Source organism: Acomys russatus, chromosome 15 (assembly GCF_903995435.1).
Source record: "Acomys russatus chromosome 15, mAcoRus1.1, whole genome shotgun sequence".
In the NCBI taxonomy this organism is placed as follows: domain Eukaryota; kingdom Metazoa; phylum Chordata; class Mammalia; order Rodentia; family Muridae; genus Acomys; species Acomys russatus.
Genome location: NC_067151.1, coordinates 16351056 through 16423144, shown reverse-complemented (window position 1 = coordinate 16423144; position 72089 = coordinate 16351056). Strand labels below are relative to the sequence as shown.

The 72089-nt window shown below is 43.9% G+C and overlaps 1 protein-coding gene and 1 pseudogene across 1 annotated transcript; one reads left to right on the top strand and one right to left on the bottom strand.

Moving 5' to 3' along the window:
* Window positions 1–35803: 35803 nt before the first annotated feature.
* LOC127199628 (methionine adenosyltransferase 2 subunit beta-like) lies at window positions 35804–36960 on the bottom strand (annotated as a pseudogene).
* Window positions 36961–37829: 869 nt separating this feature from the next.
* On the top strand, window positions 37830–45322 carry Il21 (interleukin 21). Its single transcript, XM_051157756.1, has 4 exons — window positions 37830–38098; window positions 38208–38243; window positions 42831–42986; window positions 45032–45322. The coding sequence occupies exons 1-4, from the start codon at window positions 37952–37954 to the stop codon at window positions 45320–45322; spliced, it is 630 nt and encodes a 209-aa protein (XP_051013713.1). The 5' UTR covers window positions 37830–37951.
* Window positions 45323–72089: the final 26767 nt, after the last annotated feature.

Genomic DNA, 72089 nt, shown 5'->3' with positions numbered 1-72089 from the left:
CAGAAAAGAAAACCTCCCACAGTTACTGGAGGTCCTGATGGCCCCGAGAAGTTCACGAAGTAACTGCTGTCAGAGAGAAATGTTCAAGGAATGTATGAGTTGTTTTCCAGGCAATCACCCACTCCTTTCTCTGATGACTACTAGGAGGCTTAGAATTTCACAAGTGAAAACATCACTTTTCTTACTGTTAACAGAACTGGATTGTGGGGCTCCAGGTAGAGGGGGACACCAGCAAGCCCTCGGCCGCTCATATTCAATGCCTTCCTGCCACTTGCTCGTCAGGGTGTGTGTGCTCCCAGACAGCCACCTGCATAACTTTCCACTGCGTGGAATTCCATCGGTTTAATCAAACCGAAACAAAAGGTAGTGTTGAGGTCCTTGGACCTTAAAAGATTTCCTTCCTGATATCTTGTTAACCCATTGCATCACTCAGAAAACCAAATACCCGAGCTCAGCACACAGGAAATGTAAGAAAAAGAGGAAATAGAAAACGCGATGTTACACACATGTGTATAACACACACACACACACACACACACACACACACACACACACACAGACTACAGAAAAGTCAGTCATTTATTAAACATGCGTCAGGACATTTGGTATATTTGGAATTATAAACCTTGCCAATTAATTTTTTTCTAATTTTTTAAAAGGAAGTGATGAATTATGGTACAATCCTGAACTGATGGTAGAATTATGTGACAGAGGTCTGCGCTTACATGCACAGAACATGCCGGTGCTTTAGTTCTCTATGACAGATGCCGTCTTCCTCTGAGCGCAGGCTTGCTGGAACTAAGGAGGGTTAGACACTTGACTCTTATAAAGTGCCTGTGGCTTAAGCCTCAGTCTGTTTAAATACGAGACAAACGGCAACCCCAGCTGGTCCTTACTGGTAATTCAGTCTTTGATACATGCCTGGCCTTCAGGATTTCTCCCTTGTGGGTGATAATATAAGGGGCTTTCCTGTGCTCTGAGGTACCATGGTAAAGAGACGACAGAGTAACTTGTGTCCTCTGAGGCCTGGCTGCCTTGGCGGCCTGCCTGATCTGAGATAATGTGTGGTCTGAAGAAAGCTTGGTGTGATCTCCAGTCAGTGGCTTGGCGGGTCACAGTCAGCTGCAGCTTCAGAGTCCCTTTGGACGGCCAGCACCATCAGCTGCCTTCTGAAGCCCTCTTCCTGCCAGCGGGGGGTTTCTCTGAGTTTTGTGTTCTGTCAGTGTCAAGGGAAACTCAAAAAGGCTAGTCCTGCAGGGCCTTCAAGCCACGACAGTGGAGGCTCAGAGGACCCAGCAGCTCCTTCCTTTCTGGGCCTTCAGCTAGCAGAGCCGTGACTCCACCCCGTTAGCCCTTGTCCCTCTGAGATGAAGCCCATTCACGCTTCTTCCCCGCCTTCCCCAGATTTCTACCGAGTCCTCCTTCCCTAGTGCAGAGTCTCAAAAGCAGGCTCTCTTCATGTTAGGATAAGGAAGTGTTCAAAGCACTGTTTTGTATACATAGAGCAGTTTTTGTTTTGCTTTGCTTTGTCTCTGCCCAAAAGTCCTATTTTTACTTATTTTTCAGATGCAGAACAATGGGTTTGCTACCACCCCTCTGCACACTCTGTCCCAATCCAATACTTTCCTTTTTCCATTCCCAGACCCAGTGCCATTTCAAGGGCTTTTTTTGGCCAATAAAGGAATAACATATTACTTTGAAAGTTAGCAAAGCTTAAAATTGGACTCCTCAGCCAGGGGTGGTGGACCACGCCTGTAATCCCAGGGGATGACAGAGGCAGACGATTGCTATGAGTTCGAGACTAGCCTGGTCTACAAAAGTGAGTCTAGGACAGCCAAGGCTACACAGAGAAACCCTGTCTTGAAACAAACAAACCAACCAAAACAAAACAGAATCGGACCCCTCTCCACACATAGCTTGAATTCACTCTGATACTTAAATGTGGTAGCCCTGGGAAGGGTTTGAAACCTTGATGTCTGATGGAATTGTTTTTCACTGTTTTACAGGATTGCTTTCCTGTTTGTGTATCCTAATATAGCTGATGACCCACGTTCAGCATCACCCACTTGACCCTGCCTTAGATTTCTTTTTCTTTCTTTCTTTCTTCCTCTTTTTTTTATTTTTTCCAAGACAAGGTTTCTCTGTGTAGTCTTGGCCATCCTGGACTCATTTTGTAGACCAGGCTGGCCTTGAACTCACAGCGATCCACCTGCCTCTGCCTCCCGAGTGCTGGGATTAAAGGCATGCACCATCATGCCTGGCCTACCTTAGATTTCTTATAACTAAGAAGGCTTCAGCACACACTGTAGTTGGGAGTTGTACTCAATTTGGTGCTAGAATGAGACTTTGAACTGGTTCTTTAGAACTCAATAGGTTGTAGTGGAGTCCTCGAGGCTCTGCACACAAGCGCCTTCTTTTAAAAAAATCTGTCAAAACAAAACTGCCAATTAATTGCTTTTATAACCTTTAAGTCCAGGGATATTTTTAAGAGTCCAGTGAACTTCCTGGAATTATATGTAGTATTTTATATCTACATTAAATTTTTTACATTTATTTACATGCCACAGCACGTGTGTGGAGGTCAGGGGACGATTTGTGGGAGTGAGTTTTCTCGTTCCATCATATGAGTCTTAGAGGTGGAACAAGCATCTTTATTCACTGAGCTCTCTTGGTAGCCCTATATCTTTACATTTTTATGGCAAAAAAAATCTAAAGTTTTCACCAATTTATCAAACATGGGACTTTGACTTCCAAAACAAACAAACAAACAAACTGATTTACTTCTACATTTTGTGTTCAACTATTGAGTAGTAAATTATTTTATCAAAATAGGAAGATAAACATAGAAAATTCTACTTTGGAATAATTTTTTTAAAAAACAAAAAGGGTTTTTATGGCTGAGGAAATGGCTGAGTTGGTAAAGTACTTGTCCTGTAAGTATGAAGATCTTATTTTGAGGCTGAGACCTCACATTAAAAATACTCCCCCCCAAAAACCTCTCCAAAGCAAAACAAATAACCAACCAAACAAATAGGCCAGGCGTAATTTCAGCTAGGAGGTAGAGACAGGCTGACTTAAGGGCTCACTGATGCTTCCTGCCTAGTTTGCTTGGTAAGTCCCAGGTCAGTAAAAACTCTGCCCCCAGAATAAGGTAAATGGTTCTCAAGGATTGACACCCAAGGTTGTGTGGCTGGCTTATACACAGGTATGCACACTCACACGCATGCACACGCACACACACACACACACACACACACCATGTGTACATGTTCCACCTCACACAGTTATATGCACACATACGTTAAAGATAATTATCGCAGGTAAATTATTAATGTGTAAAAGGTAAAAAACAGTTACATAACTTTTCTTTTAAATATCTTTAAAGTCAAATGAAATCCCTAAGGCCTTGTTTGTGACATTCTCTTGTGGTTTAAACAATCTCTGGATTATTTACACCCAATGCAATATAAACCATTGTACTCTTTTGTGAAGGGGATAAGGACAGGGGGAAAAAAGTGCCGTGGTGAAGAGTGTGTGTTGCTGCTAGAGGAATTCTGAGTTTAGTCCCCAGCACCCACATCACTCAGCTCACAACTGCCTGTAAGTCGAGCTCCAGGGGGTTGGATGCTGTCTTCTGGGCTTTGTGGGAGTGCACACAGTTGTTGTATATTCACACAGTCCGTTAAATAAATATAGTTAAATAAAAATATAAAAATCTTTAAAATCTGTCTTTAGTACAGACAATATTTTCTCAAATATTTTTGATCCATGGTTGGCTGAATTCATGGATGAAGAATCCATGAATAGAGGTGTATGTGTGTGTTTTCATGTACATGACTATGTATATGTGTTTGCATGTGTGTATATGAATGCATGTGTTTATATGTGTGTGAGTATATCTGCATGTATATGTGTGTATATGTTTATGTATATGTATGTTTGCATATGTGTGTTTGTGTATGTGTGTGTGTGTGTGTGTGAGATCAACTGTAGATCTCGCACTGTACTTAGTACTGGGTGTTAGTGTCAGGGTGGTGTTACCCAGATGATAGTGTTGATTTTGACCACATGAGAAGGAAATCAGGTATCAATTCTTTTATCTGTAAAGATGATAGCTGGCTTATCAGTGGTGCCCGGAACTACCAAAGCTGGCTGACACCATCAAGGTCCTGGTGCTGTTTTGAAAGGAACACCTGGCCTCTTTGCTGGCAACTGTGGTTAAGAGCAACATCTCAGTTATCTGGGGCTCCAGTGTAGACCCCAATGGCAATTAGCAGAGCGGATCCGAACGTGGCATCCCCTGCAGAGTCCACCCTTGAGGAGGAAACGCCCTTTCAAATGGAACTGTTGGAGTGTGGTCTCGTGCTTTGTATTTGATTGCTAATTATTTTCCTCCAGAGATCTGCTTGCTGTCTTTCATGAGCAGACACTCACTGTACCTCAAAATGAGGTTTGTAACCCTGGCTAAGAAATGATTCCTGATTGGCTGATTAAAAGGCATACACCTGGGCAGGGCAGAAGGAAGAAGACAGGCACTTGAGGAGGAGGAGGAGGAAGAAGAGGAAGAGGATCACCATGGGGGAGGAAAGAGCCACTCAGGCCAGGAGAGGGAATTCTGAAGTTCCACATGGAAAGAAGTGGCCCAGATGAACAACGTTAGCAAGTGTTTCAGGATTATGGATGGGAAATAGCCCAGACTGAAATGGTTAAAGCAGATGGCATGGGATAGAGGCTGGGAGATAGTGGAAGGTAGTTTAGGGGGTTGATATCTGCCATGTCCCCGGTGAAATTAGGCTATTTTAAAATATATCAGGTGGCTGTGTCTTTATTGATTGTGAAAACAGGTTAGATTATACCACCGTAATAATTATAAGCCTAATAACAAACATTTATAGGCCATACTTTAAAAATAACATCAACATGGGGACCCTATATCTAGAACCTTTCCTGTGACATCATTTTGAAGTACACAATTTATCTTCAGTGCTTCTAATTTCCTCTTTCACTTACAAAATGGTTTTGAGCTGTCAAACTAAAGCAAGCTGCTTAGATTTCTGTGCTTAGATCTGGGGAAGACAAAGGTGCTGTTTTATGCTCTGATACAGGACAAAACATCTGCATAATTTTTGCTTTGCTAGAGAAAAAACAGGAACATTCTTGGGAAATACACAATGCAAAAACAATAAAACAAGAGGCTGGGCCATAGCTCAGTTGGTTTGACAGAGTAGGCTGGGCACGGTGGCTCATCCTGTAATCCCAGCACTCAGAAGGCAGAGGCACACAGATCTCTGGGAGTTTGGGGTCAGCCTGGTCTACAAGGTGAGCCCAGGACAGCCAAGGCTATACAGAGAAACCCTGTCTTGAAAAAATAAACCAAAAATAAAAAATAGAGAGAGGGGGTAGGAGGGAGGATGAGATTAAAACAGAGGACTGTAATGAAGGAAGATGAGATGTAAGATTAAGGGACTCAACTCTAAAAACTTGTGTGCACTCATTCCTTTTTTCCCCCTTCAGTGTGGCAGAGGATTGAACCCAGCACCTCGTGCCTTCTGGCTAAGCAGTCTACAGCTGAGCTGCACTCTGAAGATGAGAGGGAAGACTCATCACACTTGCCCTGTGCATATGGTGTGTGTGTGTGTGCAGGAGAGGGCACAGCAATTTTGCTTCCTTAGGAAGAACTTCCTAAGTGTGGAATGGGCCACTTTGTGAGATGCCCAGTTCCATGGCGCTAGAGCCAACCTAGGCCGAAGAATGTCCAAATGCCTTCCAAGCTCTTTCCAAGACCTTTGTGTGACTGGCCGGCATGTGGGTAGACTGTCCTGTGGGCCGTGTGGCGATGGGGCCATTCTGTTCCATGGTGTGCGGTGGCAGCATACAGCCATTGTGTGTCCTGAGCACTGTCAAGATGAGAGATTGACTTACGAAATTACCCTTGAAAAGTTGCAGGTGGCTCTTTGAGATCTAGAAGGCTGACACTTCCCAGCAATTAGCGCCACTCACACCATTACGTGATCTGTGGTGGACACTGCATTCCTGCTTTAGAAGAAATACCTCTCAGAAAGAGAAGGGCTTATGAAGAAATTCTGAGTCAGAAAGAGGCATAAGAGTGGCTGGCAAACAAAGTCATGTCCAACAGGGAAGAGCACACAGGCAGGAACTCCACTGCCGAGCCATAACAACCCACGTGTTTAGGAAGCCAGATAGATGTGACCGAAAAGCTCCTTTCCCTTCCTGTCTGGCATGGAGGGGAAGCAGCTCTGGGCTCAGCCATGAAGGAAGGCAAGGTGCTGGCCCTAAAGAGTGCTCCCTGGGGGAAAAGGGAGGGGGGACCCGTCGTTATCGTGGTGTGCTAGGCTTTTCAGCAGTGGTAGAGATTTATTGTGATGCGATAAAGTAACCTCAAGATTCATGTCACTTCACCAGAAACAGGAAGTTATTCTAGAATTTGTTGTTTCAGGTCAGAGACTCCAGAGGTTATGTAATTGAATCCTATATTGTACAGAGAAGGAAAGACAAGCCCGAAGCCCAGGAGGTCACATGAGTTGTTTTTAATAGAATATTTTATTTGTTTAAATAAGAAGGCGAATAGCCATTCATCTAAAATCTAATCTTTTTGTTAAAAATAAACATGTGCCTCTTAAATGCTGTGAGAGTTGAAGGGGTCAAAGGTGCTGTCTGGGCTCCTCTAGTGTTGGGGACACAAGAGACCTTCACTAGAACCAGGGTGTTTACAGGACTGTGCCTGCTTCAGCAAGGATATCCCAGATGTAGGCCAGGGAACAATGTGTCCAGTGCCCTCCACGCACTGGGGCCCTGTTCTCTAAGAAACCCAATGTTCCCTGAAAGAAACTTTCCAGGACCCTGTGCTGTCTAAGTAAGTGTTCTACCACGAGCTGCATAGCCACCAAGAAGAAAATCTACCCCCCCCCCCAACCCCCCACCCCCGATGTTTCACTGAACTACCCTCAACCCTCTAGGGGAATCGCAAAATCTAAACAAATAAGTTGTGTTTTCAGTTTTCCTTCTTTAAAAACCAAACTTCACCCACATGAAACCGACTGGCATGTTTTAAATAGTGCAGGCTTCTTCTAGGTGCTCTCGGAGTCGGTTCTGACTCATGTCTTAGCTACCTGTTTGTTCTGAGACAGGAGGGCTCTTTTCCTTTCTGGTTTTTTTTTTTTTTCATTTATTTATTAATTTAATCTCAGCCCCTTCTCTCCACACCTCCCAGTCCTGCCCTCATGGCCCCCCTCCTCCCATTCCTCCCTCTCCTTTTTCTCAGAGAAGGAGAAGCCCCCAAGGAGTATCAACCCACCCAGGCACCTCCAGTCGCAGCAGGACTAAACACATCCTTTCCCACTGGGGCCCTGACAAGGCAGCCCAGATAGAGGAAAGGGATCCAGAGGCAGGAAGCAGAGTCAGAGACAGCCCCTACTCCCATTGTTGGGCGACCCACATGCTGACCATGCTACACATCTACGTAGGGAGTCAAGGTCCAGTCCATGCATGCTCTCTGGTTGGTGGGCCAGTCCCTACAAACACCCATGGACTCAGGTTAGTTGACTCTGTAGGTCTTCTTGTAGTGTCCTTAACCCCTCTGACTCCCTCATTTCTTCCTCCAGCTCTTCCACAGAACTCCCTGAGCTTGGCCTATTGTTTGGCCGTGGATGCCTGCATCTGTTTCCATCAGCTGCTGGATGAAGCCTCTCAGAAGACAGTTATGCTAGGCTCCTGTCTGCAAGCATAGTAGAGTATCATTAAGTGTCAAGGATTGGCTCTCAAGTTGGGCCAGGAATTGGTTTGCCATTCCCTCAATCTCTGTTCCATCTTTATCCCTACACTTTTCGTAGACAAGACACATTTTGGGACTAAGGTTTTATGGGTGGTGTCCCATTCCCTCCACTGGAAGTCCTACTTGGCTTCGGGTTCCTTAACCCTCATTGCTTTATGTAATAATGGAGAAACAATGGGGGATACACCAAAAATCAATTGGTTTCATTGAAAAGAGAGTCCTCAACAGAATTCTATGGGAGTAACCCTAGTTGAGGACTCTTTCAATGAAACCAATGGAATCTTGCCTCATCCCCCGTTGTTTCTCCATTATTATGCAGAGCCTTCCCCCAACCCCTGGAATGGATGTAGAATTTTTTGGTTTGGTTTGGTTTTGGTTTTTGAGACAGGGTTTTCTCTGTGTATCCTTGCCTGTCCTGGATTCATTTTGTAGACTAGGCTGGCCTCAAACTCACAGGGATCCACCTGCCTCTGCCTCTCGAGAGCTAGAATTACAGGTGTGCACCACTGCAGTTGGCTGGCTGTAGAATCTTGAAAGCATTTATTTGAACAATTGTTGAATGCAGTGCTCAGGTATCTGAAGTTCAGAAATTTGATAAAAGGTATCATCATGTCAAGTGTGGTGATGTACTCAGATTCTTCTTCCCAGTTGGTCTCTCATGGGGCCACTGGCTTTCTGCTGGGGTCCTGTGGATCCAGCACAACTCTTTAAGATGGGCACCTTGTCACTGATGCCTCACCCTTCTTCTCTCTTCCTGTCAAACTTTCTTTTAGTCTACCCTACCCTGTCGGACACATCATCTGTTCAGCCAGGTGTCTCTCCTCACTGCACCCTCTCGTTTCCAGTAGCATCCCACATCTCATCCCCCAGTCTCCACAGCTCTCAGGTCCCTCAAGACCCAGCTTGAAGGTGTTTCTCACAGATGGCTTCCCCATCTGAGCTACCAAAGTATGGGACAACGTGTTTCACATGGTCTTCGGTGAACATGCTGAGCCGCTGTTTCCAGCCTCTCCAGTAGCTGATGCCACCGCTCCGCTGAGGTCTATTTAATGGTGTGCTGTAGAAGCAGCACGTGTGTGTCCGGGCCTGTCACACAGGTGCCACTTTTGGAAGCATTTACATCCTTTCCTGGATGGCATCCCAGGTAATCGCAGAAATTCAAGCCGAGTCATTGGAGAGAATGATATTTGTTGGTCACAACTTAGAAGAGGACTGCCTGGGCACTGGCCACCATTGTGTCCAGCCACTGAGATCTGGATCAGCATGGAGTCTAGTTGCTTGTATATTGTTATTTAATTCTTAAAGCATCTCTATGAACTAGACAGCATCCCCACTAAAGATGGGAAGCAAAGATTTAATTACACTGGTACTGCTCATATTTGAGCCAGGTCTGATTCTGTATCCACTTTCTCTTTTCTTTTCTTTCTCCTTCTCTCTTTTTTGTACCCCTCCTTCCTTCTTTCTTCACAGAGCTTCCCATGTTTAAGGACTTGCCTAGAATGAACCATTTTATGCACCTAGAAAGAAACGCCCCACTTACAAACGTCGCCAGCAGATGGCAGTACCAGCTGCCTGTGGGTTAGCATGCCCAGGGGAAGAAGGAAGTCAGGAATGCCATGTGTGCACAGAGCCACGCAAAGCGCTCTGTCCAGTCTCTGAGAAGCCTTCTCAAGAACTTTAGGTCTCAGATTGTTCAGACAGCCGGGACGTCTGTATGCCCCTCTTCTCAAATGAGTAAGCTGGTCCAGAATCATTTAATACTCCGTTTGCTCCCACTAAATCCTGACGTTACATTGTGTGTACATGGAGACATGTGGAGAGCAGGACACCTGTAAGGAATGGCACATTTACCATTCAGATGTTCTGTCCACCTCTCCCAAGGGGAATGGAGTCCCAAACACGTGACAGCTACTGTCAGTAAGAGATACCATGCTACACTAAGGCCAAGTTTAAACTGTGGTTTAAATTGTGATGCTCTGTGTTAAAAAAAAAAATTCTCCAATAAACCCCTGGAATCATATAGTATGAAAAGATGATAGATAGATAGATAGATAGATAGATAGATAGATAGATAGATAGATAGTGAGTTGGATAGGAAGGGTACAAACAGACCGCCCAGCAATGCTGAAGTGATGGTGGGGACTGGCTTGAAGAACACAATGGCTGGTGAAATGGTTCCGTGCTGTCATTCAGCCATACTGAGACTTTTGGAGTTCATCTTCTATGTCACCCATCTGCAAAGGAGAGAAAGTTAATACATCCACACACTTGGGTTTTGTGAGGATAAAATCCAGTATGAACCAGAAGGCTTGGTGGGGACACAAATGGGTGATTTACATGGACTTGAAATGGTCCCCAGTTGTCATAAAGAGGATTTATCTGATATTTATTGTCCCTCCCTGTGTTCACATGAGTTACTTTCTGGTGTGCGAAGGCAAGGGTAGCAGCTCAGCTGGTGAAATGCTTGCCTCACAAGCAGAAGGGCTTGAGTTTGAGCCATCGAACCTATGTAACAAACAAAAACAAAAACCACCTGCGTGTGGTGATACTTGTTTCTGATCTCAGCGCTGGAAAGACAGAAGCAGCCAGGTCCCTCCCTGAAGTTTGCTGCCCAGCTGCTGTAGAACTTGGGGCCTTCTCAGTCAGTGAAAGACCCTGTCTCAACAAACAAACAAACAAACAAACAAACAAACAAACAAAAATCAAAACACCCCCCCCCAAAAAAAAAAACTACCAGAAACTAGGAAAAGATTCCCGGACTAAGCTTGCCTGGCCATTTCCCCATCCAGTGTGAGCAATGGCCGCTGCTCACTTACTGCACCTATTAGAGGCACTAGGTAAGAGTGTATATGTTTGTGTGTGTGTCTCTCTCTCTTCAAACATTGGCCATCCCCTCCCTGTTCTCTTTGCGTGTATTCTTCTATGCCAGCTTCTCCTGTGCACTAGGCTTGCACGTCCAAGTTTAATTCATTGACTCATCGGCCACACAGTGACTCTGCATACTCCTCATATGCCTTGGCTAATGCTTACCTGGTTCTCCATCCTCAGCGGCCATGGTCTGCAAGTTTGCACACGCCTTCCAGCCCAAAGCAAACCAATGCCATGGCCAAGCTGATTTGTGATCAATCTGCCCTGCAATGGTGTTTGGGTGGACATTTGGAGGAGCCTGTGATAAGAGAAAAAAAAACAAGGCCAAGACCAAGGAGAGAATTTGGAAGCAGCCTTTAAAGCTGGTGGTCAGAGCTCTGCTTAGACCACAACGTCTCAAGCATACTGTTAGGGCCATGGTATATTTGACAAAAATATTGACCTAACGTTTCATATTAGAAGATACCATAGCCTCTTTCATTGAAGACTGTGTGCGCATTGAGACCAGGTGGTTACTGGCTGTGGTGTCCTTTAGGTGGGAGATGTCTCCTGGTCTGCTCTCATTTACCCCAGCTTCCTGCTGGCTTGTTCCTGATGATTCCCGGGCAGATCGTTGAGGCATTTGTAGTCATCATCCCCTTTAGAACTACACAATATGCCTGCCTCCAACCCAGCTGATATATGTGAAACCCAGAAGGAAGGCTAACCCTGATTGTGTGCTGCTGTCCTGAGCTTTTTGGTATAAAGGGCCCGCTTTGGGAGAAAAGCCTTATGGGTCCAAGTGTAAGCCCCGCTGCTTACTAGTAGTTTAATCAAGCAATCCTCTCAGCTGCTATAAACCCTTCGTGAAATGTTTTCCCCTCATGAAATGGAGGACTCTGACGCACTGAGGCGAGGTTCTGTGGTGCTGCCTACAGCATATTCTCTGCCTGTTAACTGTAGGAATCCTTTCTGCTCTCCTCTCTGGTTCACGCATATTCTCAAGGACTATTGAGTTAGCATGCAGAGCACGTGTGTGTGTGTGTGTGTGTGTGTGTGTGTGTGTGTGTGTTTTAACTGGAGACAGAGGGGAAAGCAGCCCTACCAACAAGACCAACTTGAGCCCCCCAGAGATTCTTGGGTACCCCAGTGAGTGAGGGTGACTTCAGTACTCAGTAGAGTAAGTGGCTCTCGGAAGCATCTACAGCCAGGCCCCAGGACTCATCGAACGTCTTTTCTCCCCCTCAGGCATGATGGTGAGAGCGAGGCCGGGATCCTGGTCAGCACCACAGCACTCCTTCATTGGGGTTTTGTCTTCAGGGCTACCCACCTCCAGTGACCCCATTCTCCACCCATCTGGGTGCCACAGGAGGCCAGTGGAGGTAGAATGCACATTCTGAAACTTCTTTTTTCCACTTTATGAGAGAAAATTATGCAATTTGAGGTGATGCTTATATGGTGGATGTGCAGTTTTCGCCTCGTGGGGATGCAGGTGCTGAGAGCCTGGTGCGTGCAGCACTCCTACGCAGAAGCCGGCACCAAAGGGAAGCACAGTCAGCTCTGCCAGCACATTCTGATCTTTGTGGGGTATGGAGGGAGGATCAGGATGAGTTAGGGTGCACAGAGCAGGAGGCAAGGCCCAGGATTCGGCATCAGGAGGCTTCGAAACCCAGGAAAAAAAATACAGCAAGCTCTACTTAATTTGATATTCCACGTCCTAGATTTTAACCATCATTGTTTCCCAGAACCCACGCCCATCCCCCAATGAAGGAGCTCTAAGCTTTTATTAAGCTGAAGAGATACAGAGGAAAGGAGACACACCCTCAAACAGCATGGAGCTGATTCCTGATTCTAGATTGCTCTCGGTCTCCTGGCTCTGAAAATTGAGCATGTGCTTTGAACTGGATGCTACCAGGCTCATATGTGACGACTGTGTCTCCTCTAACATTTCCCCACCACCGAAGTCCCTTTCCCTTGTCCCTGGAATGTTTCGTTGCCAGCTATTCCTTGTTCTCCAAAACATCGCTCCGCGCAATTGTTGGTGACGTGCGTGTTCACATAGTCCGGGTGCTCTAGCCGGTTAGTCCCCTGCCTTCGCCTCTTTCAAAGGCTTTGCCTACCAGGATGGCCCAACCTTTTGAGAACTGTGACATGATGCTGTCATTTACAAAGCTCACATGTGAGAACTGTATGATCAAGTTACCAAAAAAGATGCAAAATAAGCCATGTTTAAGTGAGTGTGAACTCTGCGTTGAGTGCGTTCACAGCTCCCCCGTGTCTAAGGTGGAAGCATGGCCAGGCTTCTAGGCTCCAGCCTACTACACGGTCTTATCCACCATCTTAATCCCTACAACCCAGCTCCAGGTACCTCGTCCACCTGCCACCTGCCTTTTCTCTTCACAGCCTCTTCTTTTCTCTAGTGTCCCTTCTGCCCGTGGGTTGTTCATTTCTTCCTGTTTTGCCACCCTGCTCCCCACCCCTCTCTCCAGCACCATTACGGCTCATTACTCACCTCACTTTTCTCTACTTGGTAAAAGCATAGGCGTAGTTCCATCTATCTCATACCTACAACTGAGCTTGCCTGGAGAAAAGCATGCAGCCATGCCACGTGGCCTCCATACAATGATGCGACCACTATCCTTGAGTGGAGGAGAGGACTGCTGAGCTCTCTGTATGATTGTCTCACATCCTGGCTTCTCTCTCCCTGCCTCCATCTTCTCTTGGGAAATAGAAGCAACCAGAATGTCTTCATGCGCCCTACCACCATGTGTTCTCTTCATCTTTTACTTAAAAACTGCTAAAGATGGGGTTGCCGTCTAGAGCCCAAGATGGTCTTGACCGCATAGTGATCCTCTACCCCAGCTTCCTAAATCCCGGGGTTATAGGCCTGTGTCCTCGCTCCTAGCTGCCACATAGTCGCACCAGTATTACGTGGTCCCTGCTGTCCTTTTTCTGTGCTCTCAACTCCTCCTGCATTTCCTCAGCTGTTTCCAGAGCTCGGTCCATTCTGTTCCCAGTTCTATTTTCTCTTGACAGCCCCCACCCCCACTGAGCTTTGTCACCAACTCACTGACATGCTGCTTTCGAGTTCATGGTGACTTCTTTTGCCCAGCTCAGTTTCCATCCTCGTCCTTCATCTCCCAGGGTTACCCGCTGGACCACTCGGTTCCTTGCTTGGGGTTCCTGCCCCCCGTTTTTCTCCTGTCTGCGGGCAATCCTTTTTTCACTTTCATTGCTGACTGCTACCCGTCACATTAAAGTGTTTAAGCTCTGAGGACTGATTTGAACACACCTCTACTCAGAGTCTACCCTGAGTGCCCTCGTGTGTGGAACTCGGCTTTCCATTTCCAGGCCCAGATTCCCCCCAAACTGAAAATATGTGCATCAGCTGCTTCCTGGGCACCCCAGCTGTCAATCCCCTGCCTGGGGTGTTCTCACAGCACTTTCCCATCCTCACTTCCTGTCTGTATTCAACTAGAGAGTCGCACCCACCTCTGCTCCCCATCCCTACGCTGCCATGCTGTTTTATCCTAGACATTTGACAGTTTATGATATGTTTCCTCTTCTGTATTATTACTGATTCATTTTCTGTCTCTACCAGCTAGATTACAAGTTCCAAATGGGCTGGGAGTCTTTGTCTATTATCCTGGCACAAAGAATATATTCAGTGAATGTTTGTTGAATGAGTGAATGATGCAAAACTCTATGCAATGAAAATTGGTGAGAGAAAATATAGAAGTTTCTGTGTGTATGTGCTAGGTGCTATGTTAGTTACTTTTCTCATTATTGTAATAAAAAAAACCTCCTAATAAGCAATTAAGTGTATTAAGGGTTTATTCTGGCTCACAGTATGGGAGGTGGCAGTCTCTGTTGGCGTGGGGCACGGAAGCAGGAGACTGAGGCAGTTGTCACTCTGTACCTGCAGCCAGGAAGTACAATTTCTACTTTTTAAATTAAGGAACTTCAGCCCATGAGATGGCGCTGCCCACGGTCATGGACTATCTTCTCCCTTGGGGGATTCTCTCTGGAAAGTCACAGGCAAGTCAAAAAAGCATGTCTCAGTAATGCCCTAAGCATTGCAAATCTGATCAAGTTGGCAATTGAGGTCAACCAGCAGAATTGCCACTAGAAGAAAAATGGAAGATGTGTATAGAACCTTTTCTCTTGCCTGGAGTCACCGAAGCTAAAAGAGACCCTGAGACCCAGTGTTGGGAGAAACCTGGCCAGGTACAGCGTATTCTGTTGAGCATCCGCCCTGGGAGAGAGGTGTCAGCCTGTGACGGAATGAGACTGTGGTGAGCTGAACTGCAGTTCTCGGCATAGATTCCTTAGGACTCCGCCCACTCCAGCTCTACGAGAAACTTCCGTAGGGCCACATGCTCACCTTGGAAAGACAACGGCACAAAGCACACTGAACAGACCGCAGGGCCTCAGGAGGATTGTCTTTGTTCTCTTCTCGAGAATAAGAAACTGCACTGGGCAGGGTTTGATGCAGGAGCAGAGCCAACAGAATATATATTATGTATTATAAAGGGGCTCCATTAGATTGGCTTATACAATAGGGCCTAGGTGGATCATCAATGGCCACCAGACGCCAGAGAGGCCAGGAACTTGATAGCTGCTCAGTCCACAAGACTTAGTGGCCCCAACCTGGCAATGAAGGCCTGGAGCTCCCAGGGGAGCTTCTGGTGTTCAACCCACAATGGAAGGGTAGAGTCACAGATGCAATGCAGTGGCAACTGCACTGTAGCCCCAGGTGGTTTGGAGGAAAATGCAGGCGGCCAAGCCAACCGACCTTTGCTTAGAAATTGACATTTAAGCCGGGTGGTGGTGGCGCACACCTTTAATTCCAGCACTTGGGAGGCAGAGGCAGGCAGATTGCTATGAGTTTGAGGCCAGCCTGGTCTATGAAGCGAGTCCAGGACAGCCAAGGCTACACAGGAAGACTCTGTCTTGAAAAACCTTAAAAAAAAAAAAAAAAAAAAAAAGGAAGGAAAGAAAGAAAGAAAAAAAAAAGAAAGAATTGACAGTTAAAAGGTACTACTCAATTTGAGGGTGGGTTTCCCCCATCGTTACTCCTCTCTGGAAACACCACAGAAAGTGTGACCCTAGGCTGATTCTAAAACCTGTCAAAATGAGACCAACTTTCACAGTATGATTGCAAACTTCTGTGATCACTCTTCTGTGCAACACACTTTCAGAAATTGTAAATTTGTCGGAATAGGCTAAAGTAAAAAGGTATGACACATAGGACTGGCTATATCTCCTCTACAGCAATCAACCCACCCAGGTACTTTAATGAAAGAACACTAAGGTTTGAGTCATGAAAGGAAGAAAGGAAGGAAGAAAGAATGAAAGAAAGAGAGAGAGAGAGAGAGAAAGGAGAAAGAAAGAGAAAGAAGAAAGGAGAGAGAGAGACACAGACAGACAGACAGACAGAGACAGATGGGGGGAGGGGAGAGAGAGCACTGAGGTTAAATAGCTCAGCTCAAAGCTCTGGGCTCTCATCTAAAGGAAACTGAGTCAGGCTGCAGTATTTGAAGAACCAGCGGTAGAGCTGGTGCATCTTCTCACTGGCCTTGACATGGTTAGAGTCATGATGGGGTTTGGGTACCGTTTGATATTGTAGCACTGGCCACTGGTACAGGAGCAAACCAGCTGAGGTCAGCCAGTTGCATGCACTAGCAAGCCACCCACAGTCTCACAGGTGGGTGAAGGGGAGTGAATGGTGGTTTTGCTTGCTGCTTTCAACACTGAAGATCAAACCTAAGAAAGCGTGCATGCTAATCAAGACCTTTGTCACTGAGCTACACCCAGGACCTGTGATGGCTGCTGTCCTGGATGAAAAACCATGACCAAAGCAACTTAGGGAAGAAGGTATTTATTTGGCTTACACTTCCACATCACTGTTCATCATGGAAGGAAGGCAGGCCAGGAACTCAACAGGCCAGGAGCTTGGAGGAAGGAGCTGATGCAGAGGCCGTGGAGGGATGCTGCTTACTGACTTGGTCATCACAGCTCACCCAGCCTGCTTTCCCGCAATGGCCTGGGCTCTTCCCCATCAAACTCTAATTAAGAAAATGCCCTACAGCTGGGTCTTATGAAGATATTTTCTCCATTGAGGTTTCTCCCTTTCAGATGACTGTAGCTTGTGTCAAATTGACATAAATTTAGACAGCACAGTTGTTTATAACCACTATGTTTGGGAGCCATTGGTTACAGAGAAAAGGCTATCGGTACATTGTCTTGTGTAGAAAGTATCCCCAGAACCCACACAAAGGATTATCTAAGAATCTATGGGGGCTATTGTTGAGAGCTTGTTGAGATGACCCTACAGGCGCTCATCTTTTGGTTCCAGCAAAAGTGCTGATCCTTAAAAAGGCAGCAAGTGTCTGCCAGGGTATTAAAGTAGTGTCTGGCAGGAGCAGCCTGGTTAAGGCTTACAAGCTGAATTGTCATGTTACTGTCTGCATGGTAGCTGTGGGGGAGTGTGTGACCACTGGGTGAGTGATGTGTGGCTAAGTTATACTGGGTAGCAGAGCTGAGGGATGCCAGAACTCTATCGGGTGGAGGGCGGGGTTGCATGGGCTGGTTCTCTCGAGTTACTTATGCATATTGACTGCATGATGAATAATATGACAGCCAGAACGACTGGTGGTTATTGAGCACGTGGAGCCACGTGGCATGTGGGTTGATGATGACGGCAGCTAACAGTTACTGAGCACTGGGAGTCACAGGGATTCTGTGATGGTGATGATGACGATAACAGCAGGGACAATGATGGCTGACAGCACTGGGCATCACAGTGACTACATGATTCATGGTGATGATGATGATGGTTGATCATCCCTGAGTATGTGTTGAGCTCCATCTAGTCTTTGTACTGAATGCTCTCTACATATCTTCATAATGGTATGAGCTAGATACTAACTAAAATAATATCTCCATATAACAAATAAAGTCAAGACTCAGGAAGTCCTTCAAGTTCCGCTCTCATGCTCACATCATCCAGTCTGGCACAAAGTCAGGCAGGCTGACCCCACAGCCTTGACTCCTGACCTCTGTGCTACAGAACCCAAAGACTTAATACATTTTAAGGGTAACAGATGAGGGCCTGTCTAGCCCTCTGATTTGGAATATGGACAGTGAGGGGCAAAGAGGCTTGAGTAATCTTTAGCTAAGAAGATTTGAAGGCATTCTCCCTAGTCCAGCTATTTTTGTGATGATTCACTGACTGCACACATAGGCATGCTCCTGCATCTGCAATGAATCGGGGCTGGAGTGCAGCAGGCACCTCCCAGCCCAGGCACTAGTCTTCTTCCTCTGAGGAGAGGTTCTGTAGAAAATAACTTATCCACAGACAGGGAACTGTTTTGTTTTTATTAAAAAATTTTTTGCAGAAAGCAGAAAGTTTCTGCAAAAAAGAACCCTTGCAAGTTATGCCCAAAGAAACAAAGGTAAAGGCACCCCGTTTTTTACACATGCAGAAAGCATAGGTGTAAGGGTGAGTGGCTATTGAGTGAATGCACAGACACAGGAGACTCCAGATACAGGGGACGCACAGGTGTTTGGTGAACCCAACTGCTCGTGCCAAGTCATCCGTGGAGATTATTGACACAATCTCTTCATGCATGGGAGGTGATTGACCCAGTCACTTCGTCCATGGGAGGTGACTGAATCTCCTCCTGATTCACAGGAGGAAAGGGAACACAATCTATTCTCTGTACACATCTTTAAAAATGGAAAATAGCGCTCTTCAGACAGCACTTCTGTCGGTTACATTTCTGTGGGATTCACACTCTGGGTTGCTAGTCTCCAGCTGAGGCATTCCCAGTGGCCCTTCTCATCCAGGCTAAGTAACTCTTTGCACTGTAAATTTTTTACAGCTTCACCCGAAGCAGAGGCCAACCAATACCCTCCTTGCTCTCTCACATCCTCCCCTAGCCAGGCTGACACCCCTCTAACTGCAGCTGTCTGAACAGAGGGCTCCCAAAGGCCATCCCTCTCTCGGCTTCTAATGAGCATTGGACAACCACGGTGAGTAATTTCCTTACCGTTTCTGCTGTTAACAAAGCTAGCAGCGTGCACTACCCAGATCAACTTGGGCTCCTGAGCAGGAAACGACCCACGTTTTGTTCTAAAGCAATCTTCAGAAACCACTCTTCTGCAGAAAACGTTTCTTTTAACTGTTCAAAGCACTTGCCTGGCCTGCTCAAGTGACCGCCTCTTTGTTAATTTAGCAGTGTGTCTGCCTCATATATGGAAACTTTTCGTCGGCCTGATAAATGGAAACTTTGTTTTATCTGGAGTGCCTGGGCAAGCTTTCTCTGGGGGATGTGACTGCACAGGAGCTGCCATCTTGTACTTTCTGGAAGGAGCACTATGACACTTGGTTAATAGACACTAAATCGGACTGCCCTGCAGGACTCAGCACGGAGCTGAACATGATTTTGTTGCTCTATCTATATTTCTTCATAGCCTTAGCACGTGCTGTCCCGATTCTATGAGCTGATGGTTCAGTCATTCAGTCATCCATCCGCAAGTACTGAAGGGTCTTTCTGTGGCGGGCGTTGTGAAAAGACAGCAGTGGGCAGACCAGTAACATTGGTCCTCACATCACACTGTGACTCGGGGCACTTACCCGAGGTTCTCCCACCTCAAACCAAGACAGAAAAGTGAGCAGAGAAATTTGGCTGGCATTGTCAAGATGGGTTCCTGCAGCTAACTGATAAGGTTCTTGTCCCATAGGGCCTCCTCACTGGGTGTTTGCACATAGTGAGCCCAGAAGCAATGAACTCACATTTCCACCTACATCTTGTCAGTATTTTATGATATTATTTTTTTTAAAAAATGAGCCTTTCCCTAAATTTTTACATCAACATTTTTACTAAAGTTTGCGCTTTGGGAAATGGTTCTGGTGTCTGAGGTCTGAGGTGTCTGAGGTGTCTGAGGTGCCTGAGATTCTAAGGACCAAAAACATTTGATGAGCTGAGGTTATTCTCCTGCTTCTTGATAATGATGTGAGTATCATGGCATGGGCTGCAGGGAGTGAGAGAGGGTGCTACAGACGTGACTGAGAACCATCTCAAGTCACGTGGGTCTCATCTGGAGTGTCACTTCACACACACACACACACACACACACACAGAGAGAGAGAGAGAGAGAGAGAGAGAGAGAGAGAGAGAGAGAGAGAGAGAGAGAGAGAGAGAGCACTTTCTTTCTCCCCAGCACAGATAAAGTGCTCTTTGGTTTGTGTCTTTCACGGAGACCGACCTGATAGCATCTAGAGACATACCAGATATAGGCTCCTCGAGATGCATTTTCTGATGTTGTAATGCTTCCTATTTATTGTTTTGGGTAGCGAGTTGCTTTTTTTTTTTTTTTTTAAATATCAGGTTAGTGCATTAGTTCAGTAAAAGCTGAACAATGAACTCTTCAATTGGCTGTTAAAGAAATTCCTTGAAAGCACCGGCTTCTGGTTGTCAGAATGGCGCCCCGCCTGCCATGACTGAGCTGCCAGGTCAGGGAAGAGAGCGGAGGAGGGAGTGCGGTGTGGTTGGGTTCACCTCCTAATTTGGCTTTCCAGAGGGGGAAAGAAGGCATCTCAGCCTCCCCAGGTCGGCAGGCGCGTTGCTCAGAATTCCATTTTTGGGGAAGTCCACCATCACGATCATGTAAATTCCTAAGTAACAAATTGACTCAGCAATGTTCCTACACCACAGACATCTTGGGTGACAAACGCCAAACACACGTCATTTGCCCATTAGCTCTTGGTTAAGTGGCAGGGAGAGCATGTATTTCCCCCACCTCGTGCACACACGAAGCGGAAGTGTGCCGTGCTTCCCTGTCAGTCCCGTTCTTAATCATGTTTCTAAGAGCCAGGGCATGCTGTCTGGCCTGAGCTTTTCATAGACCCCCTTCCTCCCTCTACCCACCATGGTATTCCCGAGAAAGTAAGCAAGTATCCTTGAACTTTGTTTTTTACCTAATAGGCTCTTCCTGGCTCTCATGTAGCCATGGAAAAGTGTTATATGCATTATCCCCTGTGATTGTCAATGCTCTAACCGCAGTAACACTGAAGACTAACACATATCTGTGAACACTCAACATTAGAGGTGACAGCTGTCACTATAACACTTAAGAAGCACGATGCATGGGAAAGGCTTTCTACACGTCCCTGCCAGCCATTTCACTGAAGGCTGGTGATATTTATACTGTGAGTAATACAGTAAAAAGAGGCTGAGTGGGCAGGGGATATACAGAAAGGGTAATCATAGTTCTAGTCCAATGACAGATAATTTTATATGAGGCCACCAATGTGTTGCTGGCCTCACACTGGTCCCCAGGACTAGGAGGGCTCTTCCTGGCCAGTCATTCCCTTGGATGCAGAATGACCAGAAATGACTTTAGACAAGCTCAGTAACCTCTTTGAGCCTCTGGTTTTTCATCCTGTGTGTGTTTTGTGTGTGTGTGTGTGTGTGTGTGTGTGTGTGTGTGTGTGTATGTGTGTGTGTGTGTGTGTATGCACACGTGCATGCATGCGTGCTCAAGCACATGAATAGAGGAATGTGCATGTACAGACCAGAGGTCAAACATCTGGTGAAAGCATCCCCAGTTGTTCTTTAGGGTTTTTTTTTTAAATATTTATTTATTTGTTGGTTTATTTATTTATTTATTTATTTATTTAATTTGAGACAGACTTTCACAGAACTTGTACCTCACCAATTAATTATATTTAACAAGCTGGCCAAAGAGTCCCAGACATCTACCCGTCTCTGCTAATCTAGCATTGAAGTTATATATATCCATGTCACCGGGCCTCACTTCTGGTTGGTTGGTTTGTTGGTCTTTTGAGACAGGGTTTCTCAGTGTGGCCTTGGCTGTCCTGGACTCACTTTGTATATCAGACTGGCTTCAAACTCACAGAGACCCGACTGCCTCTGCCTCTTGGTATTAAAGGTGTGTGCCACCATGTCTGACTGCTGGGCTTCACTTTTATGTGGATGCTGGGGGTTAAAACTCACATCCTCTTACTTTCAGGGCAAGGACTTTATCAACTGAGCCATCTCCCCAGCCTCTGGTTTCTTATCTTTAAAACAGATGTGATTATGACTGTCATTTTCTCACAAATACCAGGACTGAATGGTTTACTATACTTTGTTGGCCCAATATGTACTGAGTACTAGAGGTGAGGCAGCCTGGCTTCACAGAGAGCAATAGATAAATGTGGTTGCCATCCAGGAACTAGTGAAACACAGCAGTAGCCAACACCAATGTGGGTACAAAGAACTACTTTTGCCATGCTGCACTGGGCCAGTAAGTGTGAAAGTGTCTCTTGTAACCCATAATATGTGATGTAAAGGAGGCCTCAAGCCCTGGTGACACCAGAGCTTGTCCTTGTGTGGTTAGCCAGAACAGGCAACTCTGCTGGTGGGCCTCTGTAAACGGGCAGAATGAGTCACTCTAAGTCTTTTTTTTTTTTTTAATAGCAAGTAAACCCTCCCTTCAAACTAAATCTTACACAGGGCTTGTAGTGCCAAGGTACAGCAGGTTTTGCTGTGATTCCGGCTTGGGCAGGAGGCAGCAGGCACAAGCCTGTGCTTGCTCTCTCTCTTGGTCCTGCAGGGCAGCCTCCAGAGTCCACTCAGGACAGCAACTTGCCGGCTGCTGTGGTAAGATGAGGAGGCTCCTAGCCCTCTGCCGGTGTCAGTGAGTTGGTGTCTCCAAACCTTGCTGCCTTATAAAGGGGAGGTGCTTCCTTTCCAGTGTGTCTAGGGCTCAGAACATACTGTGTGCAGTCTTCTCACTTCCCCCCTACCAATCTCCAGTGTCAGAATTTTTTATGGCAACTAAGACCATTCTTCCATCTCACCAGTGTGACCTGAGGACCTCCACAGCGTATGCTCTAAGAGAACACCCATGAAGGATGTTCAGTATGTCCCCTCACAGGGCTGCCAGCTCCAGGGCTTTTCAACCCATGTCTTTTGACCCCCTATAAACTGTGGTGCAGAAAGTCACCTGTAGTAACTATTGTTTATAATCTGACTACAATCCTCGGGGAGCATGTACCGTTCGCATAAGTGTCTCTTTCTAGCTATATAAAACTTAGCAGCTGAATCAGTGGCTCTCAATCTTCCTGATGCTGTGACCCTTCAATACAGCTCCTCACGTTGTTTGTGGTGACTCCCAACCATAAACTTATTTTTCTTGTTACTTGATAACTATAATCTTGCTGCTGATATGAATCATAGTGTAAATATTTTGGGGGATAGAGATTTGACAAAAGAGTCCCAACCCACAGTTTGAGAAATGTTGAAATAAATGAAAATAAAAACACCATCTTACTTATCCTAAACAAAACCGTGGGAAAATGTTTCCCCTCTGGTGGTCCCTGCTGGCTAGGGAGTGACTGACAGCTTGAAGGTGTCTGTGTGATGGACACACTGTGAAGCATTTCCAAACAGTCCACAGCTAGAGGGACTCAGGGTTAAGTTAGCAAAAGAAAAAACGCTTTCTAAAGTAAAAAGGACTCCTTCAATGACTCAGTAGCTATGGCATTCCCAAGCTGTCCTCTTCGCAGACTCAGTAGCTATGACTGTCCCAGGCTGTCATACTTCTAGGGGCTCGGTAGGCATCACCTTTTAATAGTTCTTCCCAGACATATGTGTTTTTACCTTTCTGACAATATATCATCAATTCAAGATGTGGAGAGAGAACCCACACCTCAAATCAATACCTCTGTTCTCTGAAGAAGACGACACTCAATTATTTTACTTTAAACAAACATCTAAGGTAGAAATTAGAAAGTTATCCAATCAACAGTTGCGTTGTGGTTCAAATGTGTCTTGGTTTCATCCTATGAGGGTTTGAAGAAGAAACACCTTGGATTATTCCAGTGAAAATGTTTCCAGGTGAATGAAGGTTTAGGCCACCCAGGAAAAAGTATGGAAAAACACAAGAGGGGGACAGTCATGAGGAAGTCTGAAGGCAAGGGCTGGGGACACCAAAGCTGCTGTGTGCATGTGTGTGCATGTGTGTGCGTGTGCGTGTGCATGTGTGTGTGTGTGCGTGTCGTATGTGTGCGTGGTGTGTTGTATGTGTGTGTATGTGTTTGTGTGTGTGTATGTGTTTGTGTGTTGTTAGGAGCCATAGGACCCTGCCTGACCTGCCCCAGCTGGCTGAGAGGCCCTGCTGGCTGAAAGCCACAGCTGTCTGCATACGTGAGATAAACATTCTGCCTGGTAACCACAGAAGATCCAGCCTGACCTTGAGAAAGAGAACTTTCGGTGTATCGCGACTTCTGAGTAATCGCCCCTTCCCTATCTGTTGCCCTTGGGGCTTGGCCCAAAAGATTCCGTAACTTTCCACTGCATTCCTTCTTGCCCCCGCCCTCCCTGAGGCTTACTTTAAATTTGAATACCCCCTTACAATAAACGGCTCTTGACAAGCAATGTTTCCTTGAGCCCCGTCGTCTCTCTCGCCCATTCTTTATCCACAGGCCGCGACCCTCCTCGCCCTCCTGAATAACTGGACCCGCGGGTCGGGTTAGTGTGTGTGGTGTATGTGTGGTGTGTGTGGTGTGTGGTGTGTGTGTGTGTGTGTGTGTGTGTGTGTGTGTATGTGTGCTGTGTGTGGTATGTGTGTGAGAGAGAGACAGACACAGAGACACAGAGAGAGACAGACAGACACAGAGAGATTGGAGGTGTAGTTTGCCACCTGCCATCACTCTCCTTGATTACAGATGGCTTTCCTCAGCTGTTGGAATCATTACATATTTATGGCTGACAAATGACCAATTACTTCCATTCCTAGGAATGAGAATTCTTTTTTGAAAATTACTGTTTTCCAGCTATTAATTCACAAAAGCAAGATGTGTCACAAAGAATAGCTGTCGTTTTCTGTAGGACCTTGAGCTGCCCTAGGGAAGCACACTGGGGACTCAGAAGATGTCTCATTGACTAATTCTGGGTTGACCTCACTTTTGTGGCTGTGGGCTGAAGGACCAAATTCACTTATGCTACAGCCAACTGTTACCCTAGGAAAGGAAATGGCCACCCTTAAGGCCAGACAGCAGGACTGATGTTGCTAAGGAGACAAGGAGAGGCCAAGACCCACCTTGGTGTGTGTGTGTGTGTCCACGTGGATTTTGGGCTTCTTTTTCTCCAGGGTCACATCTGCTTCCCAGACTCACTGAGATGTCATTAGACACTAGACACATGTAACAGGATTAACAAGAGAAGTCCATGTGGCTGCTAGGGACAGTCCTTTGGACCCAGATCTTCAACAGCAAGAAGAGACTTTCAGAATATGTGCTATTGATGGGTAAGAGGCCTGTCGCTAGCAAGCCCAGGCCTAGTGTACCACTGAATGGCCTCCTGAGGCCATCACCATAAGGTAGCCTCTTGCCTCAGGGATGCAACTGTGCTTAAACAGCTGCAACCGTTGCCTTCTTCTGCTGCTACACCAACCACCAGACCCGAGTACCATGGCTCCTCAGCAATAAGAGCTAGAGTGTGGTGGCTGGAGAAGGCTGCTGCTCTCCCTGGAGCTGACAGTGAAGAGAACCTGCTTCAGCAGCCTGCTTGGATGATCCCAGGACACCCTGGAATGGAAAGGGGTGTCCTGGTGTGAACATGTGTGACGGTGAGCAAAACATTAGAGTTCAATTCAGAGTGAACTCACCTCCTTAGAGTCATGTGGGTTGTAAGTGTGCAACGCAACTTTTTAGATACTTTCTAGAAAAGTAATCACGTCTGCGATATGAATAAATGCACAAAATTTGAAGTAAAAAGAGAAAAGACTAGAGTGTATAGAAAGGATGGAACATGTATAGAGTATATAGCTAGGGCCTTAGCAATTCCTGAAGGACTGCTTCTAGACTTTTCTCCCTCCAAACAAGAATATTTCAGGGCTTACTCAAATATGGTTAGGAAGTATAAAAATCACCTTGGATTTCCAGGTGAGTGTAGGCTTACAGAAGGCTTAGGCCACCCAGGGAAAGGTATCTGTGTGAATTTCTTGCTGCACATAAGGTCACACCACCCAACCCTCAGGCATCTCTTTCTAGAGTCAGCAAAGCAGAATGTATAGTTCCACCCTGAGGGCCATTGTGAATGAATGCAGAAGTGGAGTCTTTGGCTGACAGGGCCAGGCATTGGGGCCAACAGCCCAGTAGCATGTATGCATCTCTGCAAGGCTTCCATCATCGATTGGCTCAGCTCACACTGCCCATCTCTCTCTCTGCCTGGGTAGACACCATCCCGGCACATTCCCTTGGCTGTGATTGTACCCTGTTCTATAAGCAAAGGCTGTCACAGAAAGCTCTGGAAATATGGGCAAGAATCTCTTCATATAGATGACTAAAGTTTTCTTCTTCTTTCTTTCAACGGTTTACAGGAGCACACATGGAAGTTTGTCACTTGACCACAAGGTACTGAGCCAACACAGGTGTGAAGCCACCATTGGCTGCCCCGGCTTCTCATGTGTAAAATCTCTGGTGTGTTGGAAGTTAGCAAACTGGGAGGTGCCACTGCTCCCTCAGCCTTCACAGAAGACTCTGGAGTCTGGGAGATAGAAGAGCATTTGCTGGATGTTTTCTCTGATAAGCCAGTTGAAGAAACTCAAGGTCACTCTCTTCCCACAAATACGAACGCCAAGCTCTGCCAATGGGTTCAGGAGGCTTGAGAATGTCAGGGAGTACCCCCACCAAGCCCAGCACTCAAGGTCTGTAATGTCAGCTGTTTAGGGATCTGAGGGAAAGATGGTGGCAAGTTCAAGGCCAGCCTGAACAATTCAGCAAGATTATATCTCAATTAAAATTTTTGCCAAAGGCCTGGATATAGTTCTATGTACTACAAAGTGCTCATGAGCAAACCTTGGATTCAATCTCTAGAACTGAAAACAAAAACAAAAAACAGAACAAAACACCCCAACCCTGCCTTTGACCTGGATTTAAGTAGTTACTGATAAGGTATAAGTATATACTTAAAAACAGAACACGGTCAATTCTACTATAACATGGCATGTATATGTAAAAATCACTGCACCATGTCAAAGTAAATAATAGAAACCACAGGCCCAGGAGGAAAAGGAGGTTAAAGAGCAACACTGAAAACTGAGACTGAAAGAGCAGATAGGAACGCGATATAAAAAAAATTGTGATATAAAGGATTTAAGTGCCTTAAACTGCTATAAAACGGCACATGCTACAAGCATAGTGAGCTTTATGTAGAAGAAGAAAGACTTTTGCCTCAGGCGCAGGCATTAGAAAGGGTGCCACTTGTGGTTTGCCGTGGCTGTGTGGGAGTCTGTGAAATGGAAGCTCTTGACAGCACAGTAGATGATGGGTGTGGCTCACATGTCAGGGCTGGAGCCTCAGGCAAGGGGTACTCGGTGCTGTTTTCTCTGCTGGGTTCTACTAGTGGTGTCTCTTGCATTCACCCTGTCTTATTTACAGACGAAAAGCACACACAAGACAACATAACTGACACGGTACTCAAAGTGTTCTCTGATAGGTTCCTCCCATTGGGATAAATTTTTATTTGTAAAGCAAGTGTGATAGTAGGCCTGGCACCTCCACATTATACAAATAACTGTGAATTAATGAGTAAAAGACACTGAGATGTGAAGAGAAGCAATGGGTATATTTTAAGCAGAGAATAATCTTCTTGACCTAAGTACCTGGGAAAGCTATGGCCTTATCACTCAACATAGAAGTAAATTCCAATATAGTGCAAGGTCGGCTTTGTGGCTCTGAAGCATGCTGTAGGTTCGGACTGAAGGCTTCTCCGGGCTGAGAACACGAGACTCACTGTTTATCTCTGGGGACCACATTGCTCATCTTTCCTCTCATCGTCACACTTTCTTGGTCCTCTGTCTGTGCACTGCAAAAGCCCAGCACAGTCACAGTTGGTGCCATTTCTCTTCCTTCCCATCTCACTTTTCTTCCTCTTCCCTGAGAATAAAACTTCTAGGACTGGAGGTATAACTCAGTTGTTGGAGTGATTGCCTAGTGTGCCCAGAGCCCTGAATTTCATCCCCGGGATGACACAAGCCAGACGTGATAGCTGCACACCTGTTAGTCCTACTACTTGGGAGGTAGAAGCAGGAGAATCAGAAGTTCAAGGTTATTTTGGGTTATATAACAAGTCTGAGGACAATCTGAGATATATGAGACCCTGTCTAAAATTAAACAGAATCTATGCCTGGGCATTTTACTTTCTATTGCTTCTGTAACACATTCTTACATAGACAATGATTTAAAACAATCCAGTGAAAAGACACGGACTAACAGAGTGGATATGGAAACAGGATCTACCCTTCTGCTGCGTCCAAGAAACACATCTCAGCATCAAGGATAGACATCACCTCAGGGAAACGGGTAAAAGGATATGCCAAACAAATGGACGTAATAAACAAGCTGGCCTAACTGTTTTAATATCTGAAAAAAAATAGACCTTAAACTGAAACTAATGAGAAGAGACAGGGAAGAACATTACATACTCATTGGAGGCAATATCCACCGAGAGGACATTGAATTTCCTAACATCTACGTCCCAAACACAAGGGCACCCAAGTTCATAAAAGAAATACTATTACAGCTTAAACCATATATTGACCATCACACACTGGTAGTAGAAGACTGCAGTAGCCCTCCCCCCCATTCTCACCAACAGGCAGGTCATCCAGACACATGCTAAACAGAGAAATACTGGAGCTAACAGACATTATAAACCAAATGGACCCAACAGATATTTACAGAACATTTCACCCAAACACAAAAGAAAATATCTTCTCAGCATTCATGTAACTTTCTCCAAAATTGACCACATACTTGGTTAGGGTTAAGGTTAGGGTTAGGGTTAGGGTTAGGGTTAGGGTTAGGATACAAAGTAAGTCTCAACAGATAAACAAAAACTGAAATAATTCACCAAATGCTATCTGACAATCAATAAGAGAATCAATTAGATTGGCAAACCATTATCCAAATTAACTAAAAAGCAGAGAGAGAATATCCAAACTGACAAAATTAGAAATGAAAAGGGGAACACAACAACAGACACCAGGGAAATCCAGAGTATCATTAGGACATACTTTTAAAACCTGTGTAGCCATAAGGTTATTGTGAAATTCAAATGCTGATTTCTGTATCCACTATATCTATTTGTAACCTTTGTTCTGAGAATCTCCTGTCTCAATGTTGTATAAACTCTGCTCCCCAATTGTCCCCTGATATGCCAATAAAGCTGCTTACAGCCAATCTCTGAGCAGGGGGGAGGGAATAAGGCTGTACTTCCTGCCAGCCAGGGAAGGAGGGGCTAGAGAAGCAAGCAAGGGATTCATCTATGGGCAGAGGTCCAGAGGACTTCAGGAGAGAGGATCTGGATCAAGAAAGCCACAAAGTACAACTATCTTTGGGATGTATGCTGTGAGGAAGCCAGATTATTTTAAAGGGTTAAGAATAGAGTAATAAAAAAAAAATCTTAAAAAAAAAGAATAGAGTAATAATTGCTCAGGTATTGTGCTGTGAAACTTGTTAAAATAATATAATGGAGACTCAATTATTTGGATAAAAATGAAATTAACAAAGAAACTGAAAAACAAACACAATTTTATAAAAATAATGTTAACAAACATGTACTCCATCATTTGGAAAATCTAAAAGAAATGGATAAATTTTTTTGCTACATATCACTTTACCAGAGTTAAATCACAGTCTGATGAGCCATTTACACATATCTACACTGCCTAATGAAATAGAAGCAGTCATTAAAAGTCTCTTAACAACAACAAAAAGAAAAAAACCAGGCCAGATAGTTTTAGCACAGGATTGTACCAGACTTTCAATATTCCTCAAATTATCCCACAAAATAGAAACAGAAGAAACATTGCTCGATTCATTTTATGGGACCACAATTACAGTGATATACAAACCACACAAAAAGACCCAACAAAGAAAGAGAATTACAGACTAGTTTATTTTCAGAACATAGATTCAAAACTTCTCAATAAAATACTTACAAACAGAATCTAAGAACATATCAAAAAGATCATTCACCATGATCAAGTAGGCTTCCTTCCAGAGATGCAAAGGTAGTTCAACATATTTAAATCAATAAATAAAATCCACCACATAAACAAACCAAGAGACAAAAAACCACATGGTCATTTCATTAGATGAAGAAAAAGCCTTTAACAGAATCTAACACCCTTTCATGATAAAAATCTTGGAGAGATTAGGGTTACAAAGGACATACCTAAATTTAATAAAAAGCAGTTTACAGAAAGTCCAGAGCAAACAACAAATTAAATAGAGAGAAACTCAAAGCAATGCCACTAAAATCAGGAAGAAGACAAAATTGTTTACTCTTTCCATACCAATTCAATATAATAGTTGAAGTCTTAGCTAGAGCAATAAAACAACTGAGGGAGATCAAGGAGATACAAATTGGATGGAAACAGTCAAAGTAATGTTATTTGTAGATAATATGATAGTGTGTGTGTGTGTGTGTGTGTGTGTGTGTGTGTGTGTGTGTGTATGAGAAACACACAGAGAGAGAGAGAGAGATACAAAAATAACTCATAAAAATTAGTAGCCTTCATATGTATAAACGATAAATGGATTGAGAAAGAAATCAGGAAAACAACACCTTTCAAAATATCCTTATATGATAAAAACAGAACAAAAACGAAAATGCTTTAAGACAATTGAAGAAAATACCAGACAATAGAAAGATCACCCAGGCTTATTGAGCAGTAGGATCAACATAGTAAAAATGGCTGTCCCAGCAAAAACAATCTGCAGATTCAATGCAATCCCCATCAAAATTCCAACACAATTCCTTACAGATATTGAAAGGACAATTCTCAACTTCCTTATGGAAAAACAACATCAACAACAAAGAAACCCTGCTAAGACAATCTTGAAGAACAAAAGAACTGCTGGAGGCATTACCATCCTTTATTTCAAGCTGTTCTCAGAGCTATAGTAAAAACAGACACACTGTTCAATGGAATCAAATTTAAGATCGTATATAAATTCAAACATATATGGACACCTTATTTTTGATAAAGAAGCCAGAAGTACACACTGGAAAAGGACAGCTTCTTCAACCAATGGTATTGTTCTAATTGGATGTCTGCATGTAAAAGAATGCAAATAGATCCATATTTATCATCTTTCATGAAACTCAAATCCAAGTAGATCCAAGACCTCATCATAAAACCAGATACACTGAACCTGATGGAAGAGAAAGTGGTGAATAGCTTTGGACACATTGGTACAAGCGAAGACTTTCTGAACAGAATACTGTTTGCACAAGCACTAAGATCAACAATTAATAAAATGGGACCTCATGAAACTGAAAAGTTTCTACATGACAAAGGACAGCATTATTCAGATAAGATAGCAGCTTACAGAATTGAAAAACATTTTTTACCAACTCCACCTCAAATGGAAGAATAATATCCAAAATATATAAAAAATAAAAAACTAGATATCAAGAAAACAAATAATCAAATTTCAAATGGGGTACAAAAGTAAGCAAATGAGGAAATTCAAATGGCAAAGAAACAATTTAAAAATGTTGAACACCCCTTGTCATCAGGGAAATGCAAATCAAACTACACTGAGGTTCCAACTTATACCCATCAGAACAGCAATGATCAATAAAACAAGTAATAGCTCATACTGATGAGGATGGAGAGTTAGAAGAACAATCATCCATTGCTTGCGGAAGTGCAAACTTGTATAGCCAGTAGGAAAAACAGTGTGGACATTCTTCAGGAAGAAAGATGGAAATAGCTCTTCCCCAAGATCCAGCTATACCACTCTTGGGCATATACACAAGGACACTTGCTCAACCATGATCATTACTGCTCTATTCATAATAGCTAGAAACTGGAAACAACCTAGATGTCCCTTAGCAGATGAATAGATAATGAAAATGTGGTATGTTTCTACAATGAAATAATACTCAGCCATTAAAAAGAATAAAATTATGAAATGTATAAGTAAAGAGATGGAACTAGGAAAAAAAATTCATCCTGAATGAGGTAACCCAACCTAGAAAGACAAATATGGTATGTATTCACTTACATGTGGATATTAACTGTTAAGTTACAATATTTAGAACCACAGAGGTTAGGTATAGAGCAGGGGACTAGTGGAGGACATACAGATTTCCCTAGGAAAGATAAATGGAATAGATAGTTATGGTTGGATGGAGAAGTTGCTAGAATGGGAGGATTAAGTAGGGAGGAAGAGGAGAGAAGGGGATGACGGAGGGAATATGGGAGAAACAGCTGAAATTAAGGGTCATTTGATGGGTGGTATAGAAACCAATACAGTAGAAGCTTCCTAAAATATATAAATATATGAAGGCAACCTAAATAAAATTACCAAATAATGGAGCATCTCTTGTCACCAAATGAAACTTCCAGTGGGGGATTGTGTTATATCTATTTGAGTTGTTGGCCAAAGGGTCCCATAAGAAGCCCCCAAACAACCCAAGTTGTTACCAAGATTATAGCCCCCACAGCAGAAGTCAACACCTACACATCTCACTGAACATGGAGAAGTTGAGCTCACTGAATATGGAGAAGACATGCTAGTGTCTTTGGTCCAGGAAGGTACTCTGCATGCTACCAAAGCAGAAGCAGAAGCACCAACCCAGCCACAAATCCTTTGATCTGCAATGGTATCCTGCCTGCAAGATACACTAGTGTAACGGTGGCACAAAACTCGTGGGAGTAATCAACCAATATCTACTTTGACTTAATACCCACTCCAGGAGATGGAACCAATACCCCATACTGTTTGGGTGACCAAGAACCTGAGTCTATATATCCCAGGGACCTGTGGTAAAACTAAATACTACTGTTCTAAAAATAAACAAACAAACAACACAGCCACATAACAATAAAATGCTATACTCAATGAGCAATACTTTCCTGAGCCACCATCAGAGAAGCTTCCTCCTGCAGCAGAACAAATGCAGACACCTACAGCTGGCAGTATGCAGAGAGCAAGAGGCCTTGGAACACTCAGCCCTAATGTGGTGTCTCCATCATGTCTCTCTTCTCAGAGCTCAGGGACCCTTGCAGAAGAGGAGGTGGGGAAGAATGTAAGAGCCATAGGGGCTAGAGGACACTAGAAGAACAAGGCCTTCTAAATACAACAGAACTAATGCCCATACGAACTCACAGAGACCTGCATGGGTCTGCACCGGTTGACGTCTTTGAGATGGAAGAACTGGACACACACCACCATCCCTAACCCGGAACCAATCTCCAAGTAATAACCACTTGCAAATGAAAGCTCAGTTTCTTTCAAGAGAGTTTCACTGGGAAAACAAATACTCTTAAGGGTAGGCTGCATACCCAGTAGTACATGGCCAACAGAAAATGACACAACGGCATCTTTTGGTGGGTCCTTGTAGTGGATGCAAACATGTTTTTGTTTTGACCCCAAGTGTGGGATGTGAAACAGACATGTGTGAGGGTGTGTGATATTTGTTTGCTGGAAACAGACTTGTGAGAAGACAACTGATGTTTGTCTGATAGAAGAGGAACTACCTCATGCAGGGCCATGGTCTTTGCCTGCTGATAGCCATCCTGGTTGGAACCCTGAGAGAAGATAAATATGAGCCCCCAAAACACAGGCTTGGCTTTTTGGCTTTTGCACCCTTTCTTATCACTTGGCTGTTCATCGCTCTGCTTTAAGATGGTCTGCTTCCAGACACTCCTGCTTCCAGATGCTCCTAGAGAGAGATGCTCTAGAGAAGACTTTGAAGAGGCTGCTGTGTTTGCTGTTGCTCCCACTGCTGCTTGTTTCTGCTGCTGTGTTTGCTACTAGAATCCTGATACAAAGAGTGGAAGTGGTCCAAGGAACTGAGTCCTAAAAAGGCCTGCTTCTCTAGTCCCTATTAATCTTCTTTATCTCCTATCTAGGGTAGGTGGGTTGGAAGGGAAGTAGAGGCATTAAAGAACCCTAAATAAAGTAGATTTTTAAAGATCAAAGCTTACAGGTCCTTGTTTCTTTCTTTCTTTCTTTTTCTTTTCTTTTTTTGGTTTTTTGAGACAGAGTTTTTTTGTGTAACCTTAGGTGTCCTGGACTCACTGTGTAGACCAGGCTGGCCTTGAACTCACATTGATCCACCTGCCTCTGCCTCCCAAGTGCTGGGATTAAAGGTGTGTGCCACCAACACTCAGCTATTTTTTTAGGTCCTTGTTTCATAATGTTGTGTCTGGGCTTTTTCTTTTTAAAAACTTACCTTATTTTTATTTTATTTAAATAATAATATTTATTATTATTATTATTACTATTATTATTATTACTACTATCACTATTGATATTTCCTTCTGTCCTTTTACACCACAGATTCTTTGTGTATATATTATGCTTCCAGTTCAGTGTTTTTATGGGATTCCTGAGTGTGCAAACAAGTGTACACTTGTTTGTGCCTCTGGGTCTATATGTTTCTTGAGCCTTTTCAGGTGCTTTTTCTCCTTGTTTGCTTGTTTTGTCCTATTCTGATATAATAGCTTTTGTTTCATTTCTTTCTATTTTATTTCATCATTATCCCTTAGATGCCTGTTTATTTTCTAATAAGAGACAGAAAGGGGTAGGTCTGGATGAAAAGGGAGGTGGGGAGGAGCTGGGAGGAGTAGAGGGATGGAAAACCATAATCAAGACTATTATATGAGAAAAAAAATCTATTTTCAATAAGAGGGAGAAATAAAAGAAAATTATATTGCTAAGCAAACAAAAACAAGGACAACAAAACAGCCAAACTAAGCATCTTGTAATTCAAAAGGTCAGGAGCGCAAAATGAGCTCATGGAACAAAGTCAATGCATGGTGGGGGCTACATTCCTTCTGAATCCCCTCAAGCAGTGGTCCTCAGCCCTCCCGATACCGAGACCCCTCAGTACAGTTGCTTTTGCTGTGCTGACCTTCAACCATGAAGTTATTTTATTACTGCTTCATAGCTGCAATTTTGCTATTTTTATGAACCATAATGTAAGTATCTGTGCTTTCTGGTCGTCGTAGGCAACCTCTGTGAAAGGGTTGTTTGACCCTAAAGGATTTGCTACCTACAAGCTGAGAACCGCTGCTCTAGAGTCAGTCTGTTCTTTGGCTCCCTGAGCCTCTGATGACATGCGTCTCCCATGAGTCTGGCCTGTGTGCCATGCCAGGCTCTGTTTCTGTCATCACATCTACTTGGACTTTGAACCCTTTGCCTTCCTTCCTGTGGGTCCCATGATGCTAATATGCTCAGTGCTGCAGAACTGCCTCCACGGATTCCCACTCCTGGAAGGTCTGGGTTGGGATGTGGGGCAGAGCACTTGACACTTGACCTTGACAGGTAGCGGGAAGCAAGGACTGGAAGGTCTTAGGGCCTGATGGAGGGTTCTGCCACAGGATCAAGAACAGTGGTTTCCTGTGGGCAGCATGGATTTCAACATTTTTTTTTTTTTTTTTACCACCACTACAGCCATGCCATGGATATGGCTTAGCATTGATCTATCCCTTCTTCCTGTGTGTCTGTAGGTCCTTCCCACCCTCAGCCAAGATTGATTAATGTCCTCGGACTTCATCACGCACTGTTCTTAGCCCTTCCCTTGGATTTGTAAGTCTGCAAAGCTCCCTCCCACTGTCCCTTCTCCAGAGCATGCCCACGTCATGTGGCAATTCACTGTTAGAGTCTAGATTTGAGCTCAGAACTCTGCTTTTCAAAATGAACTCTTTAATCACCACGGGCAGTGTGTTCAGGAGATGGAAATTCAATTAGGCACATCAGGAAAAGATGTAGTAAGGACCATTCAGGCAAAGCAATGGGGTACAGCAAATGGTGAGCTTTAGTCCTTAGTGGTTGATAAGGTCACACAGCAACCTCCCTTACAGAATCAAATGATTTCAGGACGCGCCTCTCCACCCAACCGTAAGGATGTTCGTCTTCTGCACGAGATCACAGCTTGAACAGATACGGGACCTTCACAGTCCAAGCTTCAGAGTAAATCAGGAGTTGGGAACACAGGATGGTTGTTAAGTGTGTGACAAAATAGATGAGCAAACAGGTAAGTCAAAATCTATAGTGAAGAGGCTTATTTGTGAGACATACCTGACGGTGGCCTAAACATCCCTTGAGCTAAACTGTTACACTCAACTTTCCCCAGTGAGTGAAGGACCATAAGGGCACGGAATGCAGAAGAGAGGCAGGTGCCACAACCACTTCTGGTCTCTGAGACTGATCAGCCTGTCCCCGACCACAAGTGCAGCTAGAAGCATGTTGTTCAGACCAGTGAGGACAATGTCTGTCAGAAAGCCCTGGAGCAGCCCTGAGAGGAAAAGAGACATTCCAGGTACTTTTGCTCTTGGTGTTCAAAGAGACTTTTTAAAAGAATACCTCAAAACACCCTCACACATGTGGAAGGGTACGCATATGACAGGCAGAGGACAGCTTGTGGGGACCTTGTTCTCTCCATCCACTTGGGAACGGAACTCAAGTCCTCAGCTTGGTGGCAAGCACCTACAGAGCTGGCTCACCAGCCTACACCCTTTAATTTCTAGTAACCTATACCCCACGTTTTCACCTTTCTTTCCTTTCTTTAGTTAAAGGAGGGGAGGACAGGCCCTCACTATATAGCCCTGGTAGCCTAAAACCCACAATCCTCTGGAGTTCTGGTATGTAACACCTGCGCCCCCCCCCCCACCTAATTCTAGGTGTTTTTAATAAATTAAGAACCCATCTCCTCGTAAACAACAAACCACAGTCTTCAAAAGTGTTCGGGAGCCAAGGATGCTGGATCGTACCTAACTTATTCTCCAGGACCGCCTTTTCGCAATCTATTTTTATTTTGCCATACAGATCCGCGGCCATGGTATATACTCTTCTGTATAAGGGGGATTCGTGCCACCAAACACATAATCTGAGCTGGCGTAGATGAGAAGGGCTCCGGCTGCAGGGCTCCGGCTGCAGCTGCTTCCTTTGCTAAATTCCCAGAGGGACTCACATCCCGCTGGGTAGCTGCATCTGGCTGACTGTCAACCTCTGCTCTCCTCTCTGCAGCGCACTATGACACAAAGCTGGAAATCGTGAATGAGGCCACAGACCAGCTTCAGGATCCAACAAGTTCACTCGCTCACATTTCGGTCCTGCTCTTCGAAAGCTTCAGCCAATGGTGTGCCCGTTACTCTGCTGACATTCTTTGTAAGTGGCTCTGCCCAGAAGCCCGGTGGTGCCTCTGCTAGAACCCGCCAGCTAAGGAGGGAGAGATGTTTACTTCCTCCTGTTCCATGTCCTCTGGCTTTCCGGGCATGATCCCAGTGTCTGGCTTCTCTGGCTGGGTCTGTGTTCGCTCTGAAGATACCTTAAAAACACTGGAGCATTTGCCCTTTTCATTTGTTAATTGATACATTAAATACAAGCAATAAGTATTACAGACTTTGTCGGTCCTTATTTTAATGAAGATGGAGTAGGCTCTTGGTAGAGAGCAGACTGTCTACATAATTTATCAAAAACAGTTTATTATATTTACAAACCATATTTATGAACCAGGTTATTACGTGAAGTGTCAAGAAGCACCGTTTTAGAACTACTGAAAGGCGCACTGGTCAGAATTGGGAGAAGAATCCTATTTTAACACCTCTGCAAACCTGATATGGTTCTAAGTTATTCTTGCTAGTTAGGAAACTACCTCGGCATTTAATTTTTTCCTAAAAGTTAATCTCTTCCATCTTTGCAATGGAATACAGAATGGTCCAGTCAAAAGGCACAGCCATTACCCTACGAAACGTCCCTGCAATAGAGGACACGCTGCCACTTTACTCATTGTGCAAGTGCCTTTATGACTGTCAGACAGCCAAGGTGCGGTGCCAGGGATGCAGAGAAAATGGTCAAAGTGCTTGTGTTTACTTCTCTGAAATGTGATGGTGCCTCCTGTGTGACACACACACACACACACACACACACACACACACACACACACACACTACTCGGTGAGTGCTGAAAACTGGAATTCACCCGTGTCTCTCTTTTTCCTGTCTAAGATGCAGATGGGGCACATTTTGTGGACTCCGTCCATCCCTGCCCCCACACGCACACGTATACCTAGCCAATGGAAAAGAAAAAGACTTACTCACACACTCATCCACTGTACAAAGATTTCCAAGCTGCAATGGGAGGGCTTTGCCTCTCCTTGAGGGATGAATAAATAGGTAGCTATAGAGACAACCTGTCCACAGTCAGGCTGAGGTGGAAACCTAACCAAGGCTCTGCTCGTCTGCTGCTGGAGACCCAGTGCTGGTGGCATGGAGAGGACCCTTGCCTGTCTGCTAGTCATCTTCTTGGGGGCAGTGGCTCATAAATCAAGCCCCCAGGGACCAGATCGCCTCCTGATTAGACTCCGTCACTTGATAGATGTTGTTGAACAGCTGAAGATCCACGTGAATGACCTGGTAAGGCCATGTTTGTCACAAAATGCACCTTAAATGACAGTTTCCAACTAATGCAAAATGAGCCTTTTGACTTTACATCACTAACTCAGAACCAATTCTCTTTCGCTAGGAGCCTGAACTTCTACCAGCTCCACAAGATGTAAAGGTAAGATCAATTGACCTTATTTGTGAAAATGTACTTTATGTAAGTTTAAAGTCGAACAAGTCATAGGATGATTATTTATGCTTATTTTCAATAGCTTAGGGGGGTTAATAATTAGTAAGGCATTCATTTCCATTTTGGCCATGTATCCGTAGATTTATCAGCAAGCCAATGCCATATCACATTGTATCCTTATATAACGCACGCTTGCCCTCTAGAGCCTCTGAGAATACTCTTAGGTAGCATGCCTAAGTCAAAGCAACAAAGATAAAAGCCTCAACAAGGAACAGACAGTTCTATCTCCAGAGCCTTAGGTATGAAAGCTATGCAATTTCCTTTGTAATCTTATTTAAGAGGTAACATCTGCATTTTAATAATAAATCTTTAAAAAGAAAGAAGGAACTAGACTGTAAGGAAAGCACAGAGATGGGAGTGTGGAAGTCAAAAGTTTCTGATGTAATTCCCATGTACCTTGGCTTCAGTGAGTCTCCTTTCTTATGCCTGTGATGAGGTCTTTCAAGAGTCATTTCTATAGTTCCATCCAATTCTTGCTATTCATATCCAAGTCCATGGGAGAGAGGCTTGGCATAGCACAGAGGAGCATCTGTTGCCTTCCCCTGAAGAACTTCTTTAATCTGGTCTTCAGCTTGGTACCTTAACATTGTAAATGAAACTGGGGAAATGCTTGCACCTAGACCTTTAATCGCATAAATTAGGAAAACTAGGAAAGTGTTGCCAGTAACTAGGGCACCGCACAGATACATTCAAAGAAGAGACTTATGGTAAATGACAGTGTAAAAGTTTAGAAAGTGAATGAGTCATGGCCGCCACTTTGCTCTACAATTCACTCTCTGGCTCTGAACGCGACCACTTGTGTTTACTGTATTCTTTCTAATAAGCAGCCTCTAAAATGAAAGTAACACATTCGACTTATTGAAAGGACATTTCCAATAAATAAGAATAATTCTCAACGTTGTCTGATTCTCAGCATCTCACGCACTGTGTTTGACTGCTGTGGGGAGAGCTCTTTCCAGGCTTTCCTGCCTGAAGTCTGCACCTTATGAAGTAAAAACAAAACAAAACAAAACAGGAAAATCCCTCATTGTCACCTGAGTTGACCCAATGAGTACATCCTACATATGCTTTCTTAGTGTAAAATGTCTTTTTTTTAAAGTCTGAATTTCCCGGTAGCCGCTTTAACTTTTATCATCTTTGCATTGCTAATACACAAGTTGACGAGATTCCCTGTGATTGTGCGCATGCACACGTCTTGGCCGCCTCCCGTCGGTCAGCTCCCTCTGTGTCCTTTCCACTCTCTAGTAATCTATCTTCTACTGGGAAAGTTTTGAAAATTTTACATCTCCATGAGAAGATGTGTCTCGGTGAGCCAGTGTCTTTCTGATGACTTGACCATGCAGAACAGTCTCTGAGGCATCAAGCATGGCTCTAACTAACATCCTTGAGCTGTGCTGGCAGGCAAAGTGGAGACAGAGGAAGGCAGAAAGGGCCACAGAAGCTATACACAAGTTTTCAGAGCTAGCGTCCAAAGCACGGTCTGTCACAAAGGGGTTTGCTGCCCTTCCCCAGGTAAACACTCAACGTTATCTGCAGATGCTCTGGTTGGCACAGTTGGGAGCAAGGGTGACAGTGTTACTGGCATCCAGTCCCTAGAGGCCGGGGATGCAAGTGAATGTTCTAGAATGTGTATAATAGATCTGACAGCAAAGTTATACTGTCTAATATATCAGTAATGGTGCCACTAGGAAACCCTGGTCTGTGGGTAGAGCAGGTCTGTGAGTGCGATACAGGCAAGCCACCCAACAGTTGGTTGGATACTTCATGCTGACTGCAATGACTTTCCTTCCAAAGGATAAAAATACAACCAGGTCAGAAATAGGCGTTAGGAAATTAACCTTATTTTCCCCCCAGATGTTCAGTGGCAGAACTAGCAAACCAGGTGTACCTTTTATGAAAATCTCTTTTCTGCTAAAGAGAGGAGTGGCTTTTAAAACTCCTTCCTTTGCCTTCCAGTCTGCAGAAGCCATGCAGGTCTAGAAAATTCCCCAGCTGAGGAAAGCAACCAAGAAACACCTGCATGGCTGTTTTCTAACTCTGAGCCTCCTGGGAGCCCCAGGTTCTAGACTGCCTCTGGCTCCCCACCTGACTGCTATGCACTGAAATCCAGCCTTCAGGATCTTGTCCCAGACCACACATCTCTAGAGACAGGCTGCTCCCTGTAGGACAAAAGCAAAGCAAGGCCAGCATCTATCAGCGTGGACAGGGAAGGTGGGCATAGCGCCACATCCACATCCTGATGTCACATTTCTGACTAGTCAGGGTGTGAAGCTTTGACAGCTGGGCCTGACCATTCCTGGCAGGGTAGTCTCAGGGAATTTGCTCTTATGACCCCTCCCCAAGCTTCTTTGGAACCTAATTTTCTTTCAGTGTATAAACGAAAATGTTAACTCAGCAAAATGAGGCTCTGTGAGAAATACTGGTTTCTCAGATCATCACGATGAGGCAGTTAGTGTTTTCAGTTTCAGCTGGAAAATTTACCTCTTTAAATATGAATATTATTTTTTTCCAGTAAGTTAAGCCGGTTGTGGTCAAAAAGAAAAGAAAAGAAAAAAACTTCAACAAGCATGAACATGTGGTTTTCAAGGAAAAAAAGTGCTATAATTAACGTTTATAAATAGTTTCTATTAAATAAGCATTTTGGCAAACATGGGAAGGCCAGCACTTTGCCCTGGTGACAGGCAAGCCACCTGATAGAAAGAACTAGATAAGCCCCGCTGGGCTTGTGGCTACCTATGCAAAGCAAGGCCGATGGGCTTGTGTTATTAGTCAACACTCACACCCGGCAAGTGTATGGGTTGGAAAATGCAAAGCAGGCTCACTGCTCTTTCAGCTGACTGTCCCTGAGAAGATTCCGGCATCATCCTGGGAAGGAGGGAAGCTTCTGGTTGGAAGCTAGTGGCTTCCGTGCACATTGGTGAAATGTAGATGTGGCAACTTTGGGGGGAGAATCACACCCACCCACACACATAACCCCGCAAACACACACACACACACACACACACACACACACACACACACACTTGTAAAGGAAACAGCAACCCCGATAGAAGCTCCTGAATCAGCACTAAGACGGTTTCAGATGTTTCTCTTCCAGAGCCGAGGCTTTAACTTGGTGAAGCACTTGCCCAGCATGCTCTTCCGGTACATTCCATTGCTGAGATTTGAGTTTCTTCACTGGCCACTAGACATTTAACCAAGCCAAAGAGAAGGCTTTGACCCTTAGTCTGTCTGTTTCTCCAGTCTCTGTGACGCAGCTCTTCTAAGGAAGGCCCTCCTTCCCGCTGATTATGCCCTCCTTCCCACTGGTTATGCCCTCTTTCCTGGTTGGTTATGCCCTCCTTCCTGCTGGTTATGCCCTCCTTCCTGCTGGTTATGCCCTCTTTCCTGGCTGGTTATGCCCTCCTTCCTGCTGGTTATGCCCTCCTTCCCACTGGTTATGCCCTCCTTCCCACTGGTTATGCCCTCCTTCCCACTGGTTATGCCCTCCTTCCCGCTGGTTATGCCCTCCTTCCCACTGGTTATGCCCTCCTTCCCGCTGGTTATGCCCTCCTTCCCGCTGGTTATGCCCTCCTTCCCGCTGGTTATGCCCTCCTTCCCACTGGTTATGCCCTCCTTCCCACTGGTTATGCCCTCCTTCCCACTAGTTATGCCCTCCTTCCTGCTGGTTATGCCCTCCTTCCCGCTGGTTATGCCCTCCTTCCTGCTGCTTGCTTATAGATGCGTTTTAACCTTCTGTGTTTTGATTCCCCTCCATTCTTGAGGAATCCTGCCCTACCCAGAGAAGGCTATGACTTACAACATGTAAGTCAGCCCGAGATTGGAAGTGCCTCGTAGAATGTGGTCCTGGAGTGCTCTTAACTCATTCACGCCACAGATAGTTCCTGAATACTTGCTGATGCCCAGATCTGCATTGGGCTCTGCAGACTAGGGCACTGCTCCAACCCATGGAGACACCTGTGGGCACAGTGGACAGAAGCGACAGGTTTTCAGCCAGACTGTTGGATCGTTTCCACAAAGCTGCCACTGATCGCAAAGTACAACCTCAGGGTTTAGCGACTGTGCTCTTAAACTAAATTCTCTGTCACAGATAGAAAGGCGGGCCTGCTAGCTCAGTGGTAGACTGCTTGCCTATATACTATGGTCCTGCACTCTCCTCACCACCCCCACATACACTCACATCCAACCCCCCAAAGCTTCTGCCCACCACTTTGACCTCAGGCATTGAAAGTGAGAATGGTGAGGCCTGTCCTCATCTCTGCACAGCAGGAAAAGGCTCCTTCTTCTCTCAGACAGGGCAGCTGTCTGAGGGGAACTTCTGTTGTTTACAAAATTTAAATAGAGATCTGTCTGATACGACCTAATGCAGCCTCTAAAACAAATATGTCCAAGACATGATATGTAAGGAAAAACTGAGGGCTGCGAGGTCATTTTTAACTTTTGGACCGATGCTCATTAGCATATGCTAATGATCATTTTCGGGTCATTAACATATGTTACTTGTCTGTCTTTCAGGATCGCTGTGAGCACAAAGCTTTCACCTGTTTTCAGAAGGCCAATCTCAAGCCATCAAACGCAGGGAACAGTAAGATGATCATTAGTGACTTGCTTGCACAGCTGAGGAGGAGGTTGCCTACCAAGAGGGCAGGGAGAAGCCAGAGGCACACAGATGTAAGGCTGCCCTTTGTCATCGCTCTCGATTGCAGATATCACTACCATGTACCCTTTTATCTTAATGCCACTTATTAACTATAACATACTATACGTGTGTGTTATATGTTATGTTAGCTACAACATGTGCTTCACACATGCACATAGCTAAAGCCGCCTTGTTGCAGATTGTAAGGTACGCTTTGAGACGCGGCATTGCCTCTTCAGCCTCTGTCTAGAAACCCAACTAGAACTGACGACTGCTCCCTGGCAGCATGTTAACAGCAGCTTCCAGGGTGAAGAAGCCATTAGGAAGAGAATTTAACTGTGAGAGGTTAAACGTGTCCCTTTCATCCACGTGCTGGTATTAATTTGTGTCATCATTATCCAGGACTAGATCCTAGCTATCTGATAAAAAAAAGAAAGCCTACAACACACCAAGATGTAAATTGTATTGTCCCAGGCAAAAGCAGAGTCAATATTGAATTTAAGGGGGAGCATCCTTTTATGGGGCTGGGAAGTATCCAGGTTCCTGTATCTTTAGAACTCTGTATCCTTGTTGTATGTATATCCTTTCTTTGGCCAACTAATGTGCAATTCAGAGGCTCAAGAACTGAGTAATTTAAGCATTACTCAAACCCAGCAGGGATGATGTAAAGAAGTCGCTCTGCCTTGTGTACCATCTGCCTGTCCTTCAAAAACTTTCACACGGACTACAGTGAAATCATAATTACATTATGAAAAGAAGCCTTGTTCCTTTGGGTTGCTTGGCCAGGTCATTATGGGAAAATGTCTGAAACTTAAGAAAGGAACTGCCTGAGATGGCAGTGCAGGCCTGTGAGCTCCGCAGCCAGGAGGCTGAGGAAGGGGCGCTGAGAGCTCCAGGACAGCCTGGGTTACGAGGGCTAAACTCTGTTCAAGAAGCTTTGAAGAAGGAACGAAGGGAGGGAGGGAAGGACAGAGGGACGAAGGGAAGGAGGAAAGGAGGAAGGAAGGGAAGAAGAGAAGAAAATAAAGGAAGGAAAGAGAAATGAAGATGAGGAGGGAGAGAGAGAGGAGGGAAGGAAGTGAGGAAGTGAACACAGCTATGGAGCCCGGGGCCAGAGACTTAGGAAACAGTGCTGTGTGGTTTGCACCTGGAACCCAGCTCCTGCAGGTGAAGAAAGTGAGATTGGTTGAAGAGGGCAACTTTTTCCAGGTCTCACAAACAGCTGCGTCAGGATGGAGCCGAGCATAGCTAGTGTGTTTCCGCCAGATGCTCTGAGCATCAAGTGGCCTGGAGTTTTTGGTGTTGAAACAGGAATAAGCATGAAACTGAAGGAGAAAGGAGGGAGGAACATCAAAAGAGAAAGATGAGGAGGAGGGAGGAAATCAAGCAACACTTGTATGAAAATTTGCTCAATATCCCTACCAATCAAACAAGCGCAAGTTAAAAGAGGAAGTCCTGCCCTTTACAATTAGATTGTAGAATCAATGGCCAGGGGTGAGAAGAATTGCCCAAGGGAAACGAGGTAAAATGCTTTTCCAATGTATATTCCTTACGGAATTTATCTCTTTAATCTACTTGATGAAGTTCTAGAAACTTACCGAATCAGAGATACTCAGGAAAAATTATCTGCAGAGGTGTTTTTTGTAGAATTGTACATAAAAGGGGAAAGCTAGACACCATTTCTGTATCCAAAAATCTCTTAAGAGCTCCATTCTGTGCTGGAAAGCAAAGCAACTGCCACATGTGCCATACTGAAAGTGTTGCTATTTCCTAGGAAATACTTGTAATTGGTTAAAAAGTAACAACAACAAACAGCACATATGAGCCAGGGGAATACGGATGCAAAGGACAACAGAATAAAAGTAGCAAAAAAGATATAGCAAACACCAAAATATGCAGAGTTGTCTCTAAGGATGAAATACCACAAGTGGCTTGTGGAACAGTTTTACAAACTTTTCCTAATGTTTGTTACTAACCATGATTTATGTTTTCAAGAGAAGAAATACATTTTACATAAGGATTTTATGAAGTAGGGAAGTTTTAATTAATTAATTAATTAATTAATTTTGATTTCTAGAAATGTGCCCCATGTGATTCTTACGAGAAAAAACCACCAAAAGAATTCCTAGAACGACTAAAATCACTCTTTCAAAAGGTATGTGCCTTAAATGCATTTCTTTCCCTCCTTTATGGCATCTCGGTCTCCAGTGACTCACAGGCTGTTGTTTCTACAGATGATTCATCGGCACCTTTCCTAGGACACATAGACCCTGACGATTCCCAAGGACCCCAGGACCCGAGGAGATGCTGGGCACCACAGACACTCACAAACGCAGGAGTGCACTTCTCCTGGCATTGCGAGATATGATAGGAACAGCCCATAAAAGCTGCAGGTTAAGACCCCTCTGCCCAGTTACCATGCTGATCTTGCAGTTCACTGGACAGAGTCCATGCTGTCAACATAGAAAATCTCTTCTCAACAAGAGCTCAGTTTCCCGGGTCAGGGGTTTCTCGAGTTGTGGCTTCACCTTATTGACCAACTGTGACATTCTTTGATTGGAAGGGGGAAAACTAAAGATTCTAACTAAAAATACAGCTAGAAAATTTGTTGGTCTGAAAGAATAGGAACTATTGTGATCCAAACTTAATGATGTTTGCTGAAAATACAAAGCATAATATGAAATTGAAAATTGAGGTCTTTATTCTTTGAAAAAAAAATTGTACTTGACAGCATGTCTGAAGGCTTACTTGTCACCACTAAACACCGAGCACATAGACATCTAGTCTATTTATGCTCTTGGAGAGAGTTTTCCCAGATGGGTACCAACAATTTTTTCTTTTTCATTAGGTCTATCAAAAATATTTAAGCACAGTAGAATTTAACCTATTTATGGAATTTACCCCCGGCCATCACTGTTTTTCTAAAGTGCTAAGGGCATATTAAGAAGCAGGCAAACCTTGCCTCCCCCCAATGTCGAGTCTCTTTATAAGCTAATATTTTAATCTTGTGAAGATGGCAACTAAAAGCTATGGTAGGGCAAACAACCCAGAGTCTTCTGTAGCTGAATAGCATTTTAAAGTTTCGTGGCGCTCATCTCAAGTGTATACAGGGTGCTGTGATGAATCTGCTAACTCCAGCCTCAGTCTCCTCTCTTTCCTCTTTATAAAATGAAACTTCTAAGATAAAGGCATTTCAAACATGTTCAACGTTTAAGACACATGTGTGCACACTTTTTTTTCTTTTTTTTAGAGACAGGCTTTCTCTGTGTAGCCTTGGCTGTCCTGACTCACTTTGTAGACCAGGCTGGCCTTGAACTCACAGTGATCTGCCTGCCTCTGCCTCCCAAGTGCTGGGATTAAAGGTGTACGCCACTGTGCCCAGCTTTTGTGCACACTTTTGATAAGTTAAATTCAACCATCTATTTAAAATCAACATCAGGAAAGAAATCAAGAGACCAGAGGTTTTGTCCCAGTTTTACACAGACTTTTACTTAAGATTCCAAACTTTTAACCACAGATGGTAAACTGAGCAAATGGTTCTGTCATTTGATATAAATTCCAATAGTATATTTCAATGTGAAGTTTAAAAGTCTAGAAAGCTACTTTCCCTGGAACAATATAATCTCTTTGAGAATTTCTTATTGTTAGCATGGATCTGAATCCCAAGGGTATGTACTGGGAAGGCTTTGCTCTAAGGAAAAAGTGTCTGTACTTGAAAGTGCTTTAAAACAAGCACAGACTTAATATACAGCTATGATAGAGTTTGTTATTTAATTAATTCCCAGAGAAGTGCCTCAATCAGAAACAATGCATTCTCTTAAATTTTAAAAATGTGTATTGTAAAGAAATTGTGTAAATATAAACATGCTGCTCTTGATGACAGCCCACACACACAGCCCGCCTGAATGTCAAACGGTGCTAGGACAGGCTGGTGAGTTTGCCGGTTGAAAGCTGAAGCAGAGACGCAGTCTTCCGGGAAGCAATGATGGAGAGAGACGGGGTCTCCGTGCTTTATTTTGTTTTTGTTTCTGGCTGTATAACTGTTGACTTCTTGACACTGTGATTTTATATTTAAGACAACGTATTTATTTTTGGTGTGTTTACTGTTAAAAATATGTTCTAGCCTTTTTGATCATCGACCATTTCTACTCTAGAAGTAAAAATAATTCAGCGGGGCACAGGCTGAGAGCTTGAATAGCTTAGAACCTCTTGTGAGGGCTCCACCACTAGCCGAGGGGAAGGGATGCATTAGAATAAACCAAAGTAGGTCTTGCCCGGCAGCGCCTTCACTTCTCTGTGTTGAAGACTCAGCTAGACCTTTAGAGGGATGTAAGGCAAACCTGTAGACACCATTGGTCATCTGTGGGTGGTGACACCTTGGACCCGACATACTGGTGCCTATGAATGTGGCCACTTGGGTAGGCTTTTGGTTTTCAATTTTTTTTTTTTTTAAATCTGTAGAACAAGGGTAAAGGGCTTTCCTAAGTCTAGTCTGTATTTTTTGTTTTTTGAGCTTCGTATGTCTGAGTTTAATGTCCTGAGCACCCATACAGGAACACATGGCCACACTTCTGAGCTAAATTTCATCCCAAGTGTGATATTTAGTTGCTCAGTACGGAAAGAAGAAAGAAGGGGAGGGAGACGTTGTTGTAAGTCATGAGTGTTCAGGGGAAGTTAGTTATGACTGTCAATATTTTAGCTGAAAGCGTCTTCTTTGTTCATGTGAATAAATTCATAGCATTATTAATCTACGTTATGGCTCTGTTTCATTTACAGTTACGTCTGAGGATTTAGTTTTAATATATGAATGATGTACTTTATAACTTAAAAGATTATTTATTATGTATTTGGTTTTGAATGTTTGTGTTCACGGCTTCTTATTTAAGACCTGATCATATTAAATTCTACCCAGTGAGTACAATTGTCTGTTGTGATTCTCTGAAAATTTGGAGTGCAACCATCCTGGCAGAAAAGATGGCTGCCCAGGTTTTATATGGCTATGGTAAAGTTGATGCTTTCTTCTTATCCACTGCCACTAACATAGAACTGTCCCCTGTTCTAGCTCAAAACCCCACTTCCTCTGCAGACCCGGCCCCACATTCCCACCCCACCCCCATATGCCCAGCAGGTTACAAAGGGGTAGGAAATTGCCTGTTTCACACATGTGTTCCATAACACCTGGCTTTGGGTTGGTCCCATCTGGCCTTCTGTCTCTTATTCTCCGTGTTTCTCGTCTTAATCTGTGGGTTACTATGCTGTGCTCATCAGGGCTTAGCTATGTTTCTTGCCAATTTCTGCTCCTTTTTCAGGTGATTTCTGTCAGGGAGGCTTCTCGCTGGGAAGCTCCTGGAACCTCGAATGCCTTGGTCTGAGCACCTGTACGTCTTACCCCACTGCCACTCCCATGGACACGGCCTAGACTCTTCTTATCTGGAATCTTTCTCGCTCTGAAACTCACACATGGAAACCCAGCACCTGCTAGTCACATAGCTCCAGAGCCATCACGTTCGTTCCTTTTGTCTCTGCACCCAAAGCCAGGCCTCTGTAATCCCTGATCCCTCAACATACCTGCCCCGCCCCCGCCCCGCCCCGCCCCTGCCCCGTAAAGCTCTGTAGTCCTGGCCTCAGACTGAGTTCCTAGAGGCTGGAGCGGGCCCTCAAAGTCCCCACCTATCTGACATTCTACTTTCAGATTCAGACACTGGCTCGGCCTGCTTACCTTGGGAAACATTTTAAGCGCCCTCCATAAGCTACAGGAGTCACTTCCTCCCTATAGCTTTAACCAGCATCAGCCACCAAGACCTCTCACTTGGATGGTTGTAAAGCCTTCCTAGTGTCCTTGCCCCTCACCAAATCTATCTGTAATAGAGCAAGTTGAGTAACCCCTTGAAAACCCCACCTCAGGGGCCCACGAGATGCCTCGGTGGATAAAAGGACTCACGGCCAAGACTGGTGACCTGAATTTAGCCCCTGGAACCCACACACAGGGTAGAAGGAAACAAGTGACTCCTGCGCGTTGTCCCCTGACCTCCATGTGTACATTGTGGTGCATATGTGTGTATTTAAAAAGTCACAATATGTGACTCCCTCAACTCAAAGATCCTGATGGCTCCCGTGTCAGCTAGGGCTACTTGGCCTCACTGTATCTCCAATTTCACCTTCCAGTGGACTCCAGGCACACTGGTATTCTTTCCCCAACATTCCAGGGGGACTCCTTCTAAGGCATTTGAACTTTAGAAAAGTATATTTTTCTTTCTGGAGGCAGAGTCTTACTCTGTAACCCAGGTCGGCCTGGTACTCAGTGTGTAGCCTATGCTGGCTTCAAACTCATGGCAATCCTCCTGACTCAACGTTCCCAATGTTGGGATTATGGAAATATTTTTTCTAAAGAAAAGTTTTGAGTTTGTAGTGTGCAGGGTTCTTTGTTTGTTTATTTGTTTTTGTTTTGTTTGGTTTTGTTTGTTTGTTTTGTTTGTTTGAGACAGAGTCTCTCTGTGTAGCCTTGGCTGTCTTGGACTCTCTTTGTAGGCCAGGCTGGCCTAGAACTCACAGTGATCCATCTGCCTCTGCCTCCCTGAATGCTGGGATTAAAGGCGTGCATCACCTTGTCCGGCTTGTGTGCAGGGTTCTTTTACTGACTGATAGGGAAATTTAATGTTTTCTAATCATTCAATTAAAACTCCTTGATACATCAGCAAAAATGACTGTATTTTGAGTATTAAAACTTTCATAAATCAGAGATAGGGAGAAAGAGGTGAGCGTGCATGTGTGTATGAGTGCAAGTGTGTGTATGAGTGTGTGCATGTATTGTGTGTATATGTGTATGAGTGTGCGCACACACATGTGTGTGTGAAAGTGTGTATATGAGTGTATGCATGTGCGTTTCCTCTGAAGAACTAGGAGCAGTGACTTCCTGAGGGAAGAGCGTGACCAGCCAATGCACGGACAGAGCAGGGGGAGGCAAAGGGTCTGGGTGTCTATTTCCGATGGCCAGTCACACCCGCTGACTTCAAGTGTGGTGTGAGCACTCCAGGCCAAAGAGCAGGCCTCAGAATTTCTTAAGTCTAAGTTGTCCACAAAGCACACAGAGATGAGGCAACAGGGGTCACAGAACAGATGGAACAGACCCACAGGACCTGGCTTCAGCCCTCAGTGCTAATGTCACAGAGACTTTTTTCTCTTACGTTTATTTTTCAAACACGAAGGTAAGGAAGAGATTAATTTTATAGTCATCATGGTATGTCTTTCAGTGATATCAGGCTATGTCTGAGCCTATGAAACTACGTATAATTTTACATCTATTATATTTTATCTAGATAATTGCCTTTTTTTTTTTTTTTTTTTTTTTTGAGACAGGGTTTCTCTGTGTAGCCTTGGCTATCCTGAATTCACTTTGTAGACCAGGCTGGTCTCGAACTCACAGCGATCCACCTGCCTCTGCCTCCTGAGTGCTGGCATTAAAGGCATGCGCCACCACGCCCGGTGATAATTGCCTTCTTAGTCACAATTTAACTCTCTTTAAGTGTACTTAGCTTAAAGGAACCTGATTTCTAGAGATATATTTGCATCCTAAAGAAAGAATGCCCATTATATGTGTAATAATATAAACGTATACGTAAAGAGGTATTTAATAAAAAAATGAAAAGAAAAAACCCTAACTAAATAAATATTTTCAAAAAAGAAAGAAAGAAAGCCCAGTAATAGAATGTGATGCTACTGACGTGCACTCCAAGTCCTTCACACCCAGCGGTCGTCCGCCCTCCTCCTTTCCAACACACTTGCCAGCCACAGACAAGTCCTAGGCTACAGATTCGCCTCCGCACATGCTCTTGGAAGTCTGGTTTCCAGGCTTCCAGTCATCCCTCTCTTTCCTGTCTGACTCACTTGAGGCCAGTCATTGCTTGCTGGAGGCCTGGAGGAGACACGGATGGAGTGAACGCAGGCACGCCTGCTGACCGATAAACCCATCCTGTGAAAAGAGAGAAGACATTGGACCGACAGTGAAGAGAAGGACAGAAGGCAGTGAGGGTGGACTGAGCATCACCAAGACAAGGAGCGAAGGTGTCCATTATGTGTCCCCCGGGTGCTCTAGCACACTGTCCCTCTAACGATAAGGACTCTGAACAGCTTTCTAGCTTGAAGTAGAAGTTCCCCAACATGGCCTTATTCTAAAGCAATTTATGATGGGTAAGAGCTGGTTAGGTGACTGGAGCTGTGATCACAGTGTTAGAGTCACAGTGTCTCAGGGATGGGTGGCAACTTTTGCCTCTGCTAGTGACATCACTGCCGATTTCCTCACAGCGGTGCTACATCGTGGCCCTCCACACTGAGACTATGCTGCCACCTCTTGGGAGAACGCAAACACTTCAAGTGCCCAGGTTCCAAAGGGATAAGCCTTGTCACCCCACACACCTGCAAAACAATTGATTTATATTCTTTGAGATACTTTCAGCTCTAAAGGCAGCTTCAGAGCCACGAAGAGGGTGTGGGAGAAGAGCTGGGGTGACGGCTCCGTGGTAAAGCTCTTCTTTGTAAGCATAAAGACCCACGTTTCATTCCCAGAACTCACATTTGTTTTAAAAAAAACAAATAAGGCTTAAGTTTGTAACCCCAGTACCAGGGAAGCAAACACAGGTGGATCGAGGAGTTCACTGGCCGGCTGATGTAGGTAGCTGAAGCCAAATTGTTGTGATCAAGCCTCAAAATTCAAGGTTCATGACAAGCTGAGGAATGACACTTGGGTGTGTCCTCTGACCCCCACGTGGATGCACGTATGCTCATGTTTCTACATATATATATACATATACATACATACACACACACACACACACACACACACACACACACACACATATATATATATATACGTGCTTTGGCACACACACATATACACTTCTGCACACACAGACACATTTCTGCACACACATGCATATACACTCTCTCACACACACATAACCCTAAATAAGTCAGTGTGAAGAGTTGACATGGGTGTGGGGGCTTCTGCTATTGTGCCACGTGTGAGCTTTGCGAAAACAAGGCTCATCAGTCCTCACACAGGCAGAACACCTGGCTACTACTGGCTTTCAGCCCTTTTTGGGAGTCCTTAAAGCCACGGGTCAGTGTCCCTCCTCTTTCATTTATGTGAAGCCAGAAAGGTGCTGCAGGCTTCCTCGCCTGAGATGGTCGTAAGGTTTCAAGTCTCCCCTAAAACCACAGAACCCTGACATAGGTGAAATGGAGCGAGGCACGGAAAGAGCCTCGGTCGTGTCCACACATCGGGCAGCTTGCCTCAGATGGGTTTCTGTGTCTGGCAGCGATGACTTGTAATGAATTTGCCTTACCTCATTCTCAAAGCATTTCTTTCAGGGCAGAGCCCCATGAGAAGCCCCTTTCCTGGTGCTGGCCTCATATGACTGAGTTTTCACACAGTTTCCTACGAAGCAGGAAGCTACGATGTTCCCAGGCTACCAGGGAAGAAAGGCTCAAGGATGCCATAACTGAACTAGAGACAGCAGGCAAGTCCTCTTCTACGGAAGCCTCGCATCACACCCAGCCACTTGCAGGGCCCCCTTTATTTTCTGCATGTCTGAACCCCTTCAATATCATTTAATATCTTGCATGTTCTGCATTTGTTTTAGGGCATTGAACCAAAGGCCCCAGGTGTGCCAGGCAACTGCCTCGCAATACAGCCATATTTCTAGCTTGATTCCTTTTAAAGAGTGGGGAACAGGAAATAAAATCCCAAGCCACATTGGGCTGGCCTTGACTGTCCTCTGGTGTTGGCATTGCACATTTTCTTTACGAGCCTCCAGCCCAGCTGGACAACACAAACCCTTACTTTTGTTCTAATCATCTGAAGAAAGAAGTTCTCTCCCCGATAGGATGCCAACATCTGGCCTGTGGTGCCAATGTACACTGGCACCACAGAAGAGAACTCTTCTGTTCTTTCCTGAAAGCATAAGGAGAGCCACTTCATGTGACAAGTTTGTTCTAAAGACAAAAAACAAAACACCAACAACATGCCATTATTTGCCACATTAACTCATAACTTTGGAATAATTGCAAAAGTACTGTGTTTTGCTATTATTTTGTTTTATTAAGATGGGAATCTCACTATTTATCCCAGGCTGCCCTTTAACCCAGCATCTGTCTACTGCAGCCTCCTGAGTTCTGGGATCACAGGTGAATGCCACCAACTTCTACTGGTTTTCTTGACCTCACCAAAAATGATCAAAACAAGGCTAAGGGGGTAGGTCAACTTCAGGGGTGCTTGCCTTGTGTGCATGAAGCCCTGGGGTTCAGTCTCCAGCATTGCATACTACTGGGCAGAGCATCATACACCTGTGTTCCCATCACTCTGGAGATGGAGGCAGGAAGATCCTTAGTCAGCCTTGGCTACATAAGGAGTTTGAAGCTAGCCTGGGCTATCTAAGACCATGTCTGAAAAAAAAAAACAAAGCAAAAAATAGAGAGACAAAATCTGCAAGCCTAGATACCAGCTAAGTAACTTGTCCCTTGTGTCCTCAGGACTCTCCTCAATCAGTCAGGGGACACCAGTGACCTGCACACAGCTGCGCAGGAGCAGTGTCACCCTGCCCCATTTTTCAAGCTTGTTAGTTTCACTATGCTCATTTATTCAATTAACATTTCCTCCATGCAATGCCCTAGATGCCACAGTGACAAATATTTGTGATGCCTGCTAAAGTAGATCACGTCCCTAAGAGCTGACAGTGGAGCAGGAGGGACAGGTATTAAAACTCCTTGTGATGTGACTCTCCTTTTAGGCACATGTTCACCACATGTGGCAGAGCTCTAACTCCATTCAGCCAGCCACCCACAGGCAGCAGCAATAAAGCCTGAGCTGACAAGGAAAAGCCAATTTGTATTTGAGTGAAAGCAGCCCAAAGCGCGAGGCTGAGTAGACAGCTCAGTAGGCAGGTGCTTCACCTGCAAACTCAAGGACCTGAGTTCAATTCCTGAACCCACATTTTTAGAAGGCAGGGACTGTTGCTCATGCTTATAATCTCGGCAGATCTCTGGGCCTTGCTGGCCATCCAGCCTAGATAAATCAGCAGGCCCCAAGCCAGAGAGAGACTGTGCCTGAAAAACTGCAAGGTAGATGACACCTGGAGAGCGACAGCCTGGTTGTCCTCTGGGCTCTATGTCTGCTCACATGTGTACCTGTACACATGAATACACACACACACACACACACACACACACACACACACACACACACACACGCACACGACAGTGGCAAGGGGGTCAAAGAAGGCAAAAGTAGGAGGATTTACTTTTGAAAGGCGACTGTACTGAGAATTATGTATTCATGTCTTTACCATGGAGGATCTGTGCAAAGCATGAAGTGTGGGGTGATGTGACTGGAAGCAGAGAGCTTGAGTCTACAGTTAGGACACAGTTTAGGTGGGGCAGAGTAGCCGGGGACTGAGAAAGTGTGGGAAGAAGCTTCTAAGGCTGCACACACCCTGCCAAACATCTCAAGACGGTTCCTAAGCTCAAGGAACCTGTGAGCAATAGAATCCGGAAGGGCAGACAGATTTCAGTGGGTGTCTGCTTCTGTGGAGAGAGCTGGCATCTAATTCCCTCAAATTGAAAGGACTTGGTGAACACTCCAGCTTTTCTTCTCTTAGTTTTAAACATGTATTTTAGATTTGTATATTCACTTTATATCCCAATCATAGCCCCCTTCCTCCTTTCCTCCTGGTCCCACCACCCTCCTACCCTCTTCCCCCAGACAGCGGAAGTGGGTGAGGAGAGGGAACTGTGGGGAGGGAGATGAGGGGGGTGGGTGGTGAACAGAGAGCTTGTATTCCGGGATTTTCACCAAAACCCTAAAGAGGCTAGACCTTGGTAGAAAGACTTACAACCCACTCAAGACCCAGAGACAAACAAAAGCAAACCTGTCTAGTAAGATAGAAAATCAAGTCTCTACACATTCAAGCAATGAGTCAAAACTTAAATATTCAGTTAAAAAAAAAAAACCCCACCATTCCCTAGGGGAAGATGATAGCATGCAAAACTTCTATGAAGTGCTGCGGATCACACTGGACTACACCCTCCTCCACTAGGAGGAAAGAAATGGGGGAGGGGGTAGAGGGGAAAAAATAATACCCAGAGAAACAGACGCCAGCGTAAACAACAGTGCTGGTAGATCATAGTTTCAAAGCAACAAATAGAACTGTTTCAAGGACACAGGAGAAATAGTCGCAATGAACTAACACAGTCTCAGCAGAGAGTGTATAATGCCTTGGACCACATACACCCAAAGCTAGAACATCAGAGGGGAAAAATCTCATTGGATGGACTTAGCAGCACAGGCATGGTGGTCACAGCCTTTGCAAATCCACAGGCGTGGTGGCCACAGCCTTTGCAAATTGGTTGAAGCCTCATTCACAGACCTAAGCATCTCACAGGCCTTCAAGTGGAACAAACACAGAGAAAACCATCCCTAAACATCCTAGTCAAACTGCTAAAACCAAAGTAAAAGTTCACTGGAGCCTTTAGATGGGGAATGTTATGTACAGGGGAGAGAGGATGGGAAGGAGGGGGTGGCTGGCTTCTCCTTAGAAAGCAGTGAAGAACACGTGATAAAAGTAGGTCAGTAACATACGTTTAAGTCTCAGCCCCAAACTCTACATTTAAAATGTCCTATCAGAATGAAACGAAAACATTCCCTTTTGAAAGGGGGTCAACAGAATTCCCTCCAGAGCAATGAAAGGAAGTTCTTCGAGCTAAAGAAAATAATAGCAGATGGAGATGCATGGAAGAAGTAAGGGGTGAGAACGGCTGGAAACAGACACACGAGTAAATGTGGGGTAACAGCGATGGTCTTCCTCTTGCTCTCCTTCAAGGACAAGTACCTAACAAATGCCCCAAAGTATAGTGAACTACTGTGGGGATTGTTTTTAAAAATTAACAATGCACAAAACGGAACGGTGGTAGCCTAGTTTGGTCCTGTTACTGTGATGAAAGACGCAGACTAAAACAAAAGCAGGCTAGGGGAGGAATAGGTTTATTTCAGCTGACAGGACCATCGTCACCGAGAGGAGGCAAGGGAGGAACTTACAACCCCAGCACTCGGGAAGCCGAGGCAGGGGGATCGCTTTGAGTTCGAAGCCAGCCTGGTCTACAAAATGAGTCCAGGACAGCCAAGGCCACACAGAGAAACCCTGTCTCGAAAAAACAAACAAATAAACAAAACAAAACAAAAAACAACTCCCCCCACAAAAACCTATGAAAGGATGCTGCTTGCCACCTTGCTCCCAGACCCAGGCTTAGCTAACTTTCTTAGATCGCCCAGGACCACCTGCTGAGGGAATGGCACCTCCCACAGTGGACTGGTGCCTCCTACACAAAGTAACAGCCAAGACAAGGCCTGCTGACTTGGCCACAAGGCAACCTGAAGCAAGCAATCCTTCAGTTGAGATCCCTTTGTTCCATAACTCTGTGTCAAGCGGGCAGTTAAAGCTAACTAGGACAAGTGGTAAATCAAATAACATTGTTCATGGGAGCTAAATTCACATGGTATGTTAATTCATATTATAATTCTAGCAGCAATTAAAACACATTTTAAACAAGAACAGTCAAAAATTAGTAAAATTAAAATGGATATTAAAAATGTTAATCCAGACATAACATATCAAAATTGATAGTGAAAGCAGGATATGAAGGAAAAGCTTAAATACTAAACACTTGTATTTGAAAGAAAAGCCCTAAAAAACATTGACCCAAGAATCCATCTTAATATCCTTCTGAAAGAAAAGCCATGTTGATTGCTTTTATCCGGGTAAAATGGTGACATCTTGACATGGACAGTTCAGAGACTGGTTGGCTTAGCTCCGCAAACTACTTTATTATGTGAAACTTTGTATGGACTTGCTTTCTCTTGCCTTAATGCGCCTAATCTGAGTTTCAATGTGGCACCTCTTATAACTCTCAGAGCCTGGTTTTTTTTTTAAACTGATTTGTTCCAGCCCCATACATCCCTAACATGGGATAAACCTAGGGCCCTACACATGTGTAACAATTATTTATGCTGGAGACAGTCTTTTAATTATCTCTAGAAAGCTCCTCTTTAACTTACTCTGTTCCCTGTGTCTGTGGCAGGGTCTGTGGTATGGGAGCAGCTATATTGTGACCACAATACCTTGTAACTTGTTTCCTTCTGTACAGGCACAACTCTGAGAGAAGACCTTGGAGGAGAACGAAGCTGGTGTGCAAGGACTCACACCATGGCAAGACTGGGGCTGGGTGTGCAAGGACTCACACCATGGCAAGACTGGGGCTGGGTGTGCAAGGACTCACACCATGGCAAGACTAGGGGTTTATGCTGAACCATGGTCATCGATCGATCCTGTCAGCTGGAGTTCAACGTTTTTAACCTGGAGACTTGGTCATGTCTAAATTAGGGGTCTGGTTTGTCCAGTAAAAAAAATGTAGAAACTGCCTCTTAAGTTAGAAAAAAATAAATAAAGCAGAAGTGAATAGAGAGAAGGAAACAGTGATAGACCAGACATGTATGAACTAGAAAAGAGAAGAATATGAAAAATTATTTGAAAGCTCCAGATTTGTTCTTGGATGAGATGAGTAAACTTAAGACATCACAAACAAGGGGAAAGTAGAACTGACCAATGGGTCAGAAGAGACAGCACTACAGGGCCAACAGTCCCTGAGGACAAACGGATATTACTTGTAAGACTTAACATCAGTAAACTAACAAAACAGATAAGGTGCACAGGTTCCTTAAGGCATACATTCATATGAGAGGAATGAGATTTTGTGTCTGGCAGAGTATCAGCTCAGAATTTCACTGAGTCTCCTTCTGATCTCTCTCGGCTCAAATAGCTTCCCTGGTGAATTCTAGATAATTTATGAAAGAAGTAAAGTCAAGATTATATAGACTTTTTCAGAAGACAAAGAGCAAGGGAAAAATTCCAAATAATTATTTATGGTACTGTGATACTGATAAGAAAGTTTGGCCGACACCTTTTTCAAGAAAAGAAAATCAGACGCTAACACCCTCCAAAAATGTAGTTGTAAAAATTATTTTAAAATTGACAAACTTTACCTAGTAAGACACATAATGCTTACTATAGTCCAATAAACTATGGTTTGTGCAATTAATATAGTATTTAATATTCAAAATCAGCTGATTAAATCTACTGTATTAACAGTTTAAACAGGAAAACTATTTTAATAGATGCAAAGCAAACACTTAAAAAACTGAACACCTCATATTTCACAATGTGAATTTCTGCATTCTGATTACAGGCAAACATGAGAGCCTACTGTGGAAGCTAAGCCACTGTCCTAGTAACAGGAGAGAGAGCCTACTGTGGGAGCTAAGCCACTGTCCTAGTAACAGGAGAGCCTACTGTGGGAGCTAAGCCACTGTCCTAGTAACAGGAGAGAGAGCCTACTGTGGGAGCTAAGCCACTGTCCTAGTAACAGGAGAGCCTACTGTGGGAGCTAAGCCACTGTCCTAGTAACAGGAGAGAGAGCCTGCTGTGGGAGCTAAGCCACTGTCATAATTCCCTCCAGCGGGATCGGGAGCAATGTGACATTGTGTACGCGGCCACTCTCACTTGATTGGACTTGAGAGTCCAATCAAATACAAAAAGCGAGGAAACAAGCACAAAGAATAAATCTTGGAAAGGAGGTGATACTGCATCTATCACGTGACCAGTCGGCCATGTAAGAAGCCTTAAGGACCTAAACATCTTACTAGCACTAATAAATACACTTATCATGGTCACAATATACAACGTGAGCATAAAAGTTAACTCTATTTATGCCAACTGGAAAATTAGGAAAAAGAACATTTTAAATCCTCTAAGTGCTTAATGACACGTTTAATAAATGTCATGCAAGCCCTCTAAACTGAAAACTAAACAGTTTTGCTGGTAGGCTTAAGGACGTGAAAAGAAATGGAAAATAAAACTGTGTTCGTAGATTAAAAGACTGAATACTGCTGAGCCTGTTCTACCCAGAGATTTCTTTAAACATTTAGTGAAAAGGCAATCATTCACAATGGTCATAGGCATTTTTAACATCTTCATTTGTTCTGTGTACATGCCACAGTGCACATGTGGATTGAAGAGGAGAGCTTGAAGGCGATAGTTTTCCCTGCCCACCACCTGTGTTTCCAAGGCTGTCAGGCTTGGCAGCGAGTATTTCCCCACCAAGCCATACCATTGCCTTCTCTCCCAGGCATTTTTGGGTATGAACAGCCAAATGGAGTTTATAGAGAAACTCAAAGTTTATAGAGAAATACAAAATAGCAGTGCTATCCAAAATGCTTTAGAAGAACAAAGCTGGAGGTCATGTGTAACCTAAACACAGTATTTAATGTGATGCTACATAGTCAAGGTTACGCAGCCTTGGCTCCTGCCTGTAATTTGAGAGTTTGAAGGCTGAGGCAGGTGGACAGTTGTAGGTTCCAGCTCATGCTGACCTACACTGTAAGTTTCAGGCCAGCCTGGACTATGGAGTAAGATCTTGTGTCAAGCCATGAAAGCACACACAGCAGGAGAATGGCCCTACCAGCTCCACCCATGATGGCCAAAGCACATAAGGAATTTAAATGCTTGTCATTCGGTCACATGTTTAAACAAATTGCTCTGTGTATATATTACAAAATTCCCAGCTATTTAAAAAGAGAAGGAACTACTGAAGCACAGCATGGGCGTGGCCCCTTTCCTAAGGTTTTTGTCTCGAAGCATAAAGCACCAATAGATGTATTAGCAGGAGAAAACGCATAAGATCCTACAAATGTGTACATAAAATCTGAAAATTCAAATGTTAGACAGATGGCTGAGACATAGCCTCTTGATGAGGCCCTGTTGCCCATTTTAGAGAAGCAGTACATGATGTTTGGGGGAATGAAGGTACCCCAAAGCAGACACTGATAGAGGACAGTCTCTGGCATCCAGCTGCACTTGATGTCAGCTAATGTTAGTCCCTCCTAGCTAGTGAGACTCCACAACAACTGCTTTCTTTGTGCAAAGGGGAAAATCCTACATCACACACAGAAACTTCAGAAAAACAGTCACTTTGTACTTTAGGAGAGAAAAAGAATTAGAGGATGGGGGGCAGGAGCAAGGATGGGAAGGGCCCTACAGACGTGTTATGACTGTTATGACTGTTCCAAATATGATCCATGTTTTGGAGAGTCATCTTCTGAGTCTCTAAAAGGTGAATTGCAATGTTGCCGTGTTAAGCCAGAGAGACACACAAAGGCATGTTCCATTTATACCAAGTTTAAGAACAAGGGAAAAGCCTTTCCAAAAGCATGGCATAATAGATAACTTATGTCTTTAACTCCAGCACTCAGGAAACCAGAGGCAGCAGCATTTCCATATGTTTGAGATCACTCTGGGCTGCATGTAATTGGGCTTTTTAGCTACTTTATTGAGTTTCTATATCTATCACCTTTCTCTACCCCAATCCCTTCCAACTGCGCCCTGCCCCCACCTAGGTAGGTGAGAAAGAAGGTAGGAGGAGAAACAGACCTCTTTAGGCTACTTCCTGCTGATTAGGGGCCTCAGGTTCCTTGAGGCAAGTCCAATCTTCATCAGGATATCAGCAACCAGTGATCCAGTAAACGGCAATTCAGCAATCTAGTAATAGCAAAAGTAGCAGCAAAACCCAGCATCAGGAGTAGCCAACAGCAGCAGAGGCCGCAGCAGGGGCAGCCCCAGCTGCCACAGACCCTCTCGGGTCCCTCACATTTATACCCTCTCAAGAGCCCCCAGAAATCCAAACATAAACTATCTGCAGCTGTGGACAATCTGAAGCAGCCCCATGTTCCACACCTGGGATTAAAACAAAAATACGTTCACATAACATAACTGAGTCTTTTAAGAAAAAAAAAAATCTAACTACGTTTCCTCCTTTTAGTCCAATTAGTGGCTTTTTCTCTAACACCAGTAAACTATATACAATAAAAAGAACTATTTATAACGTCCAGTTCAATTGTATTTGGCAACCGTGAAGAAGGTACTCCACTGTCTAGCCTATCTTGGTGAGTCCAAAATTTTGTACCTAAATCACTTCTGTATCATAACTTGCATTTAGCACATTTAAAACATCTCCTTATATCCTAAAACACTTTCCTAGATCCTTCACAGCTTAAGCTATTGTATCTATATAAACTTAGACCTCTTTTTCTGAGTTTTCTTTTTGTATCTGATAACAAGGAAATCTGTAAGACTATAACTATCTAGTCTTCAACCCCATCAGAGACCTGAAAAGGATGAATTTTACCTGACTAAACAGGAATTGTAGAGCAAGCAGATTCCAAAACTATAGAAATGACAGAGATAGTTTGTGGGGACCAGGAACTTGGGGGAAGGGGGTGAGTAGCGATGGAGTCCACACAGAATCCCAGGAATCAGACTCTGGAGACCAGACTCAAGGTATGGATCTACCTTTATTGTCCAGCGTAAGGGACTATAAAATACTAAAGGGCCAATCAGACTATCCTATACTACCCTTAACCGCCAATAGCAACCAATCAGGTTGGTGTAGCTTTGAGGAAATGTGGGGTATGGGGGATGTCGAGGTCACCTCAGGAGACTTCTGTGAAGAAGGGGGAAACCGTCACCACCCTAGCCTTGGATCCATTTTGAGACTTCACTGGTGTGCCAGAAGTCCCTAGGAGATCAACACTGTGTGCAGTGGGTCAGGACCGTTTGAGGAGTTTTAGGAGCCACTGACACTTCAGTTGCCATTTTCAGCGGGCCTCCAAAAGGCTGATCTCAACCCTTCCCACAACTGCTGGCTACTGGAACAGTTACCCAAGGTTCCTCTGCATTGGTGGGGCGGCCAACCTTCAGCTGACAGGCCCAGAATATCTGACAGACTTTTTTTGTGAAGCAAAAATTATGAAGGACTGGCCTACTTTGTCTTGGCAAAGTTCGGCAGTCAACTTCTTTTGTGTCCTGTTTGTCCATAGCTCTTGGACCGACTGTTATCAACAGCCGAGGTAAGGACAGTTTCCCCGCCATTGGCTACCTTTACCATGTATGAAGCAAACGCCATATGTAGGTTCTTCGGTGTCCATCATTTTCTTTGAAGTAGAATGGGGGTGCTGCCAGGAACAGACATGTTTCCTATCATGAAAGTCTTTTTATAAAAACATCTTACATGCCATATCCCGTAGATCTCTAAAATGTTTGAAGACCACCTATATATCTCAGTATATCTAAGTGGACAAACGTTGCATGTTTCTAGCTATTTATTTTCTGCTTAACTTTGAAAACATATACAGGAGGCTAAAGTTTATTTCTGTAATTCAGTAAGCTAATATCTAACAAGACTACAAGCTTGATTGTTTATAGGTGACTAACTCTTAATTATCCTAAACAGTTTTTAATAGTAGCTTTGAAGGACTAGAACTTTATATTATATTTTTAAATGGGTTGCATATGTACAATGCCTTAAACAAGAGTTGAAATGTAGATAGTATGTTGTAGCAAAATATAGTCTCAAGTTTCTATCAATATACAATAATTCATACCAATTTTTGAGACATTGTTGCTCTTAGTCTAATATGAGATATAATAACCTATCTTTCTTTTTATTTTTTTAAAAAGATATAATAATCTATTCTTTTTTGTCTTTCTATCCCTATATCCCCTCCTTTCCTTCTTTATTTCATCCCTTTTCACGCCCTAACACTAAATAGGAGAAAAAGAAGCGTAGTGGGAAGAAAGAGACAGAGATCTTAACCTCCTTTGCTTTGTTTCTTCCCTAATCAAAGCCATAAACAACTTGAAACCTACTTCCACAAATGATGACAAACATCCATAACTCACCAAAAAACCAAAAACCACTCACCCCACCTCTTGGGAATGAAAGCACGATGTTCTTAAAATTGCTTTATGCTGTCTGGGGGTAAAGGCATTTTTAGGGACCCTAAAAAAAATGGGATATTGGCCAAGTCATGGGAAAGCTAGCTGTTTCATTTGTTGTCCAGTGTCCGTGTGGTAGGAAAGTGCAGGGCTTACCCAAAGTCCTGGCTGAAGCAGTCTGTGAGGCTGAATCATTTGCACTAGACACTTTGAAGTTGTCCTGGATGCAATTTTTGAGGAAACAGAAGCTGAAGATATCTTTGAGGCTAGATCACATTGGACAGTTGCTTTATCTTCATTGATGTATAGATTTTTTTGCTCTGTAAACACACAGACTTTTAAAGATAATACTGTAGGGATATTTCTCCATCAACACATGGTTGGAATGACCTGTGCGCACAAATTAGTTAATGATGATTCTCTACTCTGTGTTTGACCAGGTGAAAAGCATCTGTTAATATTATAAGTTCTTTCAGACTGTATAACCAAACTAATATAAATCTCCATCCATGCCATATGAAAGAATGGCATGCAATAATAAGTCATGAAGACCAGGTAGCCAGCAAGATTGATTGACTAATTAGAGACAATCACATCTCAGACAGTCTCCTGAGCTGTTCCCATGTAAAGAAGTTAGCATTTGTGTCACATGTTTTGTTGTTCTACTGGGTCTCTCCTTCCAGGATTTTCAGGAAGTCTTCCCTGGCCAAATCTGATCTTTGTGAGTTTTGATGGTATTCATATCTTTTCACTCCCTGTAGTAACAAAAGCAAAACTGTGTCCTCAATGCAAAACTAATGCAGTATTCCAATCTGATGGCAACACATCCTTATAGTATATAGGTTGATTTAATTCCACAGTTTTTCTATAACATAGTGTCTCTCAGCTGCTGTTGTTCCTTTTTCATTAATATTAGGAAAACTTAAAGTCACTAAAGCACTATTTAGTCTGTCCCTGGGGGTCTTATTCTTCCTTTTTTGTTTTATAAGCATTTCTTTTAAAGTGTGATTAGATGTGTCCTCAGCTGCTTGTGTCATAGGATTGTGTAGTATACCCACAATGTATTGTATATTAAAATATATAAAGATTGAGTCGTCTTACTGGAGACATACGGAGAGTCATTATTAGTCTTAATTTGTGCAGGTAACCCTGTAATTGCCATCATTTCCAATAAACGTGTAATTACTGAATCAGCTTCTTCAGAACTCATCAATGGTAAGGTGTACAAACTTTAGCTTTCCTAATTCTGCTAAGTGAAACTCATCAATCTGTTGGGGGATGGTCTGATGTATTTTTATGCTAATTAATAAAAAGCCATCCCACCTGAGCAGGGCAGATGAGATAGGTGCTTCAGTAATTGATGTCCCCTTTACAATATACGGAAGAATCCGGTTAACTCTTTTTAAGTACTGTATATGTTTGCTTTTAGGATGTTTGTATTAATTTCTCTCAAGTAGTTACTATAAGCGCTTTGCCAATCTTCCTTGATTACCTATAATGACATAATTGCAGCATTAGGTAAAAGGCGCTACAATTTCAGCCACATCTGTTCCTGACAATTTATATAGTCTTATTCTACCTTTTATGATTAAATCGGAAATCTTTCCTATGTAAGCCTTTAATTTTTTACTTTGTTTATGTGCTAAGAAAATCCATCCCATAATACCATCTTCCCTTTGCATAATGAGCTCAGTGGGAGAGTGAGCTGAAGGCAAAATAACCAAAGTATAATCAAGTTTAGGCTCAATTCAATCCACACGTGCATCCTGCAGTCGCGGGTCTACCAGAGTTAACTCTCTCTGTTTCAGTTGTTCATCATCTTGGACTGTTTAAATATAAATCTCCTTGTGATGTTTGAAACAAATTACCTAACTCATAAATAGCTAATCCAATTGTGAGCCGTAGCTACTTAGTATCCCCCAATAATTTTTGGAAAATCATTAAGAGTTTGCTTAATCTGATCTCTATGGATTTGTACCTTTTGTGGTAGTTTTGTTGTTGTTGTTGTTGTCTGATTTTATAAACCAAATAGTTAATAGAATCTATGTTCTGTAGTTTCTCGGGGGTGGTCTGTAATCCCCGGACGGCAGGATTCTTTGTGGTGCTCTAAAATATCTGTATCAGGGTTAGCCAACAAGATAGCCTCCATGTAATGATAAGTAGTTTGATGAAATTGTCTATGGATTATTTCTTATATTTTCAGTTGTGAGCCTAGCCTTTAACAGCTGAGCCATCTCTCCATCCCTCTATGGATTATTTCTAGTGGTTGTTGCACAAATTATTGACGTAAAGTTGGACGATTTAACATTCCCTGTGGAAGCACTTTCCAATAGTATTTCTTTACTGGATCATTATTTCAAGTAGGTATTGAGAAAACAAACCTTTCCCTTATGCAAAGGGATTGTAAAAACAAACAAACAAACAAACAAAAAAAAACAGTCTTTTAAATCAATTACTATTATAGGCCATGACTTAAATAACAAAGACAGTAAAGGAATTCTAGGCTGTAAAGGACCCATTGGTTTAATTACTCTATTCACTGCTCTTAAATCTGTCAACATTCTCCATTTTCCTGATTTCTTTCTTTCTGTCTTTCTTTTAAAAATAACAAACACAGGAGGATTCATTCTATGGGTAGACTCTTCTATATGTTGAAACTCCAGCTGCTCTTGTACCAGCTGGTCAAGTGCCTGTAGTTTTTCTTAGTTAAGGACCACTGCTCTACAACACTTTTAAGGGTAGCACCTCTGGTATTTCAGCAGTGCCCCCCCCCTATAAATTTGGAAATTCAATTTCTGTGATGTCCTGTGTTTGGGCAATGGGTACAGCCTGAGATTGTTAGTAATAACATGTAGCAATGCCTTTCCCAGAAGCACCTACCATTTCACCTCTAATTTCATGAGCTTTCTCTGGGATTGCAGTAACACTAATTTTAGTACCTCACTGTTGTGAAAGATCCCTTCCCCATAAATTATGAGTATGTCAGCCACATAAGGTCTCAACTTTTTTGTTTTCCCTTTTGGTCCCACACATTTAACACATTGTACACTTAATTTTATTTGAGATAATTTACCAATTCCCATAAGCTATGTATAAACCTTCTGAAGAAGCCATTCTAGATTTCAGGATTTGGGGAAAATGATAGTCACATCAGCTCTTGTATTCACCACCAAACTTTCTATTTTAACACATTCACTTGCAATTTTAATTTTGGTTTCTGGCCTTTAAACACTGTTTGCTAGAACACACATTTTCCAGTACTCCCGAATCCCCCTGTTCTTTCTACTGGATTGGCTTTGCCCTTGGTGTAAGGAAACAGTAACAGCTGAGCAATTCTATGCCCTGAGTTAATTTACATATCTTTTTGAACACATGCCATAATTTTAATTTCTTCCTTGAAATCCCATTTATAATACCTGGGTGCACAGTGAATCCTTGGGAAGTTAGTCCACCTCTTTCCAAGATCATCCCTACTGTCCCTGAAGGCAAAGGACCATAAACACCAGAGGCTATCTTGTAATATTCAACTTTTGGGGAAAGTTAGGAGGTTTATCTGTGGCCACATCTAAAGCTGAACTGCCTTCAGTAGCATGCATGAGATCAGTAATATTTATTTGTATTATTTTTGCCTGTTTTTTTAATCTCCTGACTGACCAGAGAGAAATGGTTTGTAGTTTGTTTTTGGTTTTGGTTTTTGCTGTTTTGCTGTGGGGCCTTGAGCTGGCAGGCTCCCTCATTTCATTTCCCCATGACAGCAAGTTAGATACCTCGGATATCTCTCTTAGACCTACACTCATTTGTCCATTGATATCCCTTGCCACAACATCTGCAGCACCCGCCCCCCCCCATGCTTTCTAGGAGGCGATCTGGTATTTTGCAGGGCCTGCACCATGATGCACCCTCATGATTGCTTCTAACCTCTGACCATCCCCTCAATTGTGCACTGCTGCATCTCTCTAAAACATGGCACTGGTGAGAACCACCGCTCTCTGGGCATGTTCCCACTCTGATTCAACAAACTCTCTATGGGATCTTATTGAAGATGTACTGCTGTTCAGATGAATTAATCTCTGATTATGGAATTCTTGATTGATTCAAACAATTTTAAAAGTTAAATTGTTTTAGACCTAAAACAATTTTAGAAAGTTTATGGCTGCAATGGATACCTTTGTGGACCTCCAGACACCTCCAGACACCTCCAGACACCTCACTAGGGGACAGCCTTGAGACAAATATGTGGCCTCAGACCTAGGGGAGGGGAATAGGGTGAAGGCAGGAGGGAGAGAGGAATGGGAGGATACAAGTGATGGGATAACAACTGAGTTGTAATCTGAATAAATTAATAAAATTAAATTTTAAAAAATTTGGCCTCAGATGCACAATAATATCAGCAAGTTGGTTTAAACTTCCCATAAGTTGAAAATATAATGGGGCTACCTAGAAATGTCTAAATTAAGTACAAACTGTTTTGTTATCATTCTTTATACCTTGTCACATTTGGCATTATATGCTGTCATTTTAAATTAATTTTGTTTCTTAGAATCAAAGACAGATAAAATTATTGTCCTGAACTCACTGTAAACTAAGAGATGGCCAGAAAATGTGTAACCAGGGCAGTTCTAATTGTGAAAAGACATATATTCTTGTAACTTTTAGACCCTGTTAACCTTTTGGCCTTGCCATTCCTAACTCACTATTAACTTATGTACTGGATACACAGATAAGAAATGTTAGTTTTAAAACATGTAACCTGTTGTATTTTAGAATTCATCTGGTTTTGTGATTAATTGCCCTTTTGGACTATGAGGTAATTCCTTTTATCAGAGGTATAAATACAGTGGCCAACAATAAACAGTGCTGAAGACATATAACTTCATCCACCTTTTCTCTTGAGTGCGTGTGCGTGTATGTGTGTGTGCGTGTATGTGTGTGTGCGTGTGCGTGTGTGAATGGTTTGTTTTCTATCTCTCTCTTATTTTCTTATTCCTCTATAGATTAACAAATAAGTTAACAGACTCAGGGTTCCCCATCAGCCCTCTCAGACAAGCAGGCATACTTTAGTTTACAGGAGATCTCTGCAAAGAGGCCTAGCTACAGATCAAAGAGCCCCCTTTTCAGATCCCTCTGCAATTTTTGGCTAGAAGCCGATTTTTCAGCCTGGATGGAGGGAAACTGTGGTCAGCTTAAACTTTCCTCCTTAGCCATAGTATAGCCAGTCACTAGAGAAGGAATCCTGAGCTCCCTCCTGTCTTTCTTCTTTCAGTGGTGATCAGTTTTCTGAGCCATCCCCTTGTTGACACAAGAGATAAAGTGAATGGGGATTCTGCATCAAGTAAGTGCTCCTACCCTGTGCCTTGCCAGAGAGAAGAGAGACACTGGCACCCCGTACCTGCCCTGGAGGGCCCATGGCCACCAGAAAGGGCTCTTTCACGTCTCCGGCCGAAAGTACCATATGTCTCATAGTTACTGCACCGGACATTATGAGATCTTAGGCTTTTAGCAGCTTGGTCACAATTTCTTTGTAAGTGGCCAAATTCATAGCAATTAAAGCAGTGGGCATTTTGATATCTGAGAGCTCTAGCTATAGCTTGTCAGCATATTAGCATGATGCTTGCGGGAGCCAATATTAGCCACGTCCCTTCTCCGCTCACCCACTGGCACTGCTCAAGCCATTAATGGTCTAATAACTCTTTTTCCATCCAGCATTCAAATATTCAAATGACAAGGTCTCTGTCAACACCTGTCTCAAGTCGGGATCAGATATGGCTTTGTTTGCAGCTGAAGCCAGTCCCTGCAAGAGCTCTGTGAAGGCTTCCTCAGAGCTTTGCACAATCTTAGTGAGCGAGGTGGGCCTCTTCCCGGGGTTCCTCGACTTTATCCCGAGCTCTTAAAGCCACTAAGTAGCATCGTTCTGTAACGTCATCATCGAATTAAATCCGTTCTTGTAAATCAGAGTACTGTCCTTCATCGAGCAAGCAATCTTTGCCAAGATTCACCCCCTGTTCCATTTCTTTGTTCACTGTTCACAGCTTTCTCCTTCCACTCTGCAAACCACTGAAACTGCTGACTGGCCTCCAGCACAGTTGTTACCCGACTTTTTTGGCCTTGAGGAATAATTCTATTTTGGGCAGCCCAGTTACTTAACGTTTGTTTTATGCAAGGGGGATTTATTTAATAGGAAATAACAGCCTCTGTCAAATGCCTCAGCCCTATCGCTTCTATAGCACACAGCTTTATCTCATCCTAACCCTGATCGGCACTGTTGGCAGGAATGTGGTGTGCAAAGCCGATGGTGATTTTATAATCTTGGGGCAGCCTTCCTCTGGTGTTGCAGTTGGCTCAAGATTAACTCTTTCTCTCTCTTTAACCCTGTCACCCTGCACGGCTGCCGCCTCTTCCAGGCTCCTCATCCCACCCAGGGGCTGGGAAGACTTGAAACCAAAAGTACAGTGCTGGGCAGGGCCACGATCTGCCTTCTACTGGGTTTGCTTTCCTCTTTCATCCTGCTGGAAGCTTCCACTCTCTTGCTCAGTCACTGAGTCTGAGCCCTTTATTCCTCACTTTTCCAGCACTATTCACTTTCCAAGTGTTTTACCTCTGCCTGCAACCTCTCCAGTTCCACAGCAACACTTTCAGAAAATGAGAGAATAGAGTGACCCCTTTGGCTTTTCCATTTCATCGTGTGTGTGTGTGTGTGTGTGTGTGTGTGTGTGTGTGTGTGTGTGTGTGACTCACACCCCTCCATATCCACTTGCAATTTTTCAGACTGCTAAACCATTCTCCCAACCTTTTTTGAAACAGAATATAGGAAGGAGAAACAGAGAAAACCCCAGAAAATCCCCACTGGGAACACAGCGGGAGAGAACCCAGCAGAAGCAACCACAACAAACTTTTTGCTGAAGTCCTGAAACAGAACATTCATCCCTTCTTCCTTGCCACACCCTCGACAGCATTAGAGATTAAGTTTCCTATTCTACCTAGCTTCACGGTTGGGCACCACTTGTAACTGAGCTTTTTGGCTACTTTATTGGGTTCCTAAATATACCACCATTTTCCATCTCAATCCTTTTCGACCCCCCAGTACTAGGCACGTAAGAACAAAGGCTAGAGGAGAAAGGTGGCATAGACCTCTTTAGACTACTTCCTGCTGATTAGGAGCATTGAGTTCCTGGGGGGAAAGTCCAATCTTTGTTGTCAGGATACCCACAACCAGCAATCTAGTAAACAGCAAATCCAGCAATCTAGCAAGCCATCAATAGTAAAATCAGCCGGAGGAACCAGCATCCAGGGTCCTCAGAAAGAGAACAGCAACCACTACAGGTGCTCTCATTTATCTACTCTTACGAGTCCCCAGAATTCCACACATATACTATCTGCAGCTGGCAAAAATCACACCCTTCCTAGATCATGAGACAAATCATAGTTAGCAGCTGTAGACAGTCTACAGCCGCCCCATACTCCACCCGCAGGATTAAAACAAAAACATAGTCACGTAGCTTAACTGAGTTTTTTTTTTTTTTCCTTAAGAAACCAAAATTCTCACTACAGCTAGATAATAAGATCTTGTCTCAAAACCAAACCAATATTAGGTGATAGAAATTAGGAAAGTAGCTACTTGTGATGGGTAGAGTTGGGATTGGCTTAGAGGGGACACGGGGGAGTTTCCTGTATTTTGATTGGTATAGTGGTTCCATGGCTATATATAAACATATTAACATTATTTGGACTATAAATGGTGTTTATAAGATTGGTGTACTTTCCTTAATTTAAATTTCCTTCAATGTTAGGAATATATAAAAGCCATTGTTGGAGGCTAAAAAGTTCCTGGCAAAGGTGAGTATATGATAGAAAGTGGGAATGGTTGGAAAGCTGATGGACAGAAAGTAAGGATCCAATTGTGGAACGTCATGACGCCTTTCCCAGGAAGGAGCAGGAGAGAAACCAGAGGAGTAATCGGCGACCCAAATGGAAAGGGCCTCATGGGTTAAGGGCTTAAAGTTCATCTTCGAAGCTGGGGGAGGCTACCAAGCCATTCACTGTGAACATGTCTAACTAAGTTTGGAGTGGCGAAGGCTGCCAAGGGACATTATCAGAGCAGGGAGTTCAGCTTCTCCAGAGATGTCAGCAACTGCTAAGGGTGTCAGTCAAGGGAGAGATTGTTTGCAGAGAAGGAATAGTATCAGAGGAGGGGACTCTACAAGTTCAAGGCCAGAGTGGGTGATGGAGACGGTAAGGTCTGTAAGGGAAAGTGCCCTGTTTCCCTTTGTCCTGATATTCTATTTTGAGACCTGGTAGTTCACAGGACACCAGGGTAGGGGGTTGTGAGTAAAAACTGGATAACAGTCAGTTCTCTTGGGTTCCGTATAATGTCAACCAATAGGAAATACTTTAAAAAACGCAAAATATATTTTGTCTCACAAAGTTTTCACTATGAGAAAGAAAAAGAAACTCAATTCTGACGTGAAAAGTTCAACTTACTAAGAAGACAAAAACAAAAAAACATCAACAGCCAAAACACGAACCTGAATTGAATAATTACTGTGCACTGGGCACTCTGGTAAGATGATGTCACACTTAGAGGAACTCTTGGGGAGGAGATGTTTAAATTTAATTCTCAAGACAAAAGACTGCTAAGCGTCACTGGAAGGGGCTCTCTCACTTTGACACTGCCAGCATTTTAGACCACAAGAACCGCAGTGTCCCTGTCTTCCGATTCTTAGATTCCACCCGCACCATCTTGCCCTAGGCTATGTCAGTCAACTGTCTCTAGCTGCTTCCCCATATCCTTCAAGAGGCACAGCCATGGCCTAGCCGACTCAGTGGGTGGGAAAGGCATCCAGTAGAATCTGCCCAGAGACAGCGCAGCCCCTCAGAAGCTGCATATAGCAGCTACAGCTGAAGAAAAGACTCAGTGAGGTGTGGAGGAAGTGAGCAAATCAGTGGCACAAAAGCAAAGGCCACAGTGGCTGCGAAGAAGGAGCACAAGCCTTGAGGAAACTCAAGGTGTGTGTGCGTGTGTGTGCGTGTGTGTGTGTGTGCGTGTGTGTGTGTGTGTGCGCGTGTGTGTGTGAAGAAAAATGCCAAGTCTTTCTCAGTCAGGCACTTGGACCTGTGGGCCCCCAATACATAAATGTTTATTTCCAGTGCTAGGCCTAGTACCATATCTAAGGGCTGAACCAAATCTGAAACCATGGGAACTGTGATCCCCAGGTCATTTTCTCAGATCATGCTCTGAGCTACACCATGGAGACTACTAGTGAG

Excerpts from the sequence above, each read along its gene's own strand:
- Il21 (XM_051157756.1), top strand. The coding sequence starts at position 37,952 with ATGGAGAGGACCCTTGCCTGTCTGCTAGTCATCTTCTTGGGGGCAGTG. Across the intron at positions 38,244-42,830 it reads CAGCTCCACAAGATGTAAAG|GATCGCTGTGAGCACAAAGC; the intron begins GTAAGATCAATT and ends TCTGTCTTTCAG. Across the intron at positions 42,987-45,031 it reads GAAGCCAGAGGCACACAGAT|AAATGTGCCCCATGTGATTC; the intron begins GTAAGGCTGCCC and ends TTTGATTTCTAG.